The 62106-nt window shown below is 41.1% G+C and overlaps 2 long non-coding RNA genes and 1 pseudogene across 2 annotated transcripts; all 3 read left to right on the top strand.

The window, feature by feature from the left end:
* The first annotated feature begins 1595 nt into the window (after positions 1-1595).
* On the top strand, positions 1596-6362 carry LOC132427509 (uncharacterized). Its single transcript, XR_009519928.1, has 3 exons — positions 1596-1829; positions 2688-2763; positions 3736-6362. It is a non-coding gene; the product is annotated as an uncharacterized lncRNA (long non-coding RNA).
* An 8015-nt stretch (positions 6363-14377) lies between these two features.
* LOC138414112 (uncharacterized) lies at positions 14378-23726 on the top strand. The gene is made up of 5 exons (XR_011246522.1): positions 14378-15195; positions 17895-17985; positions 21834-22033; positions 22505-22637; positions 23066-23726. It is a non-coding gene; the product is annotated as an uncharacterized lncRNA (long non-coding RNA).
* Positions 23727-28222: 4496 nt separating this feature from the next.
* On the top strand, positions 28223-29039 carry LOC132427707 (serine/arginine-rich splicing factor 3 pseudogene; annotated as a pseudogene).
* The last annotated feature ends 33067 nt before the right edge of the window (positions 29040-62106 follow it).

Genomic DNA, 62106 nt, shown 5'->3' with positions numbered 1-62106 from the left:
ATTCTTCCCCAAAGCCCATAACTTAAGTATAATTATAATAAAGTACCATACAAATCCAAATTTAGGGACATTCTACAAAATACTTCATTAGTACTCTTTAAAGTGGAGTCTAAAGATCATGAGAAAAAAAGGAAAGACAGGAAAACTGTTACAGATCAGAGGAGATTAAAGAAATATGATGACTAAATACAACGTGGTGTACTGGATAGGATCCTGGAACAGAAAAAGGACATTAGTGGGAAAAGTGTGAAATCTGAATAAAATCTATACTTTACTTAACAATATTGCAACAATGTTAATTTCATAGTTTTGAAAAATGTACCATAGTTATGAAAGATGTTAACACTAGGGGTAACTGGGTAAAGGGAATACTCTGTACTATCTATGCAACTTTTCTATGAATCTAAAATTATTCCCAAGAAATGTTAAGGGAATTATTAAGCTTTTATACCTATTAATTAATAACTGTATTAGAGAGTAACTACAGAGATCAAATTGGTGAATAATAGCTCTTCCTTATAGATAAAATCTAAAACTAGAAACAATGATTGAATTTCTTCCTAGCACCCTCCCTTTAAACCTGGTTGTGAAGATTACTACCAGTGTATGTAAGATACTTTCAGAAATTAGAAACTGAAAAGTAAAACTAACAAAAAATATTTGTTATTATAAATAACAATGGAATTTAGTATGCTATTATACCTTCAGACCTACTGTAGGACATGCTGTTCCTTGCTGTTCCACTTGTGGCAGGATTCATAGTTTTTCTAACAGGTACAGATCCCTATGCCTGATACTGTGAGGAAGTGTTATACTTGAGCTCCACTCTTATCTCTCTCAGGCATTTTTTGGTATTGTCTAAAATGTAAATACATACTGTCAACCTCCAGCATGATACCAGGCACATAATAGAAACCCAATAAATGTTTCACTGTGAGTGGAGTATAAGTTGATAGAATATTTTTGAAGGTTGATTAGGAAGATTAGATTGATTGAAAATCAATATTTTAAGTTTGCATCTCTTTCTTTCCAGAAATTCTAGTTCTAGAAATTTATATATAGCTATACACATGTATACAATGTGTATAGGTTCACATTGCAGCCTATCTGTAACAGAGGACAGAAACAAAATACCCCCAAACTGAAAACAACTAAAAGTCCATCAATATTGGACTGGCCATATAAATTATGTAATGTGACGCAGCTATTAAAGAGAATGGAATGTATGTACGCAAAACTTGACTGGGAAGATCACTATCCAAGACAGATTGTAGACTATGTATATTATGCTGCTCTTGTATAAAATACAGGAGCTCCACTACGTAGAAATACTTACATACAAGATACAACAAGTGTGAATGTAAACACTTGGGAAATATCTGAAAAAACCACACAAGATACTGGGAGAGTGGGACAACTTTCCATGTCCCATGATTGGAATTCTGAAGGGTAAACGCACGAACTAATGGACCTCTGCTACCATCTTACGGCAAGGGAGGGAATTGCAGGCGTCAGACTCCTCTTTACTAAGGAAGCGTCTCAGTCGGCCGGCGTGATGACGTCATCTCGACGCGCGGTGGCGCATGCGCAGTAGAAGGAGGCCCGCGAGCTGCGTGGGTTTGTGCATGGGCGCTTGTGGTTCGGGGCCCTGTGCTGGCACCGGGGGCGCCGGGTTGGCGACTTTTGCACTCTTGGCATTGGGTGGGCGGCATCTTGGGGGTCGCATGAGCCAGTGGCATCATGCCCGTGGGCGCTGGGGTCAGCGTCGCGGCTTTTCCGGACGGACGTTCGTCGGCCAGGAGGAAGGGCGGAAAGCACATCTCGGAAAGGTAATACGGCTTGGCCCCTGGGCCTGGGCTTCGTCTCTTGTGCTGTCGCCTGTCACAGTGGCCCCCGCGCGCTGGCCCGTCCGCGCTGTGCTAGGGGGTACTGGTCGTCTCGCGGCTCAGTTCACAGTAGCTGAAAGGGACAGTGTGTGATGTTCTGGTTTCTCCCTATCGTTTTAAAAGGGAGGCTCTGGCCATTGCTCCTCGGGTAAAATGCAGGGGGACTGCTTTTTAAGATGGGACTGTCAGTGTTGGGGACCCTCCTTAATTACCAGAATGGAATCCCCTTCAGTTCCTCAAGCTGTGTTGTTTAGGCACAGAAAATGTGAGTAATAGTCACTGGAACTAAGTTTGAGTGAAAAAACGCACCGGTACCGCCGAATTTTCGAACTAATCTTACAAAAGTCAGTTCAGAGATTATTCTTCACTGTGTTTCCTAGCATTAAGGAATTTTATTATCAGGTTTTGTATAAGGACTAAAAGTAAATTGTGAAGTGGAAGAATTGAGTTTAAACTATTTCAGTCAACACGCATGTATTAATGATACCTTAGTAGTCAACAGCGGGCTAGGTTTTATCAGGCATACAGAAGTTCTGGCCATCTCTGGTTTTAGATATCCCTTATTTGTTGAGACCTTTGCATTGTTTTGTTGCCTTTTATCTGTTTTCAAGATGGGAGAACAGGAACAAGGGAAGTATAGGTTATTACTAGGTGGGGTTGAATAAGTGGAGCAGCAAAATGTAAAGCAGAAAGAAGAGGGACCTACCCTAGAGGGATATGATTTCCATTTTCAAGGCGCATTCATCCTACGCAGGGAGACAGCCTAACATAAAATTTGCCTAACAAAAAATATATTAACAGGTGGAAAGACTATCTCCCAGTTGAACAGCGGATGCCTGGGACTCGTTTCATTGCTTTCAAAGTTCCTTAAAAAAAGGTAAGCAAAAGTTAATACCGTATTCTTTCAGAAATCTGAATTCTCCATATAGAGCCCTGGCTCTCAACCCCATCGTACTCCATTTTCCCTTTTTATAGCAAATACTTTTTAATACCTCTTTTACTATCCAGAAATGGAATTCATAGATAAATACAACCTACTTTTGTACTTAATAAAATTTTTAAAATACAACAATGGAATGCGCTAACTATAAATAAAGCATAAAGTAATTTATAAGAAAGTAATATGTATCTCAGTATGTAAATGTTTGGGGATGACTATACTAGAAATAAATAGTCAGTTACTTGTACCATGAATGCAGTAAACTATGGACTTTGATTGATAATGATGTGCCAGTGTTGGTTCATGAATTCTAACAAATGAAGCACACTGGTATGGCATGTTGATAATGGGGAAGGCTGTGTGGGATGAAGGAGAGAGCGTATAACTGGGAACTGTGTACATATTGCTCAGTTTTGCTGTGAAACTCAAACTGCTCTAAAACTAGTCTACTAATTTAAAAAGAAAATTGTGTTGCTGGCACTTGAATAACCAAACAGATCAATCAAACAGAGTACATAAATAAACCAATACATAAAAGAATATTTAGCCATCCTTTATATAGGTAGATATTCAAGAAGTATTTATTTATGTGTCTATTTACAGGCACTCTGCTTGGAGCTGGCAATACAGTGGTGGGCAAAATTGATGTGGTCCCTGCCTTCTCGGAGTTTACAGTCAGGTTAGGAGACCAACATGAAATAAACAAACATAGAAATAACTATATAGAAGTGAGCTTATTTTCTTCCGTCTAATCTCTCTGGAAGAAAGGATTGTAATATCGCTTGTAAACTCCAGAGGAGGAAACTTTACTTTCAATCTCATATGTTAGCATCACAGGTTTTGAATAAATGGATAATGTAGTAAAGGATTTTAAAAATATGTTCTTCCTTATTTTATTCTTTCTGACAGAGTTTTGAAAAGAATCTTGCTCCAGAAGAACGTTTCTCCCCCTTGGATTTCTTAACAAAATCCAAGGACAGAATGAAGAACTTGGGCTGATTATTGACTTAACATATACTCGCCGCTGTTAAAAGCCAGAGGTAAATGGAAGCCGTAATTGAAAATGACCTTTCTGATACTGTAATAATTCATAGTAGTTCAGTAGTTATCATCTTATGCTAAGGTGAATCCTTCTCTCGTGGGTTCAAAAAGGGAAGCTAGTGGTTTCCTGTAATTGCTGTTTCAAAATGAGATTAAAGATATGAATTGAACTATAGTATTTGGCAGTTGGCTCTAGATATGCTTAAGAAATTCTGTAAGCTTCCATGTTCTATATTTTGAAAATGAAGTAAACTTTTAGTAGTTACAGTAGTATCCTAAAAAGAAAGAAAGGTATGTCCATTATGTCTTTAGCACTTATTTTAAGCAGTTGCCTGAGCATGTTTAAGCATCACTGTAAAAGACAATTGTTCTCTAAGTTTTATGCTTCCTTTTCCTAATGCCTTCTGATATAGTACAGAAACCCATATATTCTCTTGGCCCATGTAGGACATTCCAGTGCGAAAGAATTATCCTTCTTCTGACCTGTTCCATGGCCTTGGGAGACAGTAACACCTAATGTCTTTTAATATTTGTAGAGCAGTTTGTCATTTAGAAAGTTCTTTCATATCCATTGACTTAGTTAATCTTCACAGCAGTCCTTTGCTCTTGAAGTGGAAGTAGTACTGCTATCTCCTACTGAGTGCTTACCCTGCACTAAGCTCAGAGGATAGACAACTACAATTACTAATTTTACAGATGATGAAACTGACTCTCGGAAGAATTGAAATTTCAGCTCTGTTATTCCTTTTTTTTTATTGTGGTAAAATATAGAGAAATCATATTTATTTTAACCATTTATAAATATGCAGTTCAGTGGCATTAAGTACAGTCACAGTGTTGTGTAACCATCACCGCTGTCTATAACCAAAACTTTTTCATCATCCTCAACAAAAACTCTGTAACCATCAAACAGTAACAACCCCATTTTCCCTCCCACCAACCCTTGGTAACCTCTATTCTATTTTCTGTCTCTGTGAATTGGCCTATTCTAGGTACCTTGTATAAGTGGAATCTGCAGTATTTGTCCTTCTGTGTCTGGCTTATTGCACTAAACATCGTGTTTTCAAGGTTCATCCATGTTATAGCACGTAACGAAATGCCGTTTCTTTTTTGGCTTAGAAAATCGCATTGTGTGTATATAGACCATAGTTTGTTATTCAACGGTTGATTGACACTTGGTTGTTTTCCACCTTGTAGGTATTGTGAATCATGCTGCTATGATCATTGGTGTACAGATATTTGTTCAAATCCCTGCTTTCAGTTCTGTTAGATGTGCAACGTAGGTAGTAGCAGAGTTGTTGGATCATACGGTAGCTCTACGTTTAACCTTTGAGAAAGTGCCAAACTGTTTTCTACAGTGTTGTCTTGTTTTTAAACAATTATCACAAATTTTAAGCATATACAAAAGTATAAAAATACTGTGAATGTTCCTTGTATACCCATGAACTCATCCAGCTTTCTTATTTACCAACTGATGGCTGTCATGTTTTATCTATACGCCCACCTGTTTCACCCCATTCCATATTATCTTGAAGCAGCTCCAAGACAACATGTAATTACACCTGTACGTTTTTGGTACGTGCATTTAAATATAGGACTTTTATTCCTTAATATCATTTTTAATATTAAATACCCAGTGAGTGCTCAAATTTGCAGTTGTCTCCTAAACGTCATAAAAAATTGTTTATAAGAATTTTGAATTAGATCCAAATAAGGTCCACACTTCGCCGTGGATTGTTAGGTCTCTGAAGTCTTGTTTAATCTGTAAGTTCTCCCTCCATGTCTCTCTCACGTTTTTTTTCCTCCTTGAATTTTGATTTTAAAGAAACCAGGTAATTTGTCCCATCTAGATGTCGATGATTACATTCCATGTGTTGGTAACATATTCTTCAATCCTTTTTTTTCCTGTAAATTGGTAGTTGATCAGAATGAAGCTTGCATGTTTTGTTTTGGCAAGACAGTTTCATAGGTGATGATGTGTTCTTCCATGGAGACATGTATAATTGTCTCTTTCTGTGGTATTAGCAGTCACTGATGATTCATACCTACATCCATTAATTCAGTTGAGGCTTCAAAGAATGGTGAATTCTGTTGTTCTTTTTTTCACTTATTAGCTGGGTATATTTGTACGAGGAGAAGATTCCCCTCATCAACTGTTTGGTTGCCCAGTTGTAGAGGCATGATTCTCTTCTTTTATTTAACAGTTTTCAGAATAATGAGTTGATTCACAAATATCCTCCAGTGGTGACCAGTTTTGTAAAATTTTATTTACTCCTATCACCGTGGACTCCGTTACAGTTATTATTCTAACTGAGGCCCTATCTTTGGCCAGTTGGAGCTTCTCAGTGACTCCTGAGTCCTTTTAACATGACATCAGTTGTTTCTAGACTTTTTCAGTGGTCAGAGCTAGGAAATATGTATGTTTGTTTATATTTTTAAAATATGTCATATGTTCCTACTGCTACTTTCCATTTAAAGAAAGAACATAAAAATAACGGTGAGTTGCTTTTGTTTCTGTTTTTCCTTTACCTGAACTTTGGTATGCATTTTGAGTGGGGCTGGGGATTTTTAACATTTTTAATAGTTCTGGCATTAGTGTCAAGTTGTGTTTGGTAACATTAAGGTGGAAATGTCAGATGGTGCTAATAGAGTACGGTGTTTTTCCTGTTTATGGTCACAAACAATTTAGTTTGGAAAGTGATTTTTGTGAGAAATATGAACTGAGCTAGCTTACTTATCTCTTTTTTAAAAATTTGAATGGAAAATACATAAAAACATAAAAATGTTCTTTTGTCCTATTTATTGGTTGAGAGGTGGAAGAAAAGGTTAAGACTCTCGGGTTCTTAGCATATATAAAAGAGAAAACAAAAAGCAAAGGTTCCGAGTGAGACAGATCCCTAGAAGCAAAACAAAACAGAGTGGACCAGAAGAGCGGCTTCCTCATCATATATGTGTTGAAGATATTTTTGCTGCTTTTACACTTCGGTGCAAGTGAGGAAGAACACTACCACCTCTTATTCTTATCTTCAGACAGGAAGAACTTAAAAGGCTGGTGTTTTCTTGTTTCCGCTTTAAGATCTACTCTGTTGATAGTAGGTCTTAATAGCGTGTGAATTTTAAGGATCCACTTGCCTTTTTCTAGCATCTAACTATCAGAAGGAACATGGTGTTTGCCATGTTTTAAGACTGAGGAATCTTTTGTCTTTGGAACACCACTGACGCCCATGTGAAAGTGTTCATTTTGTCCTCTTTCTAAATTTAGCCTGAGGAGTGTGCACTTTATTAAATAAACATAACAGACAGTAAATATTCCGTGTATATATAAAATGATGCACATATATACATAAAACAGGAAATAGGAGAGAAGGAATAGAGATGGAGGTGGGAAGATAGGGGATAGGAGGCGAGAGAGAGAGGGAGAGACTGGAATTTCAAGATAAATTTTCATTCTATAACCTGGTTGCTTAATGCAGGTACTAGCTCTTAAATATCTTAAGCCCTATTCACAGACCTTCTGTGTACTTTAGCTTTAAAACTTGAGAGGCTTGGCCTGTCCTGTGATAACCAGGGTGTCTAGAAAGGAGGCAAATTATCTGATTTGTTTAAACTGTAGTCACAGAAATGTTCCCTCTTAAGATGTTAGGGCGCAGCTGCCGGCCTACTCACTTCCTCCAGGCTCCTTTGTGTGTGTTCTGTCTGTTCCGCGTGGGCTAGAAGATCCTTACAAGTGCATGAGAACACGTTTGTAAACCTTGATTGTTCACATGTTATACCAAGTGTAGTCCGTTGTATATGCTGACTCCTCTGTGGGTCTTCTGCATGGAGTGGGCTAACTTCACCATGCTGTCTGCCATTGCAGTCTCAGGACCTTAGTTATGATCCATTGGTGACTCTCCTCTGCTGTAAGGCCCTCCCACAGGTGCCAGGCTCACTGATAATGAGGAGGAGACTATACTATGCACTCCCTAGAATTGGTAGAGGCTCAGAAAATAAATTGTTTCAGTAAACACCGAGAGCCTTATAGGTTTGTTGTTAGGGCACGGGGATACAGAGGTGAGTAGAAGTCTTTGTTCAGTAGCAACTTACAGTTATCTAGGAAGAGAAACATGTAGTGAGTATAAGTGGGTTAATTATGATAAAAGAATCAAGTGCAGCAGGAACATAGAGGAGAAATTGAGGAAGGCCTGACTGAGGAGACAGCGTTTGAGCTGGGCTTGGGGGAAGAGGATTTTGCCGGAATGAGGAAAGGACAGCCCAGGTATTGGGGACAGGTACAGAAGGCACAGGGCTTGAACTTGTGCTCTGGAGGGGCAGCCTCTGGTGTGACTAGAGGGTAGTGTGAAAGGGCAAAGAAGTCATACATTGATTTTCAGCAAATATTTGTATAACACCTTCTAAATTGAAGGCACTGTTCTAGGAAGTAGGAAGAGAACAAAGTTCTTGCCCTTACGTACTTTCCATTGTAGTGGGGGAGAGAGATGAATAAATAAGTCAATATATGGAGTGTCAAGCGGTGGTAAATGCTTTGGAGAATAACAAAAGAAGATGAAGAGGTGAGGGAATGTGGTAGGTGATCAGGGAAGTCCCCTCTATTAAGATGTCGATTGAGCAGAGCCTTGAAGTGAGAAACAAGCCATTGGCTATCTGGGAGAGTGGAGATGGGGTGGGAGGGTGTGTTCTGGGAGAGTGGAGATGGGGTGGGAGGGTGTGTTCTGAAGCAGAAGGAATAGTAGGTGCAAAGTCCCTGAGGCACGACTGTGCTTGGCATGTTTGAGGAATAGTAAGGAAGCCAGTGTGGCTGGACAGGGGAAAGTGAGTGAGGGCAGGGCAGTAGAGAATGAGATCAGGGGAGGCTGGCAAGGCAAAGGAGGGAGGTGGATGATGTAGGTCCTTGGAAGTCATAGTTTGAACTTCTAATTCAGTTGGAGAGACAGACTGATACTTGTTTATAAAGAGTTCTCAATGCTATGCTAACAACCTGGGCTGTATTCTGTGCTAAGTGAAGATGTTCAAGCAACAGAGCAATCCAGCCAAGTTTATATTTTAGAAAGATAACAGCGTCACTATCCAAGACACGTTGTAGACTATGTATATAGTATGTGTATAGTGTGCTGCTCTTCTATAAACTACAGGATACCTGTTACGTACAAATACTTACATACAAGATACAAGTGTGAATGTAAGCACTTGGGAAATATCTGGAAGAACCACACAAGGAACTGGGAGAGTCGGACAACTTTCCATGTCCCGTATGATTGGAATTCTGAAGGGTACACACACGAACTAATGGACGTGTGCTACCAGCCTCCGGCTAAGGAGGGAAATTGCAGGCATCAGATCAATCAAGCGCGTTAATCCGCCTGCGTGCTGAGAGTCATCTCGACACGCCCCGCGGTGGCGCATGCGCGGTAGAAGGAGGTCCGTGAGCTGCGTGGGCTTGTGCCTAGGCGCCTGTGGTTCGTGGCCTTGTGCTGGCACCGGGGACGCCGGGTTGGCGACTTTGGCACTCCTGGCGTTGGGTGGGCGGTATCTTGGGGGTGACATGAGCCAGTTCGTCGGCCTCCCGGAAAGGTAATACGCCTTGGCCCCTGGGCGTTGCCGGTGGAGCTCAGAGCCCCTGGGCCTGGGCTTCGTCTCTTGTGCTGTCGCCTGTCACAGTGGCCCCCGCGCGCTGGCCCGTCCGCGCTGTGCTAGGGGGTACTGGTCATCTCGCGGCTCAGTTCACAGTAGCTGAAAGGGACAGTGTGTGATGTTCTGGTTTCTCCCCATCGTTTTAAAAGGGAGGCTCTGGCCATTGCTCCTTGGGTAAAATGCAGGGGGACTGCTTTTTAAGATGGGACTGTCAGTGTTGGGGACCCTCCTTAATTACCAGGATGGAATCCCCTTCAGTTCCTCAAGCTGTGTTGTTTAGGCACAGAAAATGTGAGTAATAGTCACTGGAACTAAGTTTGAGTGAAAAAACGCACCGGTACCGCCGAATTTTCCATCGAAACCGTTGATCTGTGTTGTCTCTTGGAATTATAAAGGGCGTACAGTTGCTTCCTAACCAGTGTCCTTTGAGAGCTCTACCTCTGTACGTTCAAAAGATTAATTTTGAGGGCTTGCTCATACGTGTAGTAAACCCTTTAATTCCCTAAGACCTTCCTTTCCTCCATCTCATACCCCATTAAGCCCGCTTCAGTTTATCTCCTGAATTTCTTCTGAATCTGTCAACTCTTCCTCAACATCCTAATACTGAACTTGCCTGTCTGTTGCAATGAGGTCCTAACCAGTGTCCATATATCTTGTTTCCTTCCAATCCATTCTTCACACAAGAAACCTTAAAAGCAAGTTGGGACATTGCTCATAAACATGGCTCAGAAACATTGTTTTGAGAATAGAAAACAAACTGTTGGCCTTTAACACTCTGCGTGGTCTAGAATCCTGTCTGCTTCTCTGCTACGTGGACTCCAGCTTGGTGCCTCTCCAATTTACTATGGGTATGCCTCTCTTGTGGATCTTGTTAAATGCAGGCTGTAATTCAGTAGTTCTGGGTGGGGCCTGGATTCTGTGCTTCTAACGAGCTCCTAGGTGACGGTGACCCTGAGAGCAAGGGTCCAGCTCCTGCCTTTCTCCCTTCTTTCTGGAAGAGCAGGACGTCTGCCCCCCCGGGAGGAGAAAACATCCGCAACGTGACTACTAGTAACCAGCTTCCCTCACAGGCAAGGGACCTTTACCACTGCTCCCTACCATTTTGTCTGAGGCGCAGCAAGCCAAAACACTGACACGCTGAGGTTTGCAGCAAAGAGGAGGTTTATTCACAAGGCAGCCAAGCGAGGAAGTGAGGTGACAATAGGTCTCAAATCCGCCTCCCCAAAGGCAAGGGACTTGGGGTATCTGTGGGATAAAGAATAAAGAAGCAGGGCAGTATGAGGCATGGGGAGCATGAGGAAAGGTGATTGGAAAAAGGTGTGCTCATCATTGTTCTGAGCTGGCGTAACTAGGCTACGGGGCTCAGCACATTCTCGGGCTGTAGTTTTCGGCCCTCTGATGGCAGGAGGTCAAAAGGCACTGGCCCAGGTGGAAGATCGGTGGTCCTCTCCAGTCTCAACCAGCTCAGCCTAACTAGACACAGCTGATTCCAAGTTCCTGGACAATACCCGGGGCAAACATCTTATTGCTTATGCTACATGCTATTTGGAGGACGTGCAAGTGTTCAAGCTACCTTGAGGAGTGAAGACAGGATTTGACTAATCCTCACACATGGTTTCGCCTCCAGATGAGCAGAAGAGGCCTGTAGGCTGAATCTGGCTCCTGGCACCTGGAATTGGAGGCAGATGGTTTAAAAACAGGCTCTCCCACCCTCTGTGTTATCTTAGGTAGATAGACTATTGAACCTTCCTGTGTGCCTGTTTCTCCACCAGCAGCATGGGGACACTCAGAGTCCCTCTCTTGGGGGATGTTATGGGGGTTCAGTGAGATATAGATGCATGCACAGGCACACGGGAGACACCCAGTGTGTGTTAGCTTCATGCTTACTTTTATTAGGAGACCAGTATTGTTAGAAGATTTCTGGTTTGGACAACAAATTAGATAGGTGGTCATTACTATAGTTTATGCAACAGCAATTCACATTACAGTTTGCAAAAAAGCAGTTGGTTTTCCAGTGGGGATTACAAACATCCATTTACCATGAGCTACTGAACAGATACTTTACACAGTAACTACTTCAAGTACTATTTAAGATCAATTCTCTATGTTGTCTTAAGCAGTTGTTAACCCCCAATTTCGTGAATAGTACCAAGTTAGTCACTTGAACATCAGCTAGAGCAATCTATTTCACTTAGCAAGCCTAAAGCTATAGTTCAACAATTTTATTTACTGTTCTATGACAAAAATTACTCTCAACAGCTATGCCCTGGATAAGTAATCAGCTAAAGCTAGTTTGACTGACCAAATCTGATTTACTGAGTTAATAAGCCAGTTGATTTAGAAAGGTCTAACGTATATTTCTCATACATTCAGCATTAAACTGTTTCCCATGCCTAAAATGTCTTTTTTTCCCATTCGTACATATCCAAATTCCTACTTCTGTGCCGTAGGGCTTGGCTGAACTACAACTGCGTTTAGTGACACTTTTCTCACCTGCACAATTGGAGATAATTTTAATCTCCTCAAGACTCCCACGGGGTTCCCTCTGTTGTGACACTTGACGATTTGGTGGCATATTTTATTTTATTTTATTTTATTTTATTTTAAATAGCCTTCCATTACTCCGTGCACATCAAACAGTAAATGCTTTCTCCTAGTAAAGGTGCATAACAATTTTCTGAACTCTTCTGCTCTGGGCAAGATTCATAAATACACCAGGCAAACATAGTGAAAGAGGAGACAGTACTTGTGTTATATTCAGTTGGGTCTTGATACCTAAGTGTGACTCTTAACCAAGGATTATGCAGTAATTAAGGACACAGGTTAAAGTTGTTTAGAGTGTGTCCTAAAGTCTCACTGGCAGAATTTAAATCTCTACTCTGGAAATTGTAGACCTGAGACAAATTACTTCCCTAAACTTCATTTCCTACATCTGAGGAAGATAATAGTATCTACCTTGTAGTAGACTGAATAGTACCATTGCCCCCAAATGTCCACCTTCTAATCCCCAGAACCTGTGAATGTCACCTTAAATGGCAGAAGGGGCTTTGCCAATGGGATGAAAGTAAGGGTTTTGAGATGGGGAGATTCTTCTGGACTACCTGGATGGACCCAGATGTAACCACTGGTGTTCTCGTAAGAGAGAGGCAGAGGGAGTTTTTACTCCAAAGAGAATGTGATGATGAAGTTGGGGTTGGATTGATGTGGCCAGAAGTCAAGGAATGCTGTCAAGGAAACAGATTCTCCCTTAGAGCCTCTAGAAGGTGGATGGACGGCCTTGTCAACTCCTGGTTCCAGCCCAGGGAAACTGGTTTTGGACCTCTGTCTTCCAGAACCATAAGAGAATGAGTGTGTTTTGTTTTACGCAAGCTCATTGGTAGTAATTTGTTACAGCAGCCATAGGGAACTAATGCGTACCTCATAGGAACTATTTCTCCAATTAAAATGTGTGACTGGAAACACACTTGGTGGCATGTCTGACACACGGTAGGTATGCTACTGTGGGTAGTTCTTGGAAACTAAAGCCTTGGTTTTTGAGGAATCATCAAAACCAGTACAATGGTTGCCATGTTCCTCCTTGTTCATCCTGGTGACAAACCTGTAGAGAGAGCTCCATCCTTTCCCACAGGACACCCACCCCTAGTACTTACAGGGAAGAGGTTATGTCTCACTTCAGGCACCTTCCTCTTTTCCTTTCCACTTTTTTTTTTCATTAATCTTCATCCAACTGGCCTTTCTAAGTTAAAAAAAAAAAAAAAAAACAAGACAAAACCATTTCTCAATGGATTCAGATACTACCCCAAGTTAATAATCCAACCATGTTCTTGTTCTTCCGGGTCTCATCACCAGAAATTTCTGAGCTGAAATCCTCTCTAGTTTCTAGGATCAGTCACTTTCTAATTTCTCCCTTCTCAAGTTCAGAGTCTTGTCAGTTTAGTCCCTTCCCTAACCACAACATCTATTAAGGTGACACAGCAGAGTGATGAAAGTCTCGACGGTCTGGTTTTCATCCTGGGTTTCTGCCCGCTACTTACTGTGTGGCATTAGACAAGCTATTCAACCCCTCTGGGCCTCAGTTTCCCCCAAAAAAGGTGAATATTATGAACATTACCTACCTATGGGGTTGCCATTATGAGGATTAAGTGAGTTAATATTTGCTAAGCACTTAGAAGATTACTTGTTATAGTCTAAGCACTACAGTTGTGCTTGTTAATAATAATAAATGCAATTCCAAGCGTATAACTTACTCAACTTTCTGTCATAACTTTGAAGTGTTGGTCTATCTGTTGGCCAGCGTTGCAGGTAAATGAGTCGAGGCATGGGCTGAGGCATTGCTACCAGTGAGTGGTGTGTTCCCAGAACTAGGAACAGCCGTGTGAAATAGGTAGCGGTTCTACTTGGAGACAGGGCAGACTGGAAAATGACAGCCCTGGGAAGGAGGTGTGGTGTCCATAGGTTTGGTGTCAGAGCTGCTGCCTGCTGAAGCTCCCATGCCGGCCTAAGCCGTAAATGGGAGGGGGGCGGGCTGGGGAAAACAGGGGCAGAATGGAAAGGGAAAACAGGGGCAGAACGGAGAAAGATAGCCTATGGAGGAGGTGTGGTGTCCATAGCTTCGGGGTCAGAGGTGCTGCCTGCTGCAGCACCGATGACACCCGAAGCCGTAAATGGGGTGCTGGGGAAAAGGGGGGCAGAATGGAAAGGGACAACAGGGGCAGAACGGAAAACGATAGCCTGGGAAGGAGGTGTGGTGTCCATAGCTTTGGGGTCAGAGATGCTGCCTGCTGCAGCACCGATGACACCCGAAGCCGTAAATGGGGTGCTGGGGAAAAGGGGGGCAGAATGGAAAGGGACAACAGGGGCAGAACGGAAAACAATAGCCTGGGAAGGAGGTGTGGTGTCCATAGCTTCGGGGTCAGAGGTGCTGCCTGCTGCAGCACCGATGACACCCGAAGCCGTAAATGGGGTGCTGGGGAAAAGAGGGGCAGAATGGAAAGGGAAAACAGGGGCAGAACGGAAAACGGTAGCCTGGGAAGGAGGTGTGGTGTCCATAGCTTTGGGGTGAGATGGGCTGCCTGCCTGATCTGAGAAAAGCGAGTGAAAGTGGGAGAGCTTCTCCCTAGCTGCTAAGTCTTCTCAAGGTCTAGCACGCACTGAACACTGGCCGGCTCAGCCTGGGTGTTGACATTGCATTGTACGTGTCACAGAGCAAGGGTGGGTCAGGGGGTGGTATGGGGGCCCCACACAAGCCCAGCCCCTGAAGAAACCCGGCCCGAGGGCAAAGAGCCCGACCCCTTCTGGGCTTTCTAGCGGCTGGGACTTGTCGCTGTGGGTGGCAGGTGTTTGGCACCGGATGGGCCACCATGCGGAGACTGTTGGGGACTGTGGAAGTCTTCTCCTCCAGAGCTCACCCTGCCTGGGCACCGGCTCTGCAGACCCCTCAGCCCTGGCTATGTATCGGCCAGCCCTTCCCCGCAACGGGGCCCAGAGGCCAGAGCCTGCCCAGAGCTGAGTGGAGGAGGCACCCAGAGTTTGCCAGGCTGTGGCCCGCCGCCTCCGTGGACCTCCCCAGCTTGTCCGCGAGCCCTGGAGACAGGAGCGCCAGCATCACCATGAGCCAGGCGGTGAAGGTTTCTGAGCAGGGGATGCAGAGCCCTGACGCGACTGGATGCTGCACCCCACGATGTCCCTTCCTGGCAGGTAGGTTCTTTCTTCACTTGTTTTTCGAAATTTGGTAAAAGAACATTTAAACCTTTGACTGTTCTTCAGGGTATACAGATGGTAGTGGCTTAGCTGGGATTCGAAGCAAGCCTGTGTGATTCCAGAGCTCGTGCTCTGGACTCTGGTGCCTCCTTATCATATATGCTTCATGTGTTACTTTTAGCCCTAAGTGCCATACCTGTAATGAACACATACACTGCCCTGTAGGAGGTGTTCTTTTGTTCAACGCGTGAATTGGTCATCCACCACACTGGGTTCTAATCTCAGAAGATAGGTCAGGGACCACCAGTTGTCAGCATAGCACCATCCCACATTTCTAATTGAGGCTTGCAGCCTAGATTTGTCCCTTTGGTCTAGTTTGAAGGATCCAGGTATGTAAAGCTTATATTCTAGATAAATATCAGGGGCTATCCTGAAAGGAATTCATCAATGAATTATTCTGTATGGATTAGAAGCCAGTTTCTGTGGCCTTCCTGGAGTATATCCAGTAAGGCATCTCATTCATGTCTAGAAAGCAAATATATCATTTATTGCAACTTCAGCATGGAGCGATGTATTGGTTTAAAATAAAGTACGATCAACACAATTTGGTCATTGTGAGTATGCCGGCTGGGTCCACTCTTTACTACACATATGTAACTCTAGAGCTTCTTACGCCCCATAGAGGAGACATACTCTTGTGTGTCTAGGACAAGGGAAACATGTTGTTATTCAGGAGCTGGAAGCTACAGCATGACAGGAAAGAATTGAAAAATCCTGGTCTTGGTCTACACATCACTTTACCTTGTTCGAATCTTGTTTCTTTGGCTTGCTTCATTGGAGTGTTTTCTCTCTCCTGGGACTGACATTGTGTGTTATATATCAGGCATGTAACATGTAGAAGTTTCAGAACCCAGAATCATATAGATCAGTGAAAATTTATATATTTTTGTTTAAAATCTATTTAAAATCACACTGGGCATAATTCATATATTCCAAAAGTAGTTTGACCCTCTGCTCATGAGATTCTTTTTATGGTATGTCAAAGCAAATTTGGACTTCCATCCCCAATAAACTTTGAGGTTGGAGGACACAAAAGCTTTTGCTCAGACCTAAATTCTGTCTGAAAACAAAGGGTAGCTATTATAAGCCCTTTCTAACCTCTCCAGGAGCAGAAATGATTTACAGCTATGGCATTGAACCATAATTTCTTGATCTCATTTGAGAAGAGCTCAGTAAGAAACCGTGTCTTGATTTTTGTTTGTTGGTTCCCTGTTTTCTTGTCTTGCTTACCAACAATCCACTGTAATCCATGAGTGAGTATGGCAGCAGGCTGAGTGTTTCCTGGAGCTCATTAAGTGAACGTTTTTTCCTAAAATGACTTTTGTCTCCTTGTTTTCAGCCCCTCTTCTTTCCTCTGTCCTTTACTATAATCAGGGCTCAGCAAAAGCTGCCTGGCTTTGTGCAGACCCTGCTTAGCGTAGTCTTTTCTTCATTATTTTATTCATGGCCCCTCCATTTCATTGTTTGCCTTCTCGAAATGTGTTGAAATCTTTCTGTGGTTGATGACTTCCACAATGTCTTGGCTTTTATTGGTTGATTAATTTTGGTATTTCTGCAGTTTTATTTAAACATGGTTTCAGGAGGACCAGAAAGTAAATATATTTCCTAGTCTGCCATCTTGAGCTGAAAATCCCTGTGGATTTTAGCATCCAATGTTCCCATGGGTAAAAAACCCAACCTTGGCATTAATAGATGTACACTCAAGATTTCAGCTTTTCTTGAGCAATCACTAAGGATTTAATATGCGGTCACTTCTAATGGGAAAATAATAACTATCTCATGGCGTTGATTTGAGGATTAACTTAGATAATGGACAAGAAAATGCTTTGTAAGGTTTTAAAATCTATAAAAAATGTTTTTTGTTATTATTTGATTTGTTGCTATTTCAACTTTAGCTGACAGTTGTTTGTGACCTTGCTTATGTGAGAAAATGCCTTCTGGTTTATTGTTTTGAAAGCCAGATGATATTTTTCAGTAGCTCAATGGAAATGGCATCATTTGTGAAGTTGAAGGGTGAAGGCATAAATGTTTCTTGACATTTGAATCAACTATTGGTCTTCTGGGGCTTGTCCTTATTCTCCTGCAGTCTCTAATCAACATGGCATCCAGAGAGATCCTGTTAAAACATAAGTCAGATCATGTCACTCAAGTCTCTTCAATGGCTTCTTCACAGGAAAAGCAAAGTCCTCAAAGTGCCTCCACAGCCCTAGAAATCTGGGCCTCTGTTTCCTCTCTGACTGTTTCCTTCTCCTCTCCACTTTGCTCCCTCTGTTTTCCACACACTGACATCCTTTCTGCTCCTTGGATACTCCAAGCCCACTCTTGCCTCATTGCCTTTCCATCTGACTGTTCCCTCTGCTTGTACTATTCACTTCCCAGATATGCACCTTGCTCCCTCTCACAACCTTAGGTTCCCTCGTAAATTTTATCTTCCCCAGAAAGCCCTCAGTGATCACTTAGTTTCCGATCACAGCCTCCTCCTACCAGCTAACAATCTCCATCCCCCTTCCCTGCTTGCTGTTTTTCTCCAGCACTTACCTGATATACTGGTTATTCTACCCATTTATTCAATTTTTATTTACGTATTTACACTTATGATTTTATATTTGCTTCTTTACTTTTGTCTCTCCCCTCAGCTCGAGAGAGGCTATATTCATCTGTGTTAATCACTGCTGTGTTTCCTGAACATGCCTAGAAAACATCCTGAAGAAGGGTGCCTGAAATTTGGTACGGGATCCATCAATTTTCTTGGCTGAATGAAGAAATATGTTCATAAATTAATGAACAAATCTCTGGGGTTTCTGAATTAAGGACTAATGGGAAGAGGAAGGCAAATGGTTGGGACAGGGTACTGCAAGAAGTAGTATTTGGAGTACTCTGATAGCTATCCTAATAGATAACATTTTGTTCATTTAAATAGTTTGAACAAGAGAGTTGGGAACTAGGGACACACAGCATCGAGGTTTTATAATGCATTCTGTAGAGTTCTTTTCAAGTGTGTTCAAATATCATTGAAAATATATGCATGCATATAAACCTCTGTTACTTGATTTAGTGCTTTACAAGAGCCCCTCAAGGAAGGGGTAGTAGCAACTCTCAGTATCCTTCCTTTATGATGAGCTTACTTTATTCAAAATTACATCATAATTTATTTGTAACTGTGAAACTAGACTTATTTAGTAGACCCTCCCTAGAAACCTATGACATTAATAAAACCAACAAAAATGTGTTCAGTTTCCAGTGATACACACACTACAGACTCAATTATGTGTCATCCATTTTAATGAAGGGAAGAAGTGATTTAACAAACAGAGCAAACAGAATATGAAGTTTTGTCCTCCATTAATATTAGTAATGGATAAAGTGGGCTCCAATGCCTTCAAGGTAGCTTGAGACCCATCATCTGTGTGTCATGGGCAGGGGGATGCTCGGCCAGGATGTCTTTCTCTGTCACTGAGAAAAATTTCCATAATATATAATGATACTTATTGAAACAGATATGGGGCATTTGGGTAATTAGGAATCCGTTAGCATATTTTTCCGGAAGCCTTGACTACAAAACGAAGATAGTAGATTTGGACACTTCCAGCTATGCAGAAGTTGTTTGGGTATTCATCTTTATGCCGAATGCAGTAAGCTTATTTCATCTCTGCAGCTTCCCATATACCATTTTCCCACCTCTGTTTTGTGTTTGGAAAGACTTTTAGAAATTAAAACTCAAGTTAAAAAGTGAGTGACGGGCTTCCCTGGTGGCTCAGTGGTTGAGAGTCCGCCTGCCGATGCAGGGGATACGGGTTCGTGCCCTGGTCCGGGAAGATCCCACATGCCGCGGAGCGGCTAGGCCCATGAGCCATGGCCGCTGAGCCTGCGCGTCCGGAGCCTGTGCTCCGCAACGGGAGAGGCCACAGCAGTGAGAGGCCCGTGTACCGCAAAAAAAAGAAAAGAAAAGAAAAGAAAGTGAGTGACAACTTAAATGATATATGGACTATTTTGCTGACTTACAAGAGCATGCAGAATTAAATATGACCCAGTTGAAATGTTAATTTTATTTTAATGTGTATATTGGGGTGGAGTCTTAAAGGTGCCAGAAAACAAGCATTCACCCGTCCTGTTTGGAACTGCAGCACACAGGCACCTTCAGTTACCAGTTCTGTTCATTCCACAGAATCGTCTTGGGAAAACATAACTGTTCTTTATGTACCTGGTATATATCTTAATTAGTTTGAAGAATTTCCCAAATACCTGTTAATATGTAGTTCTCCAATTCCAATCTTGCCACGTCCTGTACCAGTGACACAGCACATAGGAGTTTTATTTCTCTTTCTTTCTCTGGGTTGCTGAGAACCCAACGAAAGAACAATGGAATGGCATCAAAGAGATCAGGGTTCTTGACTCAGATTTGCCTTAAAATAATAGTGTCCTCTTGGGAAAATTATAGTTACTCTAGGCCCCTTTCCTTTTCTTTACTTTGACAGAGCTGCACTAGATGACCCCAAGTAACACTGCACTCTTTGCAGTAGTAGCTTAGACGTTACTGGTTTTCTGAAACAAATGAAGACAGTGACACAGGAAACTGTGCAACATCTCTGTGACTATGTTTTCTTAGAGTTGCCTCCATTTTACAGATGATAAGATGGCTGAGCACAGAAGTAGGTGTTTTGACCAGAGGTTCCAGAGTAGATGGAACTGAACCACAAGTTTCCTTCATTCCTGAAGCTCACTTAGCCAAAACATAGGCTTCTGAATATTAAGCTGTAAAGCATATTATCAGTATGCTTTAAAAGAAGCGGTTCTTCTAGGATTTCTAATTACTAGCAGGCGGTTTTGAAATTCTTAGAAGATCATCTAATTTTGTGAGATTTACAGCTCTATTTTCCTGTCAAGCAAGTTGTATTAGTGCCAGACAATCACCTGAGCTTCTGGATGCTTCTCTGACCCTCTTGAATTTTTCTTCTTGCTATCTGAAATTCATGCCAGATAAGCCTTTTTGTAGAGAACATGTACAGACTTGTCTATTTTCATATAAGAAAGCGATGCAGTGAGCCAGGTCGGGGGTTAAGCCCTCATTCTCAGAGTGGTGTTGAGCTCCTGGTGAAATATTATCATCATTTCCTCCGAATAGAAAAGCAGTTATCTCAAGTTTTTAATGCCATTAACTATTTATACATTTATGTATAATACATATATTTATTGTACCTACGAGGTGTGCTCTCTTTGGGAAGTACAAAGCTATTTGAGACATAAGTTGTTCGTTTGTTTGTTTTCCCACAAATACTGTGACCCTTTGAGCAGGAAGGTCTATGTTTTACTAACATCTAGAACAAGCAGCTAACACGGTGTCTAAGATGTAGTCAATAAATATGAAATAGGTAAATGAACACATTTTTAAGGAAGGGCCAGGACATGAACAAATAGAAAATTTTCATTTTCAGTCACAAAGCCACAACAGACATAAAAATGATACAGACAACAAGTGCTACGGTCATTCAAAGAAGGCATAGAGTTGATACAACAAGGATCTCCTCTATGACACAGGGAACTGTACTCAATATTTTGTAATAACTTATAAGGGAAAAGAATCTGAAAACGGAATCACTGTGCTGTACACCTGAAACGGACACGACATTGTAAATCAACTATATTTCAATTAAAAACCAAACAAACAGACAACAGCAACAACAAAAAACCAGAGAGGTCATAGAAGTTCTTATGAGATTCCAGAAGAGAAGAGAAGCCAAATGAGGACGGGAGAGGAGGCTTTTGAATCAGTTCAGAGGAGAAGTCACAGAGGAACTAGTCTTTGATCTGAACTTGAGATTAAGATTAAGATGAATTAATCTGAATTAATTAAGATTGCAACACAGGGATATTACAGATGAAGGTAATCACATAAACTTACTCTACTGAAACTTGCAGAGGTTATGAGTGTTGTTCAAGATCCCAAAGCAAGTGCATTGTGGAATCAGAATTTTAAGTGAGGCCTAATGAACTAAAAACAAAGAAACACAGAAACAAGCCCTTCCTGTGACACCACGTTGCCTTTGAAGTCGTGTTTTTTTGGCGGGTTGGCAGAAACTGGTTCCAGTGTTTCTTGCAGGAATGACTGGCCATAGGACTGGGCGTCGTAGCTTCCTGCCAGGCGGCCGAAGGTCGCAGGCAGGTGGGTCACTGGGACACACGCAGAGGGGCTCCTGCCCGGCTCCAGGCCGCTCAGTGCCCCTGCCCCAGAGCGGGGGTGGGGGCCCCAAAGCAGCCTTGTCTGAGTCCCCTGCCACTAGAGAGAGTATTGGCCCAACACTTGTAGAAAACGGGGACCTTGCTGGCAGTTCAGTGGAGGGACACAAATAAATCTTTGCCGACTTTCTGCTGAAGCTCACGAGGGTTCACTCCTAAGCCTCTTACAAGGTCAGCTGCCGAGGCTGTGAGAGATGAGTCAGGGCTCGCCCTCCACCACGGGGAGATCGCTGGTTAAAGCGCTCACGAGGGAGTGAACCGCGTGTCCGCACCGACACGCACGGGCAGACCTCGTCGATGCCTTCTGTTCGGGGTATGAAGCCCTCTCCTGCCTCTTCCAGGCTCTCTAGAAAGCATGTGCAGAGCCTCCCACCCCACCCTCGGACTCCGCGGGCCACAGCTGGAGGGACCAGCCAAGGAACCGTGGCAGGAAGAGGCCAGAGGTCAGCGGGCCTCGGCCAGAGCCCGTCAGTCGGTCCCCATTCACACACCACCAGACGATCCTCTTGACCTGGGCAGTAGCCGCCAACCGACCGCTGAGGTGAGCCCGGTGCGCGCTTGGCTATCTGGCATGGCTGGGAACCCCAGGATCTCCTGGCAGAGGCGGGCATTCTCCTGGGCCGGGTCCGTGGGCGTCTGCGTGTGCAGGGCCTGAACCACCTTGGCCAGGACGATCTGGCACAGGTTGAAGAGGCCTGGGGGGCGGGAGGAAGGAGACGGGGGGCTGGCACCGTGTCCAGGCCGCGCTTTCCAGCCGGGCAGACCGGAAGCCCCCTTCCCTTCCCTCGGTCCGGCCGCATCTGGGTTGGCCTCCCGGGACTTGATGAGCTTGTCCAGCAGCTCCTGAGGGACGGTGCTGCCCATGCCCCACCAAGACTGGCAGCAGCGCCAGGGCCTCCCAGGGCACGGCGCCCCCGGCCCCAGAGCCTTCCCTCTGGTTCTCGTCACCGGCTGTCACCAGACTTGCATGCAACGTTCTTTTCTTTTCTCTTGTCGTCTTTACGTCCCTCAGCCACGCAATGCGGTGAAGCCCTGACGCTCGCTGCCGCGTCGATACACCCTGAGAACACGATGCTCAGCGAGAGAAGTCATACACAGAAGGACACACAGGGCGTGACCCCACTGAGGAGAAACGTCCAGAGCAGGTAGATGCACAGAGTCAGCGAGTGGGTTCCTGGTTGTCAGGGGCTGGCGAGGGGACGGAGTGATAGCTAAGGGCGTGAGGGACATTTTCGGGGTGACGGAAATGGTCCAAAGCAGTAGTGACGTCTGTACAGCTCAGTAAACTGTCCCCACACGCCCCGGTGCAGCCTGTGAGAGCATCGCGCTCAGGATGAAGGGCTGACCACAGGAAGACTGAACGAGCAGTGGGTCCTGGGCCCAGACGCTCAGCTGGCGCCCCCCACGTGGGGAAGTCACTGGGACTTGCTGAGCCTCCACGGAGACTGGCAGCAGCCCCCGAGCTCACAGGGCACTGCGCCCCTGGCCCCAGAGCCTTCCCTCTGGTTCTCATCACCGGCTGTCAGCAGACTTGCAGGCAACGTTCCTTTCTTTTCTTTTGTCTTTTTTCAAGGCAACTCTTGAGTGCATGTATTTAACATGCAGGGAACCAGCCCTGACTCCTTGATCTGGGTCTTCCAGCCTCTAGAGCCTCGAGGACATCCATTTCCGTTATTTACGCGCCCAGTGCCTGGGGTCTGATGATGGAAGCTGACACCGAGGGCGTCACCACGTGCGGGGTGATGTCAGTGGAAGAATCCCATGGCGAGGGCCTGCCTGAGGACCACGCACGCCCGGGCCCTCCCCGCCCCCTGCCTGCAGCCCTGCGCCTGGGAGCGGAGCTGGTGCATCGCGTGCCCGACGTCGTGGAAGTTGGTCTCCCGCTCATCATGCTGCAGCAGGGAGGGCAGGTTGGGCGTAGGCTTGGTGAAGTTGGCCACCATGGCCGCGATGGCGATCTGGCAGCTCCCATCGTGCTGTAGGCAGCCCGGCTGCAGGCCGAAGCAGGCCGCGTGCCCGGACTTCCCCACCCTGCGGAGGGACGTGGATGGGGCCCCGCTTCCACAGAGGAGCCCCGGCCCACGGCCGACAGGTTCCCCCACGCACGCACCGAGGATAGAGATCAGGTAGAACTTGCCGATGGATGACCTTGCCCGAGACCGCGTCCCAGACCGTTTAGAGCCTCACGTCTTCGTGACACATGCTGGTGCCCTCCTCCAGGTCGAAGGTCAGCCCCAGCAGCTCCTGGAGATGCCCAGCAGCCCGCGTGTGAGTGCCTGCATGGGGAAAGCCTCATTGAGCAGGTACTGGTTCACGTGGTAGCGCGTCTCCTCCCCCTGTTTCATGTAGTAGCGCAGGTCCCAGGCGTTGATGGGGCCGTCCAAGTGCAGGCCCCGCCTCTGGCACTCGGCCTTCTTTAGCTCCAGGATCGCGGCCGCTCCTGCTCCCCGAGGGGCTTCAGCTTCTGGGCCAGCTCACCTGCGGGCGGAGGGGAGAGGCTCGGCTACGTCCCTGGGGCGGCCCCCCAGCCACCCCCGACCCCGCGCCCCTCGAGGCAGAATGAAGGGTCTGGGAAGGTGACCCCCAAGGGCTGACACAGTGGGGTCTCAGGCAGCACCACGTCCGGTCAAGGTCCGCCTGACCGCGTCCCCACTGGGACTCAGGGGGAGGCGGTGTTACCTAGGACAGTGGCCACCACCTGGCTGGTCTTGTCCATGTTCATCTCCAGCACAGAGTTGGCATGCGTGCGGAACCCCAGCAGGCGGGACTTCAGGGCCTGCAGCCTCACCAGCTCCCTGAGGATCACGCAGTTCTCCTGGAACCCAGAGACGGAAGGCGCTGGGGACCGAGGGCCACGCCCTCCCCGCGGGCCCCGGGCCAGGTCTCTGCAGGCGGGCAGGGCTCCCAGGCCACTGGCGGGTACAGCCAATCCCCCTCCCTCCTCCTCCTGGCCCGGATTTCTAGACACTTTGGTGCTGCTCTAACACGTGGTCTTTATTAACACAGGTCCTTTTGGAACCAGAAACGGCATGAACGTGATGGGCTCTAAGGCCAAGGGCAGGAAGAAATGTGGCCAGTCTTTCCAGGAGCCACCAAGGGGCCTCCGCGGGCTCAACAAGACAAACACGGCTGCGTGCAGACAGTGGCTCAACCCCACGGCGCCCGAACACCCAGCCCCTGGACGGTGAGACACCTGTTGCTGCAGGTGGCCCGTGGCTCACTGATGAGGCCCGGCCCCAGGCATACGCCACCTTCTCTGGGGCCACCTCTCCGGTCTGCAGTGGGGTTCTCCTGGGAGCCCCCAGTCACCACAGGACCAGCGTGGCCTGTCTGTAGCCCAAGAAGGTGGGGACACAAGACTGTCCCCCGTGCCCCCCGCATCACCCGCGAGGCCGAGCGAGCACCAGTGGTGTCTGCGGGGAAGATGAAGGGCTCACGCACAGCCCCCATCTACAGAAGCACAGACTGCAGCCACCTGCGCTATGGAACAAACACAAGTGTCCGTGCAGGACCCGATGTCTGACTGTCAAGGCCATGCCCGGGCCACAGTGAGAAGGTGCATCCCCCATGCAAGCCACAGAGAGGGGATGGGGGGGCCATCTGCGATTCTGAGCTCATCGGGCATCACCCCAGAGGGAGAGGGAGAGGGAGAGAGGTAGACAGAAGTACAGAGGGAGAGAAAGAGAGAGGGAGGGAGAGACGTCTCTCCCTTCCCTGGGGGTTCTCTAGTGCAGCCAAGGCTGAAAACCACTGCATTTTGGGAGATGGGTCCTCGTGGGAGAGTTAGATAGTAGCTCATGGCATTATCGACACATACTAAAAAGGCCCCAAATCTTGGGGAGTCAGGGAGGGGAGTGTCGGCTGCCTCGTAAACGAGGAGAGATTGGGCATCAGGGGAGGTGCCTGTGCAGCCTGCGCCCAGGGCCCCGCAGACTTCATCTCCCAGCGGTGGTCCTGGGCTGGAAGTCAGCGGGGAGGTCAGGCTGTCCAAGCATCAACGTTGACTTCAGGGCTGATCTAAAAGGCGCCTGGTGTTTGTTGAAGCAGAGAAAAGAGAAAGCAGTAGGGAGAGGATGGGAGTGGGAGGGGGAGGGAGCCCCCCTCCTCAGCACTTCTACCGCTCTCCCTCTCTCTCTCCCTTTCTCCCTCTCTCCCTCTACCTCGCTGCCTCTCCCTCTCCCTCCCTCTCTCCCTGTCCCTCTCTCTCTCTCCCTCTTTCCCTCCCCCTCTCCCTCTCCCCATTTCCCTCTCCCTCTCAACCTCTCCCTCTCTCCCTGTCCCTGTTTCCCTGTTCCGCACGCTCTGGCTCTACCTCTTTCCCTCTCCCTCTCCCTCCACCTCCTTCCCTCTCTGGAGAGGGAAGGAGGTGGAGGGAGAGGGGGAGAGAGATGGAGAGGGAGAGAGAGATGGAGAGGGAGGGGGGAGAGGGAGAGAGAGATGGAGAGGGAGGGGGGAGAGGGAGAGAGAGATGGAGAGGGAGGGGGGAGAGGGAGAGAGAGGAGGGAGAGGGAGAGAGGGGGGAGAGGGAGAGAGTGATGGAGGGAGTGAAAGATGTCTCTCCCTCCCTCCCTCTCTCCCTCCCTCTCTCCCTCTCCCTCCCTCCTTCTCCTCCCTCTCCCTCTCGCTGCAACTCTCCTTCTCCGTCCGTCTCTCCATCTCCCTCACTCCCTCCCAGAGAGGCAGAGATAAGGCAGAGGGAGAGAGGGAGAGGGAGAGATGGAGGGAGAGGGACAGGGAGGGAGAGGGAGAGGGAGAGAGAAAGAGGTCTCTTCCTCTCTCCCTCTCCCTGTCTCCTCCTTCTCTCCCTCTCTCCTCCTTCTCTCTCTCTCTCTCTCCCCTTCTCCCTCTCTATCTCCCTGTCCCTGTTTCCCTGTTCTGGTCTCCCTCTCCCTCTCTCCCTCTCCCTTCTCTCTGCCTCTCCCTCCATCTCTCCCTCTCTGAGAGGGAGTAAGGGCAAGGGAGAGATGGAGGGAGAGGGAGAGAGGAAGGGAAAGGGTGAGGGAAGGAGAGGGGGAGACGGAGGGAGGGTGAGAGAGGGAGAGTCGGAGGAGAGAGGGAGAGGGAGGGAAGAAGAGACCATTTTCCCTCTCCCGCTCTCCCTCTCTCTGTCTCTCTCCCTCTCTCTCTCTCTCTCTCTCCCTCTGTCCCTCTCTCTCTTCCTCTCTCCCTCTCCCTCCATCTCTCCCTCTCCCTCTCTCCCTCATCTCTGCCTCTCCCTCCATCTCTCCCTATGTGGGAAGGAGTGAGGGAGATGGAGACATGGAGGGAGAGGGAGAGTTGGTGGAAGAGGGAGAGGGAGGAGAAGGAGAGAGGGAGGGAGAGAGGGAGAGATGTCTTCACTCCCTCCCTCTATCCTTCTCTCCCTTTCCCCCCTCTCCCTCCCTCTCCCCCCTCCCTCTCCTGCTCTCTCTCTCCCTCTTTCCCTTTCCCTCTTCCTCCACCTCCTTCCGTCTCTGGAGAGGGAAGGAGGTGGAGGGAGAGGGAAAGAGGAAGAGGGAGAGGGAGAGCGGAACAGGGAAACAGGGACAGGGAGAGAGGGAGGGAAAGGGAGAGAAGGAGGACAGTGGGAGAGGGAGGGAGGAAGAGACCTCTTTCCCTCTCCCTCTCCCCCCCTCTCTCTCCCTCTCTTCCTCTCCCTCCCTCTCCCTCCATCTCTCCCTCTCCCTCTCTCCCTCTCCCTTGTCTCTGCCTCTCCATCTCTCCCTCTTTGGGAGGGAGTGAGGGAGAGGGAGAGATGGAGGGAGCGGGAGAGTTGGAGGGAGAGGGAGAGGGAGGAGAAGGAGGGAGGCAGAGGGAGAGAGGAAGGGAGAGAGGGATAGAGGGAGGGAGGGAGAGAGGAATAAAGGGAGGGAGGGATAGAGGGAGGGAGGGAGAGATGTCTTTCGCTCCCTCCCTCTATCCCTCTCTCCCTCTCCCCCCTATCTCTCCCTCTCCCCCCACCTCCTTCCCTCTCCAGAGAGGGAAGGAGGTGGAGGGACAGGGAGAGGGAAAGAGGTAGAGGTAGGGCGTTCGGAACAGGGAAACAGGGACAGGGAGAGAGGAAGGGAGAGAGGGACAGGGAAGAGGGACGGGGGAGGCGGGAAGACGGAGGGGGGAGGCGGGAAGACGGAGGGGGGAGGCGGGAGAGAGACGGGGGAGAGGGAGGAGGTAGAGGGAGGGGGAGGGGAGAGGGAGAGGGATCTGGGAGAGCGAGGGGGAGACGGAGGTGGAGAGGGAGTTGGGAGAGGGACGGGGAGAGGGACGGGGAGGGGGGAAGGGGGGGAGGGAGAGAGGGAAAGAGAGAGACGCAGAGGAAAGAGGGAGAGGGAAGGGGGGGGACAGAGGGAGAGGGAGAGAGGGAGGGGGAGAGGGACGAGAGGAAGCAGGGAGAAAAGAGAAAGAACACACCATGTACATTTCTGTCAAATGACACCGGAGATCCTTACACAACCAGGAGAAAATAACACAGCGAGGCTCTTTCTCAGCTGGAACTGGAACTGCAGATGGGGCCAAACACCACCAGGGTGGCCACACATGTCCAGCTGCCGCCCCAGCCCCCTGAGTCTGGTCACCAGGGCTCTGAGTGTTTGCTCCAGGGACCTGGGGTTCACCCTGTCACCCTGGAGGTCGGGCCTAGACAGCAGGGCCCCGGGCTGGACACATGGGGGGAAAAGCATCCCCACAGGACAGCTTGTGCGAGCCGATTCAGCTGCGAGATTCTAGAGGCCCGGGATCACCCTGTGGCCCATGAAACCCAGGAGCCAGGAGGGTCTTGCATCGGGATTCCTGTCCGTTGGACTGTAACGTTTGTGTAAGGAATCTTGGAAACAGTGGTAACAAGAGTGAATTCGAACGAGCTTTAGGATATTATGGACCACTCCGAAGTGTGTGGGTTGCTAAAAACTCTCCCGGCTTCGCTCTTGTTGAAAATGAAGATCCCCGAGATGCAGCGGATGCTGTCTGAGAACTAGACGGGAGAACACTCTGGCTGCCGAGTAAGAGTGGACCTGTCCAATGGGGAAAGGAGAAGTCGAGATCGTGGCCGCCTCCTTCTTGGGGTCGTCGCCCTCGAGATGATTATCGGAGGAGGAGTCCTCCCCCTCACCACAGATCTCCAAGACAGAGAAGCTTCTCCTGCAGCCAGAGCAGGTCCCTTTAGTAGATATAGGAGAAGAGAGAGATCACTGTCCCAGGAGAGAAATCGCAAGCCCTCCCGATCTTTCTCTAGGTCTCCTAGCCGATCCAGGTCAAATGAAAGGAAATAGCAGACGACTTTGCAAGAGGAGTGGTGCACAGGAAATAACTTCATTTGACAGGAGTATGTACAGAAAATTCAAGTTTCGTTTGAGACTTCCGAAGCTTGATGCACTTTTTAAATGTTTTAGCTGTTCACATTTGTTTGTCTCTTGGGACAGTGACACATAAAGGTGTCATTCTCTATGGTTTGAAATGGGTCATATGAGGCATGTAATATGAAGAATTGTTTCTTTACAATGTTCTCTTAAGCAAAATTGAATTTGCTTTGAATTTTTGGTCTTGCCTAGACTGATAATAAAACTCTTAACTCCTGCCCACCTAAAGTGTGATGTTTATTATTATGGAAACAACACTGGCAAACATTGAAAAGACTTTCTGTAGCTGGGATATGGTATGCAGCTGTAGTTAAGCAAGCAGTCTTTAAAAGGTGCTGTGAACACAAGCCAGCAGGTAGAAGTGAAAGCCGCACCCTTACCCTAGATTAGAGGTTTAAGAATTCCACTAGTCTTCACACTGGACAAGAGGTTGTCCAGTGAGTTTCGAATCTAAGAAGTTTCAAGGAAGTTAGTTTCCCTTTGAGTTAGGTCATAAGTCCCCTCTGTGATTGCTGTACATGAATACATAGCTCTTTGTAATGTTTTCTGGAAGTTGAGATTATCAAGATACCAATGTCTTGCCAGATGAAGGGTATATTGTAGAGCTGAACTTTGAGTTACTGTGCAGTTTTTTTTTTCATGCTGTCATTTGTAATATGTTTTGTGAGACTCCTTGGGATTAAAGTTTTGGTTCCAAAAGGAACAAAGAAAAAAAAAAAAAGGATCCACTTGCCAATGCAGGGGACACGGGTCCGAGCCCTGGTCCGGGAAGATCCCATGTGCCGCAGATCGACTAAGCCCGTGGGCCACAACTATTGAGCCTGCGCTCTAGATCCTGGGAGCCACAACTACTGAGCCCCCATGCCACAACTACAGAAGCCCGCACAGCTAGAGCCCGTGCTCCGAAACAAAAGAAGCCACTGTAATGAGAAGCACGTGCCCGCAACAAAGAGGAGCCCCTGCTCGCCGCAACTAGAGAAAGCCCGTGTGCAGCAATGAAGACCCAACGCAGCAAAAAATAAATAAATAAAAGACGATACTGGCCAGGTGATCAAGGGTAAAATTGTTTGTCACAAGTCCCGTTGATGGGGTGTATCCCTGATGTGTGTATCCTTGATGGTGTGTATCCTTGATGATGTGACCTGAGGAGAATGACATTTTTATCTGTGTCTGGATCTTCCGCCCCAAACCCCATAACTCCAGCCCAACCATAAGAAAAACATCAGAAAACCAACAGACAAACAAATTGAGGGACAAAATACGTGACCAGTCCTCCTCAAAACTTTCAAGGTATCAAAACCCAGGGACGTCTGAGAAATGTCACAGCCCAGAGGAGACTGGGACAGAAAAAGGATGTTAGGGGAAAGCTAGGGAAATTCTAGTAAAGTGTGGACTTTGGTTAATAATAACGTATCCATCTCGGTTCCTTAGTTGGATAAGCATGTCGTACTAACGTACTAAAGTACTAACGTGTTGGAAATAGGGGTACTGGGTCGGGGGTCCACAGCACTCTGTACACTCTGTACAGATCTTTGCAACTTTTTTGTAACTCTAAGCTATTCTAAAATTAAGCAACTACTAAACAGAGATAAGAATGTTATTTCCCTGATTTGAACATGCCTGAGTTTGTTTTCATGGTCACATTTGTGCTATCTGGATGTGTCTTGGAATCAGTAGCAAAGGAGAGTTGCCAGCCCCTGGGAAGATGCAGCTGGTTTGCAGGTGGCTTGCTCTGGAGCTGAAGACCACGGTGGGAAGTCTGCAGCCTCGGGCTGCACTTAGAACCATGGGAGGGGATGGGCCAGCTCAGTTAGGGATGGAACCTATAAATAAAACTCTCTTTTCCATTATGGCTTATCACAGGATATTGAATATAATTCCCTGTGCTAGACAGTAGGACCTTGTAGCTTATCCATCCTATATTTAATAGTTTGCGTCTGCTAACCCCAAACTCCCAATCCAACCCTCCCTCCCTCTTTCTCCCCCTTGGCAACCACAAGTCTGTTCTCTATGTCTGTGAGTCTGTTTTTGTTTCGTAGACAAGTTCATTTGTGTCGTATTTTAGATTTCACATATAAGAGAGGTCATATATGTGTCTTTCTCTTCTGACTTACTTCACTTAGTATGATAATCTCTAGGTCCATCCACGACGTTGCTGCAAATAGCATTATTTCATTCTTTTTATGGCTGAATATATTCCATTGTATATATGTACCACATCTTCTTTATCCATTCATCCATCAGTGGACATTTAGGTAGCTTCCACATCTTGCCTATTATAAATAGTGATGCAATGAACATTGGGGTGCATGTATCTTTTCTTTCTTTCTTTCTTTCTTTCTTTCTTTCTTTCTTTCTTTCTTTCTTTCTTTCTTTCTTTTCTTTCTTTCCTTTCTTTCTTTCTTTCTTTCTTTCTTTCTTTCTTTCTTTCTTTCTTTCTTTCTTTTTCTTTCTTTTCTTTCTTTTTCTTTCTTTCTCTCTTTCTTTATTTTTTTGTCACACAGCATGTGGGATCTTAGTTCCCTGGCCAGAGATGGAACCCATGCTCCCTGCACCGGAAGCACAGAGTCTTAACCACTAGACCACCAGGGAAATCCCAGGGGTGTATGTATATTTTTGAATTAAGAGTTTTCTCCAGATCTATGCCCAGGAGTGGAATTGCAGGACCCTATGGCAGCTGTATCTGTTCTCTGCACGTCTCACATCAACCACCTGCACTCTACTGCTTGCTCTCAACGTCATCTTCGGGGAACACAACCTGCGACAGGGACCTTGACAAGAAGAAATGGCTCAGGGAAAAGCTACCTGCACAGGGAGGAGATAGAGGCCATTGACCCTGGGGTGCGGCGGGGAGAGTGGGCACAGAGATTTGTCATTTCATCCCTGATACTCAGCCCTCCTGGCTGCCCCACTCTAGGTCACCTCGGGATACAGAGGTGACCCGGTTAGAGTCCCAGCCTGTGCAGGAATCTAGGGGCACCAGCGGGTCTGAATAATATTAGTGCAGGGTCTCCCCCATGGCACTGGGGTTATTTGGGGCGGGTCATTCTCTGCTGGGGGCCCCTTCTGGGCACTGTGTGGGGTTCAGCAGCATCCCTGTCCCCACCCATTTGATTCCAGGGGCCCCTTCCCCCCCAGTTGTGACAACCACAGATTTTCCCCAGACATCACCGAAGAACTGGGTGAGACGGAAACAGGATGGCCCTGGGTGAGGAGCTGTGTTGAAGCAGCTGTGTTGAAGCAACCAGCCTGGCTTAGGGCAAGTTCTGCCCCAGTCCCGTCAGAGCCTGCATTTAGAACTGCCCCTTCCTCTCCCACCTCCCATGCCCTGCAGTGGTCTCCGAGACATCATCCCCATGTAACAAATCACACCTTCTCAGTTTACTGTCCCCAGCACCTAGAAGAGTGTCTGCTATGTAGTAGATGCTTCCTAAATACTTGCTGAATAAAGGAGTTGAATAAAGGGATGAGTGGATGAATGAATGAAGGTTACCATGGAAGGAGGGGGGAGATTCCCTTTCTGGCTCTCGGGGGTTGGGATATCAAATGAAAGATCCAACCTAAATAGGCTGACCAGCCTTCTGGGGTTCCCCGGAAATGAGGGTTTCCCCACAGTTCCAGCGCTCAAACCTGAGCGGTCCTGGGCAAACTGGGGGCGGGTGTTGGTCACCCTGTGTAAACACAGTAACAATTCCAACTGCAATAGCAATGGCCGAGGACCTCTACGGTCTTATTGACCAGGCCCAGTTCTTTACCTGGCGGGGAAGGGTGGGCCGGGATTGGAATTCCGGTGATCCAGGGTGGGCGGGTGAGGGCACACCCCGGGCTTGTGTAGGGGAGTCCAGGAAGGTTCTGGAGGAAGTGACAGTGACACAGGAGGGAGGGAGGAGTCTAAGGAAGAACATCCCACACGACAACGTGTGCGAATGGCCCTGGACCCAAGGTCACACCTGACCAGGGCTTGCTTTTTTTCTTTTTTTCTAATTTACTTTTTCCCACATGGATATGCAATTGTCCTAATGCCATTTATTGAAAACTCCTTAATTTCCCCACTTTCTGTCATATCAAGTTCTCATCTATCTGTTTCTGGACCTTTATTCTCTACCATAGAGCTGTACGTCCCATCCTTGCACCACTAGGGCTGTTTCATCACTATAACTTTATTTTTTATTCATTTATTTCTTTGGCCGTGCCGGGCGGCATGTGGGATCTTATTTCCCTGACCAGGGATCGAACCCGCACCCCTTGCAGTGGAAGCTCAGAGTCTTAATCGCTGGACCTCCAGGGAAGTCCCCAGGGCTTGCTTTGACATCCATCGAATGGTGGCGGGTGGGCACGGGGAGCAGCTGTCTGTGAGCCATCCTGTGTAGAAATGCAGGGTGGAGGGCAGGACAGCTGGAGTGGGAGGGGAAGAGGCGGAGGAGGGAGGGAGGGATGGCGGGCGGGCGAGAGACAGAGAGTTTCCGGAGACACTAGCTCTGGCCGTGTCCTAGGGCATGAAAGCTGAAAATAGCTCCTAGTGCCGGGAGCCTTGGAGCCGGAGCCTGGGAGCCAGGGTGACTGGCTCTCCTCCCTGGTGTGTGTGTGGGGGGGGGGGGGGGGGGGGGGCTCTGGACTTCTCAGGCTGGGAATGGGGTGCACGGAGCAGGGACGGAGCAGGGACCCTTCTCTCTGGGACCTCGCGGGCCATCCTTAGCTCACAAAGCTGAGCCACTCCTGGCCCTACGAGTGGGGGGCTTATCCTCCCTGTCCCCTGGATCACACCCCCTCACACACAACTTCCCCTTGTGTGCTCCCAGCAACCAAGAGAATGTGTTTTTAAAAGATTTGGGGGATGGGGGGTAAACATACAAACAAGAGCAGAATGGATACTTTTTCAGAATGGGAATGGTTCTGTGTAACCCCATCCCCAGGGTAACCAGAGTCCTGACCTCTAACACCCTTGACGAGTCAGCCTTGGTCTGGGCTTGCAGACCCACGGAAGCTTCCTCATCCCCTCCTTCAGACCCCGTCTCTCCCTCGGCGTCTTTGTGAGAGGCACCCGGGGAAGTGGGACTGCTAGGCTGTACTGCTGCTAGAACTCCACCTGGGCTCCACCAGGCTCCAGCCCCCCGCCCTGTGCACCTCTCTGACCCTGAGGCACCTCAACTGGTAGGAGCGGCATCACCTTCCCTCCCGGGACTTGTGACACTTAAGGGAGACACAGAAAGGACAAGCGTTTGGCTCCCTGGCTGGCAAAGAGCAGGTGCTCAATTGTCATAAGTGTCCGTATCAGTGAGCGTTCTCCAGACAAACAGAATCCATAGGGTGTGTGTGTGTATATACACACACACGTACATATGTACACGCATACAAAAATATACAGCTCTGTATATATGCAGTACGCATACAGACATATACGCATATCGTATATGCAATACTCAAATACATATATACACACATATATATAAAATGCAGTTTGTATATATACAGTATGTCTACACACATATACACATAATATATACAATAGACACATACATATACACTATACATACACACATATGAAATGCATAGTTTGTATATATATACAGTATGTACACATACGTATAAGATATGCAATATACACACCTAGGTACGTCTATATCATACATATATACACACATACAAAGATATTTAGGTGTGTATATATACAGTATACATACATACACATATAATATATGCAATACATACACGTACATACATATAGACACACATATACACCTACATATAAAAGCATGTAGAATAAAAATATATATGTACTGCATCTATAAATTCGTCGTATATATACACACACATATCATATATAGGATACATACACATACACACCTATATGTAAAGATGTGCATGTACATACACATATAAATACATAGGCAAGTGTGTATCATTTCTTCTAAGATCAGGAACAAGACAAGGATGTCCACTCTTGCCACTTTTATGCAACATAGTTTTGGAAGTCCTAGCCACAGCAATCAGAAAAGAAAAAGCAAATAAATGGACCCAAATTATAAAAGAAGAAGTAAAACTATCACTGTTTGCAGATGACATGATACTATACATAGAAAATTGTAAAGATGCTACCAGAAAACTACTAGAGCTTATCAATGACTCAGTAAAGTTGCTGGATACCCAGAAGTCTGTTGCATTTCTACATACTAACAATGAAAGATTGAAAAGAGAAATTAAAGAAACAATCCCATTTACCATCACCTCAAAAAAATAAAATACCTAGGAATAAACCTACCTAAGAAGACAAAAGACCTGTAGTCCAAAAACTATAAGACACGGATGAAAGAAATCAAAGGTGACACAAACGGATGGAAAGATATTCCATGTTCTTGGATTGGAAGAATATTATCAAAATGACTATATTACCCAAGGCAATCTGCAGATTCAATGTAATCCCTATCAAATTACCAATGGCACTTTTCACAGAGCTAGAACAAAAAAGTCTTAAAATCTGTATGGAGACACAAAAGGTCCTGAATAACCCAAGCAATCTTGAGAAAGAGAAACAGAGATGGAGCAATCAGGCTCCCTGATTTCTAACTATACTACAAAGCCACAGTCATGAAAACAGTATGGTAGTGGCACAAAAACAGAAATATAGATCAATGGAACAGGATACAAAGTCCAGAGATAAACCCACAGACCTATGGTCACCTAATCTATGACAAAGAAGGCAAGACTATACAAAGGAGAAAAGACAGCCTCTTCAATAAATGGTGCTGGGAAAACTGGACAGCTTCATGTAAATAAAAAAAAAACTCAACATGGATAAAAGACCTAAATGTAGGACCAGATACTATATAACTCTTAGGGGAAAACATAGGCAGAATGCTTTGCAACATAAATTTCAGTAATATTTTTCCTTATCTCCTAGAGTAATGGAAATAAAAACAAAAATAAAAAAATGGGGCCTAATTAGACTCAAAAACTTTTGCACATCAATGGAAACCATAAACAAAATGAACAGACAACCCATAGAATGGGAGAAAATATTTGCAAACCATGTGACCAACAAGGGATTAATCTCCAGAATTTACAAGCAGCTCGTGTGGCTCAATATCAAAAAGTAAACAACCCAATCAAAAAATGGGCAGAAGACCTTAATTGACATTTCTGCAAAGAAGACATGCAGATGGGCAAGAGTCATATGAAATTTGCTCAACATTGCTAAGTATTAGAAAAAGGCAAAACAAACTACAGTGAGATATCACCTCACACCAGTCAGAAAGGCCATCATCAAAAAATCTGCAAACAATAAATGCTGGAGAGGGTGTGAAGAAAAGGGAACCTTCTACACTGTTGGTGGGAATGTAAATTGGTACAGCCACTATGGAGAACAGTATGGAGGTTCCTTAAGAAACTAAAAATGGAGCTACCATATGATCCAGCAATCCCACTCCTGGGCATATGTCTGGAGAAAAACATGGTTCGAAATTATACATGCACCCAATGTTCATGGCAGCACTGTCCACAATATCCAAGACATGGAAGCAACCTAAATGTCCACCAAAAGAGGAATGGATAAAGATGAAGTGGTACATATATACAATGGTATATTACCCAGCCATAAAAAAAGAATGAAATAATGCCATTTGCAGCAATATAGATGGACCTGTAGATTATCATACTAAATGAAGTAAGTCAGACAAAGTCAAATATAATATGATATCGCTTATATGTGGAATCTTAAAATAATGATACAAATGAACTTATTTACAAAACAAACAGACTGACAGACTTAGAGCATGAACTTTTGGTTACTGGGGAGGGAGGGGTGGGGGGAGGGATAGATAGGGATTTTGAGATTGACACGTACACACTGCTGTATTTAAAATACATAACTAACAAGGACCTACTGTATAGCACAGGGAACTCTCCTCAATATTCAGTAATAACCTAAATAGGAAAGGAATTTGAATAAGTACTTATACATGTATATGTATAACTGAGTCACTTTGCTGTACACCTGAAACTAACACCACATTGTTAATCAATGATACTCCAATATAAATAAAAATTTAAAAATAAAGATAATGAGATTCCTTTAAAAAAAATAAAACATACACATCTTGACATTAAAATACCGAAAAAAACCCCATGTTCCAGAAGGATATCAACAATATATTATTCATATAAAGTTTATAAATTAATAGAAGCCTACTATGTATTTTAATTAACATTATTTATATGAGTTCATTAAGTTACTCTTTATTAATATTTATATACATTTATATATATTTATAGTAATAACAATACATAAATCGTCTGGGTGAATTCCCAAGAAGATGAAAAACATGGAAATTTATAGAAATGAGGGGAATTGTAGAGGAGTAGTTATCTAAAATCTGAGAGTGAAAGGAACTGTAATTGCTAACTCTAATTTTTCTTCCTTTTCTTTTTACAGACATATAAATGCCAATCATTTTTAAAATCTCATAGTTGGTATGTGCCTGAAAGTTACCAGCCATACCTTTTATTTATTTGAATATTATTTTATAAGATTGGAATTAACATTAAAATGGAAACAAAAAAATGTGTAGACATAGATTTTTATAGAGCGAGTTCCATGGAGGCCAATGCAAGGAGGGGAGACATTTTGAGAAAGAATTACTTTGAACTTGACTTGCAAGTTGATAACTGTTGGGGAAGGGAGTTTAATGCAACATAAACTAAGAAATATTATTTTATTTCCTTCTAGCCTTTGAAATGTTTCAACTGAATTTAGTAGTCTAAAACTTGGCACTGAAGAGCTAGTAAATAAAGATATTCATTATATTGAGCAAATAAGTGGAACCCCTTTTCCACTTGATGACAAGGTAGATAATCTTCATGCTTCCTGAATTCTCCCTTAGGACTGATATTACTGGAGGTGTGTGTATGTTGGTGTTATGGCCCCACTGGGTCATTACTTTTCTAGTTTCATTACTTCATTTGTTAGATCTGCTCTCAAAGGGTCAGTGTACTGGTTGAGTTTTGTCTCAATGCAATGCCAGCTTTAGTATGTCAGAGCTGTTACAATCCCTGAGATTGGTTTTAACCCCAGCTCTGACTTTGTCTGTCTCTGTGCCATTTTTTTCTATCTGCAAAATGGGGACAACTACTGTAGAAGGTTAATGCATGCAAAGGTGTTAATACAAGTAATATCCTTATAAGAGTGAGTGGCATGCTCAATAAAAGTAAAAAGAAAACAATAATATTCGTGGGGGTTCTCTCAGGCATTCTGTATGTCTGTCTGCAACTTCTTTTTCTAATGACTGGAGCAAAGCCAGGTTTTCAATACAATATCCTCTTTAACTTTATCATATTACTATTATAAATAGAGAGTTTATCCTTTTTGGTTCAAATCCTTCAGTGTTTCTTAGAAATATTTATGACAATGATAAAACTCACAACATTTCACTGGGCAAGCTGCCTCTGATATATTGTGTTTTCTAGACTTAAACCTACTGCAAGTTTGAATCCTCTTTGGTATGAGCTGTGCTTTTCTTTCTCAAAGGGCAAGAATACATCACTGTATTATTTCTAAGAATGTCTTTTATATTAAATCTGACACCAGCCTTTCCTTTACTCATACTGAATGATGTCACTTCAGAAAGCATTTGAAGACTTGCATAAGAAACATTTCAGGGAGGAAGATACATAGCAAAATTGTGGAGGTAAGAATGGATTTAGGTATTTTCTGCTTTTTACAATACTGGAATAGCTTGTAACAGATTAATTCAACTGCTGGAAAAAAAATAGGTAAGTTCGTTAAATTGAAAGAATATTATTTGTGGGCATCAGAGAGACACAAAGCTAGAGTAGATTTGATAGACTGAGTCCTAAAAGAAGGAAATGCATCATTGTGAGTCTGATACTCTGCACCACTTTTTCACTTAGGTAACTGCCAATTCATAAGCCAAATTATCAAAACACAGTAATATAGATCTATCTCACCACCACAGCCAATTAAATGTTGGCCAAAGAAGCTAGAGAAAAAAGAACACATAAGGCATGAGTACACTTATATAAATTTAAAGGATTTTTTGTTGGTAAGAGTAATTATTTTAAAGAGAATGAGGTTTAGTTCACAGGAGGGTTCATATGAGAAGAATCTGGTATGCTAGTTATGACCAATTTCTCCATCTACTGATAGCTAGATGGGTGTCCTTCCTTGTGAAAATATACAATTTGTGAACTCTGTATGTCTGACTTTAGTAAATATGCCACTAATAGTTAAAATTTTCCATTTGTTAATGTTAGGAAACAAAATCTTGTGTCCTAACTAGTGCTTGGTTCAATGCAATGACAATATGCACATTCAGTCACAGTAATTAATAGAAAAAGAGACTTACTTTTACTTAAAAGGAAATAAACTTTATCTTTTGATGGGAAAATTAGGAAATTAGCTTCATTAATTCTTCCTCTCCTTCACCTGTCTGCCTGCCTGCCTTCCTTCTTTTTTCTTTTACTCTTTCAACAAATATTTCTCATCTATACTCTGCCAGATGCTGTACATAATATCTGGGCATTCTGTCAACATTGAACTATTTTTGGTGAGATGAGAATCTCAATTTACAAAATAAGATCATGGAGAAGAAATCTATCAGAAAGTTCAGACAAAACATTTGTAGGAGAAGTGAGAGACTCTAGTGCTATATAAGTCAAGGGAAGAAAGGATTGAAAGAGGGAGCAATTATTTGAAGGAAGGGATGTAGATATTTTAATTGGAGAGACGGGGAAAAATGGAGAGGAGGGTGGAACTACTAAATGGGAGGTTAGGCAGTCGGCAGTCAGAACCCTAAATGGAAACAATGCTTTCAGCAAGTTAGATTTGAGCTAAAGAGGTATATGTGGTTCTGCGGTTTAGAGTTTGTGATTGCTTGTCTTTAGATCAAAGAGAATGGAACGTGTACAGGCATACCTCGGAGGTATTGTGGTTTGGTTTCAGACCACTGCAATAAAGAAAATACCACAATAAAGTGAGTCCCAAATTTTAAAAAATTTCCCAGTTCATATAAAAGTTATTTTTACACTATAATCTGTTAAATTGCAGTAGCATTATGTCTAAAAAGACAATGTACATACCTTAATTGAAAAATACTTTATTGCTAAGAAATGCTAAACATAATCTGAGCCTTCAACAAGTTGTCATCTTTTTGCTAGTGGAGGCTCTTGCCTTGATGTTGATGGCTACCAACTGACCAGGGTGGTGGTTGTTGAAGGTTGGGATGGCTGTGGCATTCCTTAAAATAAGACACCAATGAAGTTTCCCATATCAACTGACTCTTCCTTTCATGAACAATTTCTCGATAACATGCAATGCTGTTTGACAGCATTTTACCGATAGTAGACTTCTTTCAAAATTGGAGTCAATCCTCTCAAACCCTGCCACTGCTTTATCAACTAAATTTATCTAATATTCTAAATCCTTTGTTGTCATTTGAACAATCTTCAGAGCATCTTTACCAGGAGGAGATTCCACCTCAAGAAAACACTATCATTGCTCATCCATAAGAAGCAACTCCTTATCTGTTAAAGATTTATCCTGAGATTACAGCAATTCAGTCACATCTTCAGGCTCCACTTCTAATTCCAGTTCTCCTGCTACTTTCAAAGTCACCCATTAGGGTTGGGATCAACTTCTTTCAAACCCATGTTGATATTTTGACCTTTTCTCATAAATCACAAATGTTCTTAATGGCATCTAGAATGTGGTGAATTTTTTCCAGAAGGTTTTCAATTTATTTTGTCCAGGTCCATAAAAGGAATCACTATCTATGTCAGCTATAGCTTTATGAAGTGTATTTCTTAAATAAGACTTGAAAGTCAAAACTTCTCTTTAATCCATTGGCTACAGAATAGATGTTGTGTTAGCAGGCATGAAAACAACACGAATCTCATTGTATATCTCCATCAGAGCTCTTCGGTGACCAGATGCATTGTCAATGAACAGTAGTATTTTGAAAAGAATCTTTTTCTGAGCAATAGGCTTCAAAGGTGGGCTTAAAATATTCAGCAAACCATGCTATAAACAGATGTGCTGTCATCCAAGCTTTGGTATTCTATTTATAGAGCACAGGCAGAGTAGATTGAGCATAATTCTTAAGGACCCTAGGATTTTCAGAATGGTAAATTATTGGCTTCAACTTCAAGTCACCAGCTGCATTAGACCCTAGCTAGATAGTCAGCCTGTTCTTTGAAACCAGGCATTGACTTCTCCTCTTTAGCTATGAAAGTCCTAGATGGTATCTTCTTCCAGTATAAGGTTGTTTTGTCTACATTGAAAATCTGTTGTTTAGGGTAGCCACCTTCCTTAAGGACCTCAGCTAGATCTTCTTGATAACTTGCTGCAGCTTCTAAATCAGCACTTGCTGCTTCATCTTGCATGCACTTAACATTAATGGAGACAACTTATTTCCTTAAGCCTCATGAACCAGTCTCTGCTAGCTTCAAACTTTCCTTCTGCAGCTTCCTCACCTCTCTCAACCTTCATGGAATTGAAGAGATTTAGGGCCTTCCTCTGAAGAGATTTAGGGTCTTCCTCTGGATTAGTCTTTAGCTTAAGGGAATGTTGTGACTGGTTTGATTTTTTGATGCAGACCACTAAAACTTTTTCCATATCAACAATAAGGCTGCTTTGCTTTCTTGTGTTCACTGGAGTAGCATTTGTAGTTTCTTCCAAGAACTTTCCCTTTGCATTCACAAGTTGATTAACTGGCAGCACAAGAGGCCTAGTTTTCAGTCTATCTGCTTTTAACGTGCCTTTCTCACCCAGCTGCATCATTTCTAGAGTTTGATTTAAAGTAAGAGACATGTAACTCTTCCTTTCATTTGAAAACCTAGAGGTCATTGAAGGGTTATTTACTGACCTAATTTCAGTATTGTTGTGTCTCAAGAATAGGGAGGCCCAAGGAGAGGGAGAGATGGAGAATGGCCCATCGGTGGAGCAGTCAGAACACACACATTTATTGATTAAATTTGCTGTCATATAGGTGTGGTTTGTGGCACCTCAAAACAATTACAATAGTAACGTCAAAGATCACTATTCGCAGATCACCATAACAAATAATAAAACATTTTGAAATATGCAAGAATTACCAAAATGTGATGCAGAGGCCCAAAGTGAGCAAATACTGTTGAAAAATGGTGCCAATAGACTTGCTTGATGGAGGCTTGCCACAAACCTTCAATTTGTAAAACATGCAATATCTGCAAAGGGCAATAAAGCGAAGCACAAGAAAACAAGGTATGCCTGTATACATGCTAATGGAAATGGTAGAGAAGGAAAAGGTAGCAATACCAAAGAAAAGAAAGAAAAAATAATGGCATAACTTTGTTGAGATGTCAGGTACGATGGGATCCAGAGCCAGGGAGTGGAAGTGGAGGGGAAGACAGGAAAGTGTTTGGTAAGAAGACAGACGTCCCCTCCTGTTCAATAAGTAATAAAGAAAAAATAAGAGCACGTGCTGTGGGGATTGAGGGTAGGAAATTGAGGTAGTTTTGTCTTTTGGGCCTTTTAAGTTTTTGTGATATATCTGAAACATTAGTAAGAGAAAAGTATCTACATGTTCATAGAAATGTACATCTTTAAAGGATGAAATTTACTTTAGGTATATTAAATCACAATAATCCTGCCTTTAAAACAAGAAAAAGTGAGTTACATTGACCTACCTCCCCTTTTTGTTTTTGCTTCATCATGTAACGATACAATGATAATATAAGTTATTTAGTCTCAGGAAAAGAAGAATGCAAAAATTATAAAATTATTTGTACAAATTAAGAAAAAATTATAATTTAGATGGTGAACAACTTGTTACTGTTTTTGATGATAATCAATGTATTTATATCACACTTCATGATTTCTAGTTCCTTAGAAATTGGGTAGACTGGCACATTTTTCTCTATTAAAATGATAAATGATCTTAAGTGATAGTAATGGATATGTTTATCAAATAATAAAAGCAATAAATAAGCTAAGAGTAGTAGCTTCAGTACATACTTATTCAATGTAGGATATATTGTATTTTTATTACTAGTGATGTGGCTGTTTAAGAGAAGTAATTGTCATGTATGATTCTTTTTACAGTTAGTTATAAATTATTTCCTTATCATGCTTTAAAGATGTCTAAAATATTATGGTTTCAGAATTAGGAAAGATCAAATGATTTTTTTTTTACAATTCATATATTTCTAAATTATCTTTATGAATCATAGCTAACCAAAAACTTCAAAATTCTGGGCCCAATAAATATTATTGACAGAATAATCATCTTAATTTAGTAATAAAGGTACTATTTTTTAAAATTTATTTATTTTTTTGTGGTATGCGGGCCTCTCACTGCTGTGGCCTCTCCCGTTGTGGAGCACAGGCTCCGGACGCGCTGGCTCAGCGTCCATGGCTCACGGGCCCTGCTGTTCCGCGGCATGTGGGATCTTCCTGGACCTGGGCACGAACCCGTGTCCCCTGCATCGGCAGGTGGACTCTCAACCACTGCGCCACCAGGGAAGCCCTAAAGGTACATTTTTAGTACTATATAGCACACTAACTAATACATACCTTTTTAAGAATAGCAATCACAAATTTGCAGTGTTTTTCCTGTTTGTGAAGAAGCTGCTTGTAACACTTTTTTTCCAGAGAAAGCCTTAGGCTGTGCTAAAGGATGAGGGCATGTTTCATATAGTGATAAATAACAACAAAAAATGAAACATCAAAAGTAGTGTGAACTACAACATGCATGGAAATTTATTGAGATACTATTTCTAAGATTTTAAAAATCTTTAGAATTTATTCATTTTAAAAATTATTTTTAAGCAGTATCCCATATATAACAAACTCTTTTGTTAAGCCCTTTGTAATGTAGGAGTTTGAGAGGCTAATGTTCCTTTTCTAGAAGGATTATATCTATAGTGTCAGGAAGCAGCATAATCTACTTTTGATACCATTCAAGTACCACAGGGAGTATAAGCTTACATTGTAAAATTTTTACTGGAACATTTGACCACTTGATTGTTGTAAAAAGTTCAAACAAAAATGAATGTTTTTTGACATTCTATTACATTAAATATTACTTTCCTCTATGTCTGATATATTTTGCTGTATTTCCTACCAAGCATCTATGAAGAACTCTGAATTTATTTTCTACCATAATTATTTATCCTATATTGTGTGTTTATTTGTTTCTGTGGTATGTTAGAGAAATAAGTCTTGACTACCTCTGGCTTTCTAATTCTTTTTCTGGATTGTGCATTCTGTTATTCACACTACATGTAGATATTTTGTTTTCATTTTTGTCTTTATTAGGACTTCCCTGGCAGTCCAGTGATTAAGACTTTGCCTTCCAATGCAGGGGTTGTGGGTTCAATCCCCTGTCAGGGAGCTAAGATACCACATGCCTCGTGGCCAAAAACAAAAAGCAAACAAACCAAAAAACCATAAAACAGAAGCAATGCTGTAACAAATTCAATAAAAGACTTTAAAAATGGTCCACATCAAAAAACATTTGGCTTTATCATCTGAAACCTCTACTTGCCTCTTTCCAAAATAAATGCTTATTCATCTATTTTTGCTTTTCTGTTTATAATACAATATAGATAATAATACTGTATGTACTTTTCAAAAATTCTTTTCTCTAAAAGATATTTTGAGTATTGCTCATGTCTTTAAGTATGATACTTTGTTTCTTTGATAGTTATGCTACCTCAGATATATGTTTTTCTTATTGTAATCCAGACCTTTGCTTGATCAGCACAGATATCTAGAGGGATATCACTCTAGTTAGTTTCCTTAGTTAAAGGAGGGATGTTTTCCTGAGTATGGAGACAATTCTGATAAGAAATAAAATGTCTTTGCTCCATGATTCTACATGAGAGTTGAGAGGACTCACATTTGAACAGCTTCTTCCATTGAATTCTCTCTCCCTTTTATTTAAAGAGGGGGAGCTACTTTTTAATCCTACTCTCACATTCATTATATCAGAGTGGTTTCATTGTTCTTTAGTCAATTGTTTGGGAATGAAAATCCAAGGCTCATTCCATCGCCCAGCTCTCAACTCTCCCACATATATTTTGCTAATAATGAGGAATTATACTAAGAGTATTTTTTTGATGGACTTATTCTTATTGGTGTTGAGTGGTAGATTTTATAGGTCTTTGGATTTGAACACCTTCTGATCCAATTTGCTGTAGAACTTAACAGAAATGAAATACTGCTAAAAGCAAGAACAAATGGGTTCTGATTTTTAATTCTAGAACTATTGCAGATTTAATATTTTTATATTTGTTCTGCCATTTGAAATGGATTCTGATAGGGAGAGAGAAATTCCTGTATATAATAAAATTCCTTGGGTAAAGCTCACTGGTTTCTTTAATAAAGCCTTTTTCTTTGCTCCTTCCAACATCTGTCAATAAAAATGTAATTACTATTTTTGTCAAGAGAAAAGGAAAATACTTGTTTTGTTTTTCAAGTGTCAGAAACAAAACCCTTACCTCACTAAAGAATAAGACAAAGATGTTCACTATGACTAGTACAGTTTTACTCAGCATTTGAGGTATTAACTAATGCAATTAGGTAAGAAAATTCAGTTCTAATCTAAATAATTAGAAAGGAAATAAAACTACATTCATCATCACAGTATATGACTGAATATTAGGATAAAACCAATATCAGCACAATAACTACCAGAAATGTGACAATAAAAGTAAAACAGTAAATACGGGATATAATGAGAGAGAAGATTCAATTTGAGTTAACAACAAAAAACAGTTACAGAAACGTGCCTCAGTACAAACCTAAACAGTAATGTGCAAAACTGGAACGCACAGAGTATATATTATTAAACAGAAAGAAATGTCTATGCTCTTGAATAGGAAGTTGTAACTTCATAAACTGTCAATTTTCCATAACCTAATTTATAGATTTAATTAAATTCATATAAAATAAAATTTCCAACAATTGCTTTTCATGGAGCCAGCTAACTTGATTATGATATTCATTTGGAAAGCATGAGTAAGCAAAATAAATAGACAAAGAAAAAGTAGAAAAGCAATATTAGGTTCTTCCAGCTATTTAAATGTATAGCTCTATACTTCCAGCTATTTAAATGTATAGCTTCTATAATTAATTGTGTGTGGTATTAATGCACAAATATAAGAGCAACATATCAAAATTTAAAATACCAGGAATATACACAGAAGATAGTAAAATTTGCTAGCTGATAAACTTGGCATCACATTACAATGAAAGAAGGTTAACTTTTTAAATAAATTATTTAATAGATATTCAGATGAGTATAGAATTGAACCTGTATGGTATTGTATAAAGGATAAATTCCAGATGGATGACTGATCTAAATAGTAAACAGTGAAATAATACAGATGTTAAAAATGGTTAAATTCCTTTGTAATCTTGAAATGCGTAATACCATTGTAAAATTCCAAAGCAATAGTAATAGTGATTGATAAATACAACTCATTTAAAAAGCAAACAAACAAACCAAATCAGACTTTACATGCATTAAAAATAAAAATCAAAAAGGAAATCACAAATAGGAAACAAAGGAAAAGTATTTGTAATTTATGTCACACACTTAGAATCTGTAATATCAATAAAGAAAATGAGATTATGTAAATTAAGTATATATTTAGAACTGAATACAGAATTTAAAAATATTAAACTCATATAAATATTAAATTTACTTACCTATCTGACTGGAAAAATCCAAGTTTGAGAATATACTGTAATGACAAGACTATGGGAAAATAGGCATTTTTCCACAATAAAATGAAAAATGTTATATTCCTTTGATGATATCAACAATATATACATTTACCCTTTCACCTAGCAATTTCAATTCTAAGAATCTACTCATTCTGCTTTTTATAATGAGATATATATTTGTGCAACAGTTTCTTCATCTTTTCTTGAAAACTTCCTTTTATAAAATTAAGAATTCACTAAATACAATCTTGTAAGTGATTTAGTGCATAGGGAATTTCTGTACTCAACAACATGACCTCATTCTTCTTATGTTAGGGCATTTAATGCTTACTTTTGGAGTGTCTTTGGCAATTGAACACTGTATAACTTCTATCTTTGGACTAGTTATTCTATGGTACTTATACTCAGTATATGACTATTATATGGGTACTTCTACTCAATATATGAATACTACAGTGTAACAATGGAGACACAAGTCTAATGCAAGAAAAGCATTATCACAGTGTCCACCTAAATATTGAACCTCCAACTTAACCTAGGCTGCAAGAGATAAAATCAGCCTGTTAACCATTTTTGTCTGTACACACTGACCTCAAATATATAAATTTTATTTTCTCTTCTCAAACCTAAAATAAATTAAAAATTTTAAGCTGTAAAAGATAATACTGATCTCTTCTCCAAGAATGACTTATACACAAATATGTTCATTTTGGCGTTATTTATGACATTAAAATTTTAAAACAACCCCAAATTAATGGAAGGGCTTGAATGAATAAGTTTTGTTATACCTGCCCAATTGAATACAAAGAATCCATAAAAATGAATGGGGAAAATTTTTATACATTGGTATGGAGTCATACCTTCATGCAAATATTCTTAAGAAGACAAGGAAAAGGTGCAAGAGAGTTTGTGTGTGTATGTACACATATTAGCTGCATATTATGAAAGAAATGAAGGAAAATATATATTTGAAAAAGGAAACACTGAAATAACCACAATTATAATACAAATTGTTTCTTTTAAAGAGTGAAAGGCATAGATTGGAGAGAATAGGAAGAGAAATATGGTGTTTGTTTTTCTAAATATTTATCATTTTATAGTCTTGCCTTTGGAATGGTATAATTTTACATATTTAAAAACCAAATTATGGTATCACACTTTCTGATTTCAAACTATACTATAAAGCTATAGTGATTATAACAGTATGATGCTGACATAAAAATAGACATAGACAAATAAACAGAACAGAGAGCCCAGAATTAAACCCCCATATATATAGTCAACTCATATATGACAAGAGAACCAAGAACACCCATTGTGGAATGGATAGTCTCTTCCTCAAATGGTGCTGGGAAAACTGGATAAACACATGCAGAAAAATAAAATTGGACCCCTGTATTACACCACTCACAAAAATTAACTTGAAATTTCAAAACCTTAAACATAACACCTGATACCACAAAACTCCTAGAAGAAAATAATTGATCTTGACAATGAGTTTTTGGATATGACACCAAAAACACAGACAAAAGCAAAATTCAACAAATGGGACTATATAAAACCAAAAACTTCTGCACAGCAAAAGAAACAATTAATTTAAAAAAAAGGCAACATACAGAATGGAAGAAAATGTTTGTAAACTGTATATCCAATAAGGAATTAATATCCAAAATATAAAAAGAACTCATACACCTCTATAACAACAAAAAAATTTTTAATGCCCTGAAGAACTAAATAGACATTTTCCAAAGAAGACATCCAAATGACCAACAGGTACATGAAAGTATTCTCAGCATCACTAATCATCAGGGAAATGCAAATCAAAACCCAATAAGATATCACCTCACACCTGTTAGAATGGTTATCATCAAAATGACAAGAGATAACAAATGTTGGCAAGGATATAGAGAAAAGGAAACCCTTCTGCACTGTTGGTGGGAATATAAAGTGGTTCAACCACTATGGAAAACAATATGGAGGTTTATCCAAAAATTAAATAGATCTTACATATGATCCAGCAATTCCACTCCTGGGTAAATACCCAAATAAAAACATGACATTGAAGAGATATATGCATTCCCATGTTATTGCAGCAGTATTCACAATAGCCAAGATACAGAAACTACCTATGTGTCCATCGATGGAAGAATGAATAAAGAAGATGTGGGGTGTGTGTGTGTGTGTGTGTGTGTGTGTGTGTGTGTGTGTGTGTGTATAATATTATTCAGCCATGAGAAATAAGAATATTCTGCCATGTGTGACATGGATAGACTTTGAGAATGTTATGCTAAGTGAAACAAGTCAGACAAAGATAAATACCATATGATATCACTTATATGTGGAATCTAAAAAAGCCAAACTTGTAAAAACAGAGAGTAAAATGGTGGTTACCAGGGGATGGGGCTAAGAATGGAAGTGGGAGGGATAGGATAGATGTTGTTGAAAGGTACAAACTTGCAACCAGTAGTAGATAAGCCCTAGAGATCTAGTGCACAGTATAGTCAATATAGACAACAATACTGTATTATAATCATCAAACTTATCTTAATTATTCCAACTAAAGAAATACTTATGTGATGTGAAAGAGCTACTAATTATCACTACAATGTCAGTCATATTACAATACATATTTAACATGTAGTACATCTTAAACAATGTATGTCAAATGTATTTCAATTAAAAAAATAAAAACCAAATTAATTACAAAAGCAATTTCCTCTAATTGAAAACTAACTAAAATAAATTAATCCAACCACATATCATATTGGGGACCTAAACATACATGCACAAAATATAATTATTTCAAATGACTTTAGAATACAACATTTTAACTCTGTGTCTTTAGTGTAATATATACTAAAACCAAATAGAGCTTCTAAGAAATCCCAAATATTATTAAGGTGGCTAATACTGAATAGTAAACCAATAAGTATTATTGTACAGCTGTGTTTAAGTGCATGGAGCCCTGCTGCCTTTCTATAACATAGATTTGGGAAATGGGAATAGATATTCTGTTACTAAGACAAGTTGAAGCACTGATTTTGAATAGGATATTAAAGACAATGTTCTGTAAAGCATTTGATAACTTTTAATTCTCTTCCAAGTTACATAGGTAATATGAGCAGACGGGGTCACTATTTCACTGTTTGCTTAACCTCTGCCTTCTTCCCACAATTTATCAGGATATATTCATGTCCCTCACCATGTGGTAAGATTTTATTTTGCATCAGTCTTTTACTGAACTTCTTAGGCATATGAGTATCTCTTCCACAATATGGGAGAAATTAAACCTGTCTGATTTGAACTAGCCAGGTTTGGCTCTAGATAGTGGAGCTGGAAGCAGGAATTTAGGATTCCAGATGATAAAAATTCATGGTTTTTATGTCACATGATTTTTGATTAAATGCCTTTTCCAACTCTTAAATCATTTTTCATTTGATATTATTTTCAGATCCTGAGGCATCCAGGTTACCCTTATTTGGGCAAATTGACCTGTCAAATTTTAACACAAATAACAAATAGGTGGATTACTCGAAATATCTTACAGACACAAATTAGAAGATAAAATGTATTTAATGTTTTTCCCTGTATCATTTATGGAGATAATTAGAAATGGAATAATCAATCAATAGAAATTAATGCCACTCAAAGCAGGGTACAAGAGACAGAAATGTATTTCCTTGGACACAGGAAAGCCAAAGTGAGATATAATTGGAAGGCATGCTTGGGCATTAATTCTGCCTCCTTTCTTAAGGAGGTAGCCTTGACATTGTAGAGCTTGGTGAGGTCACAGGAAAATCTATTATTTGCGAATATTCAGTTAAATAAAAGAGTTCAGATTGTTATTTTAACACCATACTGAATGGTGGCCTGACTGTATTATAAAAAACAGTGTTTCAGGAAGCTTAGTCTTTTTGGATCAGATAGGACTTTACCTTCTTTCAACAGTCATTCATAACTTCTTTCCTTTGCAAATAAAGCTCAGAGAAATCAGACCAAGATGCTCTACAACTATTATTTTTCTTGTGAAATCACTTGTTTTTCCAGAAATTTCTGAAATCATTCCTAAATTGAGATTATGTATTAATTGTGTGTTCGGTCTCCTTCTGCCTATATTAGAGCCAATTATAAAGATGTTTTTATGTTAAACATTCTTTATTTCAAGATTTAGGAGCCAGAAAATGAAATTTCTTTAGCCAGGAATAGTTTCACATTGGTCAAATAGTCATAAAACGTTCAGTTCATGTTCTCCACACATCTTTCTATACTTAAAAAGTTCATTATTGATCACATATATTGTTAAATTCACTTAGTATAAATAATAAATATTTAAAAGATAAAGATTAAATTCATGGATAACAGTAAAGCATATTTTCTTCTATAAGATTCCCTTTCTTAACCCGGTAGAATATAAGTTTTCCATTTCTTTAAAGTGCTTAACAAACCAGAACCAACTCACAGCAACATATACTGATGAACAAAGGTAAAAGATCTCTGACATGTCCAAGAATATCCATGGAGAACTTTAAAATATAAAAGCTTAGATTAGTTCAAACGGAAGCAAAGTGGACATATTCCAGGCTCACATTTTTTCTAGGAAAATAATTGTATCCATTTGAGTCTGGCAGAGATAGGTTTTTGGATGAAATTTGATGGCAGACATAGTATGAAGCGCAATTAAAAAAAATCATAGTAGAAACATCAAGTTAAAAACATACAGTTAAATTACTATGGAAGTGAAAAATACTGTAGTTTAATAGCACTGACAGGCGATGAAAAGCATACCTATTTTCACATTCAATGGCCAGATTACACCTTTAGATACGTTAATGACATCCAATAAGGGATATGGGCTCACATTTTGTGCAAAAAGTTAAAACTGACCTAATAATATCACTGAAATTAACTTGAAGCCTAGATAGTAATAAATGTCCACTCAATGAAGTGGAAATTGTGTTATATTGTAATGAATCAATAAATACTACTACATGGGATATAGTATTTTAAAAGCCTGGGAATTGTGTATTTTTCCACGGCGTGCAAAGGGACTTTCATTTTTTAACATAAAGAGAAAAGTAGGGGCTTCCCTGGTGGCGCAGTGGTTGAGAGTCCGCCTGCCGACGCAGGGGACACGGGTTTGTGCCCCGGTCCGGGAGGATCCCACATGCCGCGGAGCGGCTGGGCCCGTGAGCCATGGCCACTGAGCCTGCACGTCCGGAGCCTGTGCTCCGCAACGGGAGAGGCCACAACAGTGAGAGGCCCGCATACCGCAAAAAAAAAAAAAAAAAAAAAAAAAGAGAGAGAGAAGTATATCCAAATCTTCCAAGTCTCAGATTTAGGAGCTGGTCAAATTTAATCTCAGAAATATATATGTGTGTGTGTGTATACACACACACACACACACAGTATTTAGCAGCCTCAAAAATGTATATTGTAGAAAATATTAGAATAAATATATTAAGACAAATGGGTTATCATTTTCTAAGTTTATTAAAGGTTGTCAAAGTTGGGATTCTTGATCTATGGAGTCCATTTATGTTTTTTGGGAAGTCCAATTGTTTTTGTTAGGAATGGGTATGTAGCTTTTTTATTTTTTCAATAAGAATTAGAGTCACTAAAACGAGTAATGGTTATATGAAAATCCAAAACAAGAACCAGTGGAATGGGACTTCCCTGGTGGCACAGTGGTTAAGAATCTGCCTGCCAATGCAGGGGACATGGGTTTGAGCCCTGGTCTGGGAAGATCTCCCATGCTACGGAGCAACTAAGCCCATATGCCACAACTACTGAGCCCCCATGCCACAATTACTGAAGCCTGCATGCCTAGAGCCCATGGTCTGCAACAAGAGAAGCCACCGCAATGAGAAGCCTGCGGACCACAACAAAGAGTAGCCTCCGCTCGCTGCAACTAGAGAAAGCCCACGCGCAACAACAAAGACCCAACGCAGCCAAAAATAAAGATTAAAAAAAAAAAAAGAACCAGTGGTGCATCATTTGGAAGATAGGAAAAACAAGAATGTTCAAGAAAATATACAAAAATAATTAGAAACATAGTCCTAAATTTGAGAAGTGCAGATTACTTCAAAAATATTTTGTACCTATTCTTGTGAGAGTAATTGTACCATTTACGTTTAATTAGTACCATTTTAATTAGTATCATTTAAAACTTAAATTCAGATAGAGTTTTCAAGAAGGTAGTTATATGTTCATGCCCCTAAAGTCATATGACAAAGGGGGCTTCATGTGACTACTGAGGTACAGCCAGTCTGCTTAGAGACAGCTTGGGAGCCTCATATAAAGGTGATAGGTTTCTGCAGGTTTTTACTCTTTTTCTAAATACTTCTAAATGAATAGCACAATGCCAATTATTATCACATTAACTCATCAAATGCTAGTGGGTTTATCTTTCCTTTTTTAATGTGTCAATGTTGTTGATACCACTTTCCAGAGGAGATTGAGCAAAGATCAGTGATCGCAGCATAACTTTATGTAGGATGACTATGAGGGTCATGATTTAATACCATTTATCCTAAAGTAGAAGTTTAAATATTTCCATTATGCCCTTTTTAGGAGTTTTCATAATCTTATGATGAACCATCATTTTAGTTTACGGATTTGTCAGAATTGGTTAAAGCTCTCTATTAACAGTGACCTTTCCCTCCTCCAACCCCTAAATAAACAAAAAACATATTTAAAAGCATTTCAAGGTAAGGCTTATTTTTCTTACAGATTAAATCACTTGACTAGGGTTTTACTGCCGAATATGTTCTATATTCTTCCTAATACCAAAACAAAAGTAAAACTGCAAATGATGAACATGGGTTTTTTAACCAATCAGAGCCTATGTCAAAACTCACTAAAATAATGAATCTTACTGCTGGAAGGAAGCTAAAACGACCTGCTTCACTAAATGTAAAGTGGCAGAAGCATTTACATGTTGAAAGCAGTCTTCTTTCTACAGAATCTCAAAACTCACAAAAGAAAATCGAGCCCTAGGGTAATAGAATCAGAACAGGACACTTTAAACACACACAAACATATGCATGCATACACCACATACACACACACACACACACACACACACACACACACACACATACACACCATAAGAATAAAAAAGAATTCTCAGGCACAATGTGAGGCAGAAAAAAAATTAAGCTAAAACAACACAACTGTTCTCATTAGTGAATTTATATAGAACCTCACTAAAAAATATTATATTTGAATCTTGTTAGAATGACACTTGGAAATGAAAAACTGGAACCATATTGCCATATCGGATACTGTGTTTAATTCTGGTGAATATAATAAAAGGTTTTTTTGTTTGTCTCTTTAAAAGTTTATATATTTGCTAAGTAAAATGCACAATGGTTAAAAGCCTGACCATCAAAAAACAAGTAGCTTGATCTGGAACCCAAGATTGCTTTGAAAGTAATTCTGACATATGTGTTCTGACATAATTTTATCTGATTAAACCTAATACTATTAATTTTAATATAAAAATAAAGGTAATAATTATTATATGCCCACCATGTACTTCTTATGATCTCTGACTTTAAGTCAAGCTTCAAGGTAAATATTAATAATGGGGGCTTACACATAAGCAAACAGGTTGGAATAGTTTAAGTAATTTGCCCAAAATAATAAAACTATGACACAGCAAAGCTAGGTTGTAAACTAAGGAATGTCTTCGTTCCAACTTTTGCAATCTCTTCTATTAAATCATAATAACAGGTTAAATTATTAATATTTGGTTTTCTGAGGTATAAGTATAAATTAGATAATCATTAGGTATAAAAGACTATTAATAAATGGCACTGTTTCAAAACTTTTTTACTTATCAGTGTCGGGAAAAGAAAATCACACGCTCTATTCAGTCAATATGGTTTGTACTCTAGGGGATTAGGGGCCATTTCTGTCTGGTTCAAAATTGTATCTGCAATGTAAAACACAGTGCTTAGTACCTAAGAGGTGCTGAGTATGTTTTTGAATAAATGAATGAATATTGGTGGGTTTTATTTAACACTAAAGTTAATTTTGCTATATTAGAAATTAATTCCTCTATGACCTGCCTTATATTATTGTGATATTTTAAGAACTTAGTAAACAAAGCAGAAAACAAATTGTTCAATAAGGAAACAAACTCTTTTATGTGGAGGGCAGCAGGGTTTTTGTTTGCTTTGAAAGTATTAAAACTCTATCTATATATAGAGAATTTTTAAAATATATATATATTTTTTTACTGATTAATATAATCAAATTGTAAAATGTAAATTCAGGACATACAAAAGGAATAAACTAGTGATATCATTAGTCATGTTGGACATCTACATTTTCATAATATTTAACTGGAGGAAACTCAAGAGCATGATCAAATGTGCACCATACCAGTAATATTGAACTACTATGATTCTTGGGCAAAACAGCCCATCTTACTATTTCCTAAGAAGAAAAACGTGCTATGTGATTGAAAAACTACTTTTCACATGAGCGTTGACTCGTAAAATGCATAAGGTATTAGTCAACATTCCAAAATGTTAAGGTTAATGCTTACTATTTGTATTAGTTTGCAAGGGCTGCCATAATAACGTACCACCGACTAGGTGGCTTAAAGAAGACTAATTTATTTTTTCACTATCCTGGAGGCCAGAAGTCCATGATCAATATATGGTCAGGTCTTATTTCTTCTGAGGTCTCTTTCCTTGGCTTGCAAATAGCCACCTTCTCTCTGTGTCTTCACCTGGTCTTCCCTTTGTGCACATGTGCCCCTGATGTCTCTCTGTATGTTATAATCTCCTCTTTTTATAAAGACACAAGTCAGAATAGATTAGGGCCCACCAAACCAGCCTCATTTTTAACTTAACTACCTCTTTAAAGACCCTACCTCCATATATAGTCATTTTCTGAGGTACTGGAGGTTAGGACTTGAACATATGAATTTGGAGGAACACAGTTCAGCTTATAACACTAATACAAATATTACAATTAATTAAGCATAACTTGTTTAGGTAATCAAGATTGGTTCATCTAGGAGATGACAACTGAATCCAGGTAAAAAGAAAAAGTCAAAAGTAGGCAAGACATAAAGGAGTGAAGACACTAAAACCCAAAATTTTTTTAAAAAGCAGAAAATAAAACTTTTAATTCTAATCAATGTGTTATTTTCTAAGCAATTCTAAAATTTTGCTTTCCTGCATTGCCTGGATCATGAAACAACATTTTCAACCATCATTATTATTCTCTTTTAGAGAAAATTATTTAAGAAAATTGTCTCTGACAGCATTCAAAAATTTTGTTTATATATATTTTTTTACTTCAATCATATTTTAATCTTAGATTTATTTTTAGAGCCCACAATTATACATTTTAGGCAAAATGTAATATAAGATATGATGATCTTAAGACTACTGAATACTGGATTGTTACCAGATAAGACAACACTCCTTCTCCTGAGATTCTCAACAGAGAAAAGCATCAAACATGAACAAAAACAAAAAGCAAAAGCATTTGATTATTAATTGGCCTTACACTCCTACTTCTCAATTCAGTAGGCTCTGTTAATAGGGTGCAACTTAAAAGGGATACCTGAATTGTCTCCGTGTGGCCTTAAGTATAGAGCCAACTGAAGACTAAGAGTGATAAGATAACAGAGTGGGTAAAAAAAATGGGGAGGGAGGGCTTCCCTGGTGGCGCAGTGGTTAAGAATCCGCCTGCCAATGCAGGGGACACGGGTTCAAGCCCTGGTCCAGGAAGATCCCACATGCCACGGAGCAACTAAGCCCGTGCACCACAACTGCTGAGCCTGCGCCCTAGAGCCCGCGAGCCACAACTACTGAGCCCACGTGCCACAACTACTGAAGCCTGTGCACCTACAGCCTGTGCTCCACAACAAGAGAAGCCACCGCAATGAGAAGCCCGTGCACCGCAACGAACAGTAGCCCCCTCTTGCCGCAAGTAGAGAAAGCCTGTGTGCAGCAATGAAGCCCCAACGCAGCCAAAAATAAATAAATAAATATTTTTTTTAAAAATGGGGAAGGAGGTTCATATCTCCTACTATAAAGCATGGAATCCTCCACTGCTGACATCCAGCATCATGAAAGTACAGAGCCAACTACTTTTACCCTCCACGATGGTGATTGTTAGAAAACAAGGGCCACAAATTTTATGGTATTTGACATCTCAATAAACACATTGAAAATCACTTTGGGAATAGAATAATTCTCAGTGGCATATTTGAAAGATGCCTAGAAAATAAATTGAAAGGAGTTTTGATATAATTATAGTCAATATTAAGAAAACTAACACAGTACTGGACAAATAATTTCCCTGTCCACAAATATTATTATTCCATCCTCAACCTATTCTCACCATGCCTTTTCTTTCCTTTCTGTTCAGGAAATGCTTTGCACACATACATTTGATGTTGGATATTACTGTTAAGTTTGTCCCTTAAATTTTCAGACCTTTGTAAAAGTATTGACTTACTATTCTTGTTAGTTTTCCTTCAGGATGCTACATGTAACTTAAAAATCAATGGAATTATGGGTGTGTGTCTGTGTGTGTACAGAATGTCTTATTTTAGAGTCATTTTCTAATTACTATATGTGTCAACCTACTCACAGTCATTAGGGACACTTAGTCCACTATGATACATGTTTTTATTTCTTTACAAAATAGTTTTTTCCACGTTTAATCAAAATTGCCAATTATCTGCATTTGCCTAATGATCTCCTGATATGTGATGTGTTACCAGGAGGACAATGTAGAAGGTTAAGAAGGATGAAAAGCTATGAAACATTCTGTGCTTTTTAGGATATCCTTCTTTTGGCCCTGAAACTATGGCTAATATAATAGCCACAGTAAGAAAAACTTTTAAACATTTTACTTGCCATTCAACGTAATATCATATATTAAGTTAAATATTATGCCCCAAATATTTTTCATTATTCAAAGAAGCTTGTAAAAATAAAAAGTGAAATATATAAATTAAAACAATAAACATATGCTTATCTCATCAGCAAAGCACATTGCCGAAAATAACACATTTTGATAGTTCAGTATTTAACTATATAAACTCTTATGAAAAATGTTTCAACATATAAGGAGCATAACAGAAATATTCTTTGCTAAAACTTTTTCCTTTACTATTAGTGCCATTTTATGTGACTCAGGAAGATTATATTCCATATATTTACAATTAAATTCTATTCAATAAGAGAAAAATAATACTTCATGCATTTCATACAGACTATTGTTGCTAGAGTTTCTCAAGACCTAGACCTATGGGGTCATAATCCATGGATTCTAAAGGAAAATTACATTTTTATATGCTATATCGCCATCTAGCTCACTGCCTAGGTATTTACTCATTTATACATATTTGGAGGGGGGCGTACATGAGATTTTATATATCTCTGTGTGTTAAATGCATGACGTTATATATGCACAAAAACATATCGTGAGTATGCACCATGTATTTAAAAAATCAAGACATACACATATATTCAAATAGTACTTCATTTACTGCTGATGCTGTTAAATTTCTTTTTAAACAATTATCACTTATATCAGCAAAATACATTTCAATATTCGCAGAGAGAGAGAGCCCCTAATATATGAGTCCATTCCAACATTCATAATTCACTGGATTACACCAGTTTACAAATGGCATGACTGTGAAATTGGACTGGGTCTGCTTCACAAAATCTTGAATAAAAAAACCACGTAACTATGATGAACTAAAATCATTTCCTAAATAAAAGACTATAATCAAAGTATGTCAGTTACATATGGTTTTACTGATTTATTGAATACTAGTTAAAATAGTATTATACACTTAGCTGGCATTTTCCCAGTAGAACAAGTTTTTTAGAAATTTGACTTGTGCTCATACTGAACACACACACACACAATTAATAGGGATGCACATACATTACAGCAAAGAGCAACAGTCATCTCCATGAAGATTTGTGTTACACACTAAATTATTCTGCTATTGTTGCAATAAACTAACAGGCCACCAGAAAATTCAGTGGCCTATCTAGCAAGCATTTATTCTTCTACTCATGGTCTGTTTAACAACTGGGTGACACTGCATCATATTTCAGTGAGCTCAACTTGGCTCTGGGATTTGAGTAGGGTTCAGATATATTCCACATGTGTTCACATTCTCCGTGGGCAAGCACTACCCAGGGATATTACTTTCATGGTCGACCCAGGAGTAAAAGAGTTCAAGCCAAACCACACAAGAACCAAAACCACTCACAGATCATTGAACAAACCAAGTCAAAGGCAAATCCATAATCTGTGCAGAAGAAAAGCATACTATACCCCAAGGGATATGGAATAGTGGGTGAAAGCAAAAAATATTATGAACTAATACATATACACAAAAATATGCTTTAAGGACTGATATAAAGATAATTTTTCTGGTAAATTGAGTTATTTGTGTTAATAAACTTAGAACAATTTTAGATTTACAGAATTATTGTGAAGATAAAGAGTTCCCATATACCCCATGCCCAGTCCCCCATATTATTAAAATCTTATATTAGTATGATACATTTGTCACAATTAATATTGATATATTTTATTAACTGAAGTTCATGCTTTATTATGATTTCCTCATTTTTTTCTTAATGCCCCATTTCAGTTTCAGGATTTCATCCAGGATACCATCTTGCATCTAACAGTGTTGTTTCTTTAGACTCCTCTTGTCTATGACAGTTTCTCAGACATTCCTTGGTTTTGATGATCTTAACAGTTTTTATTACTGTTCACCATTTTGTAGAATGTCTCTCAATTGGGATTTGTCTGATTTTTGTCCCATGATTAGACTGGGGTTGTGTATTTTTTGGAGGAAGAGCTCAGAAGTAAAATGCCATTCTTAGCACATTGCTTCATGAGTATATACTGTCAATATGACACCATTTTTGATGTTAACCTTGTTCATGTAACTTGAGGTAGTGTTTATTAGGTTTCTCCACTGTCAAGTAACTTTCTTCCCTTTCCATACTGTACTCCTGAAAACAGTCACTACGCACAGCTCACACTTAAGGTGTGGGGAGTTAATCTGTACCTTCTGAAGGGTAGCATATCTACATAAATGGATTTAAATTCTTCTGTGCAGGAAATTTGTCTATTATTCCTCATTTATTCAATCATTTCTTTATACCGACATGAATGCATGGATATTTTATACCTTATAATCTAAAAGTATTCTATTTTGTTTCTCAAATTGTGCCAGGTCTTTTGGCTGGCCCCTGTATCACTTTTGTATTTCTTCATCATTGCGTGTGTGTGTGTGTGTGTGTGTGTGTGTGTGTGTGTCACTTCCTTACCTTCTGGCACTACAAAATACTCTACAATCATCATACACATTTTCTGTCCCAGTCCTAGAAACAGCCATTTCTCCAAAGAGTACTGGTTGCATTTTGGAGAATGGTATTATGAAACAAGATCTGGCCATCAACTGTAGTTTTTGCTACAGAGCTTTTCAAATCCAGCACAAGAATTTGAAAACCTTTGTGTGTGTGTCTGCACATGTATATGTGACAGAAAGGGAAAAGGAGGCATTCTATCACAGAGAAAAATAAAATCATTAGGAAGGCACAGATTCACACAATTTAAAATGACATAATCAGTTTACTGAGAGATTACAATTTAACATGCAATTGTAATGTGCTCACAAGTTTTCTGGGACCAAGCTTAGCTAGCCCTTTTTAAAAATCCTTAGCCTGTTCTTACTAGTGTTATACAAAATACTTAAAGGCTTTTGATTCATTTTCCTGATTAGTAAGTTAACTTTTCTTAAACGAAGCAGTAAATCCTACAATGTATATAAGCAAAAATAAAATTTCCCATGGATCTAAGAATTTGAAAAGTAAACAGCTTTATAATACAGTGGTTTTAGAAATAATGCTATAAAAGTTAAAATTGAATGGTCTTTGCTTCAGTTGAGGCTTCACCTGATCTCTAAAATATGGGATATATCAAATTTTGGACATGCCTTAAGTATTGAAAGAATAGACTGAAGATGTATTTTAATAGAGTAGTATCTGAAAGAAGATGCAAAATGTATAAGATCGATAAGTGAGTTAGGGCAAATAATGCGAGGAACAATGTTGGAAAGAGTAAAAGATCATGAGAGTAAAGGCCTACATCGTTCAAGCTTAAAGTCGTTTGCAACATTTCCTTGCCTTCAACTCACTTCAAGAATCATAAACTTGAAAGTGTCCTAATGGCTTCAGATTTTTGTGGAGTTCGAGAACAATAACCAAAAAAAAAGTAGTGTATGATAAACCCCCTCAGAGTTTATCACAACTGAACCAGCAAAAGATTCAAACAGCTCCAGTCAGCAGCCCCTGGAGGTGCTGGAAGAGGAGTTAATGTTATGAACAGGATCATTGCCTTGTGGTTGCACTTGAAGTATAGTTTCTGCCTTTCATTTGGGTTAAGCAAGTGACCCTAAGTTCTGAAAAAAAAAATAACTACAGTTAGAATTAGAGACAGAGACAAAGAAGAAATATATACCAAGGCAGAGGAGAAAGAATGAGAAAATGAGAATGAATAAGGGGTATAAAGCTGCATTGTCCTATATGGTAACCATTAGCCATGTGAAGTTATTCAAATTTCAATTAATTAAAATTAAATAAAATTAAAAATTCACTTCCTCAGACTTGCTAGCCTCATTTCAAGTGCTCAGTATTTACACATGGCTACTCATTACCATATTGAACAGTGCAGAAGGAGGGCATTTCCATTTTCTCAGAAAGTTATGGTTCAAAGGGCTAATATGGACAAAGAGGGAGAAATAAAAAGACAGCAGGGACATAATTAGAGGCTAAAATTGAGTGATAATAGAGCGAGAATGGGTTACAGTTAGAGGCAGACGTGGGAGAGAGGATACAAAAAGATGATACAAAGAATTCCTTTTATAACTTAAAAAAAATTTAAGACAGGGTAGAATATAGGAATAATAGGTGCAGAAAAAGTATAGAAGCCCACAATCACCTGAGTGGTTTATGATTTTTAAAAAATCCATAACTATCAACTCAGCATACATGATATTCAGACTTTAAGAAACTAACCACCAAAAAGACCAAAATAGGGTCACTGAATTTATAGTCTAAGCACCAAGATCATTTAAGGGTTTTTGTTTGACTTTTTAAAGCACATACAATTAAAATTTCAGATTTGCTCATCCTTCCTCTCTTCATTTGTATATGAAATAGAATAGCTGCCTTACTAGGTCAGGAAGTAAGTGGGTACATGTAAAGAAAAAAACAATAGATTATGAAAAAATCATAGCAAAGATAAACATTTTAAAATGTATATGTAAATTTTTACAATGTGAAGTCCTAATACTCAATTTTTTCTTTATTCTGAAAAACTGAATATGAATTTTATACAGAATATAGGTTATTAATTTTTAAATGAAAAATTTTTCAAAGATTAAGAAATTTAATGCAGAAATGAATGATAATGACCTGAATTTTATATAGGAAAAATGCACAATTTGGGAGAAAAATTCCATTAAAATCCAACTAGAGAATTTATCAA

This window comes from Delphinus delphis, chromosome 6 (genome assembly GCF_949987515.2).
Source record: "Delphinus delphis chromosome 6, mDelDel1.2, whole genome shotgun sequence".
NCBI lineage: Eukaryota > Metazoa > Chordata > Mammalia > Artiodactyla > Delphinidae > Delphinus > Delphinus delphis.
This window is presented reverse-complemented; position numbering and strand designations above follow the sequence as displayed.